A 72,089-nucleotide genomic window follows, 5' to 3' on the forward strand; every position below is an offset into this window, starting at 1 on the left:
ATGAAAGAGGTCGCCCGCCTCTTATCCGTCCGACAGTTGCACACAACGCCGTACCATCCCATGGCCAACGGCTTGGTGGAAAAATTTAATGGGACCCTAAAGCTTATGTTAAAACGAATGTGTGCAGAGAAGCCGAGAGAATGGGACCGCTACCTGGCCCCTTTGCTATTCGCCTACAGGGAGGTACCTCAAGCAAGCCTTGGGTTTTCCCCCTTCGAGCTCTTGTATGGTCGGCACATCAGAGGTCCCCTAACCATTCTAAAGGAGGTTTGGACGAATCATGCCCTAGATGAAGAAGCAAAGACCACATACCAACACGTGATCGACCTTCGCAACCGTTTAGAGGAAACGTGTCGATTGGCACACGAAGAGCTCGAGAGGGCCGGCGCTCGATACGCGAAGCTGTACAACCGCCAAGCAAAGCAGAGATCGTTTCAGCCGGGAGACAAAGTCCTAGTCCTGCTACCGACAGAACAAAACAAGCTGCTTCTGCAGTGGAAGGGACCTTTCGAAGTAAAAGCAAAGAAAGGTGATGTCGACTATACCATCGAGACGGCAGGAGGGCCCAAAGTTTTTCATGCCAACCTGTTAAAAAAATACGAAGACAGAGACGGCACACAAACGTCAAAACAGAGTAACGCAATAGTTAGCGTCACAGAAGAAGAAGGGAAAAGCATTCCAGTGCCAGAATTCGTGGAAAAGGAGACTTTCAAAGACGTGAAGCTCGCACCCCGCCTGACTGCGACACAGCGACAAGAACTTCTAGACGAAATGAAAAGGAGAGCACCCATCTTCTCCAATGTCCCAGGGAAGACAGACTGGGCCGTATGCCACTTAGAAACCACGACCGAGGCTCCAGTAAATGTCAAGCAATATCCGCTGCCGTTTGCTACTCGAGAAGATATAGAAAAAGAGGTAAAGGAAATGGAAAGGCTCGGAATAATCGAAAAATCAGAATCGCCTTACAATTCGCCAGTGTTGCTGGTGAGGAAGCCGGACCAGACAAACCGGCTATGCATAGACTTCCGCCGCTTGAATGATGTATTAGTGGCAGATGCAGAGCCCATGCCTAGGGCTGACGCTGTTTTCGCCACAGTTGGAGACAAGAAATTTTTCTCGAAGATGGATTTTACGAAAGGATACTGGCAAATTCCTCTGTCGGAGGACTCGAAGCCCAAAACAGCATTTTCCACCACAGCGGGACTTTATCAATTTAGTTTCATGCCCTTCGGTATAAAGACCGCACCCGCTGTTTTTGCCAGATTGATGCGTCGAGTCGTGGAAGGGATACCAGACGTGGAGCATTACTACGACGACGTGCTCGTCGCCAGCGCAACGTGGGAAGACCACCTTGCCTCGTTGAGTCAACTTTTCGAGCGGATCCAGGCCGCCGGTCTGACTGTGCGCCCGAGTAAATGCGAATTGGGCTTGGAGGAAATTGATTTCCTTGGACATCGAGTCGGAGGAGGAAAGCTAGAACCATTGGGAAAGACTTTAAACAAGATAGAAGCAGCTTCACGGCCGAAAACGAAGAGACAAGTGCGCGCCTTCCTTGGACTGACTGGCTACTGCAGAGATTTTATCCCGAGTTATGCCGAGATCAGCGCACCGCTTACGGAGCTAACCAAAAAGGGCGAGAGAAACATAGTAAATTGGACGCAGATGCACGAGAAGGCTTTCCAAGAACTGAAAATCAAAATCTCCAGCGCTCCCATTTTGCGGCTTCCAGATTTCAGTAGGCCGTTCGTGCTACGCACAGACGCCTCCGACACGAGTCTCGGAGCAGTCTTAATGCAAGACCACGATGGAACAGTTCACCCCATAGCCTATGCTAGCAGGAAACTGCTGCCTAGAGAGAAAGCCTATAGTACGATTGAAAGAGAATGTCTAGCGCTCGTGTGGGGGATACAGATATTCTCGGTGTATCTCTATGGGGCCCCCTTCGTCGTCCAGACGGACCATCAACCTTTAAGCTACTTGAGACAGGCGCGACAACTGAACAGTAGAGTGCTTCGATGGAGTTTGTTACTCCAAGAGTACCAGTTCACCATAAAACATATAAAGGGAAAAGAAAATGTGGGAGCGGATTATCTGAGCAGATTGTGAAACAGATATTCGGCAACCATAGATTGGAATGTGTAACCATTCTGTGTTGATACCAAGCGACTTTTGTGGTATGATGAATATTATAAAATAATATTCTAGAAGTGGGGGGCAGTGTCACAAAAGTCGCGTTATTTCTTCAATTCTCCGCCCCGCATCCTATGTATACACGCCTATTAAGCATCGCTTCTTAAAGAATGGGCCGCAAGCCTACGTGCAGCACAGTTTCGCAAACGGTGGAGAACGTGATCTTGGGTGCAACCAGAGCACGTTGAGCTACGCGTGTTCGTGACTGCTGTAATGTGTGTGATTAATTTGTTCATCGGAGAAGGTGACCGCTGGTAGGGTTGAAACCTTGGTGGCTACACACCCGGGCTACGTGAGGCTGGGTGCATCCGTGGCTGTTGTTTTGTGTGTTATTAAATTGCTTGCCAGTGAAGGTGACCGCAAGCAGAGTCTAAACCACGGTGGAAGCAAGCCCGGCCTACGTGAAGCCGTCTTCGTCCGCAGCTATTGTTTTGTGTGTGATTAAATTGACTGCCGGTGAAGGTGACCGCCAGTGGAGCCCGAACTACGGCGAGGGCCAGTGTGCGCGTGTGTGATCCATGTCTAGACGACAAGAGGTGAACGCTGGCGCCTCGAGAGGTTTATAAAAACGCGCCGATCCTACACTTCACCAGTCTGCTCCGGGGACGATAAACGAACCCCGAGAAACTACCGGGCAAATAAGCTGCCGACATCACGCCCCGACACCGAACACCGCCAGCCGCCGTGGAAGCCAGCCGCCGACGTCGAGGCGCCGACTTCGAGGGTCACTTACGGGCCGCATCGGTTGGGACGGACTGCCGGCGCGCCCGGTTGACTGTATGTCGCTTTTGATTCTGTGGACTGTGGACTCTAAATATTTGCCTTCTCGATTACTGTTTAGGAATCTAGTTGGAACTGATGTTCATTGTTCATGTTGCGATTGCACATAGTAATTGTTTAACTTGTTTACACCTGTTCTTTGGAATTGTCACTTTACTGTTCCCGACTAACATATGCATATGCACTATACTTAATAACGCCAGTTTCTTTTGTTGCTGAGCAATCACATTAAATTACTGCTTTTGCTTGACTTCATCAGGCCTTTGTCTCGTTCACGACGGTAATTGGCGAAAGCCAGGCACCAGACTCCACCCCCTTATGCCACTACTCAGGAGGAGCTAACGCATCGACGCTGAGTCGTGACACAGACCTATATGTTATGCATTTATCCAGCAAGAAACATCTGGAATTTTGAAAACCATCCTCGAAATATTTCTGAATTTAAACCTTTATAAAGGCTAAGTGTATAGTTGCTGTGACGGACAAGGACTTAAAGGAAATGAACATAATTACACAACTCTTACCTGACTGTAGGATTCTATTATGTTTGTGGCATGTGCTAAAATATCTCCACTACAAAGCTGCACAACAGTTCAAATAGCCTGACAAGATTAATGTAAAAGATACAATTGCCAAGCTAGTATGTGCACATAGTGTTGACATACAGTAGAAACCCGCTGTTACGTTCTTCACTGCTGCGTTTTCTCGGCTGCTACATCGTTTTCATCTGGTCCCGGCATAGCTTCCACAGGATCCAACGTATAAGGAACCCCGCTGTTACGTAGTAGCTGTGAAAACGTTCCCGCATGATACGTCGCAACTTAGCACCCCGAACCCGCCTGGGCTAAAGTAGGCAACACGCTCCAACCGCCATTTTGGCAACCGCCAAATGCTCTCACTATCATCCCTGTGATTACGGTCACCACATGGTTGTTGGACGGGTCGACTCCTCTTCTATCGTGCTATCGTCATTGTGCATTAAGCCTCGTGAACGTCGAACTTGTGCTTAGATGGTGTCGCGCAAGCGGAAGGCACTTTCCCTTGAGGAAAAGCTGGACGCATTAAATGCAGTCGACAGGCAGCCAGCGCGGAAGAGAGTCAACATTACCAAGGACCTTGGTCTCCCACCCTCGACACTTTTAACAGCATCGTCTTGAAGCGTGCCGAGATAGAGGGGAATGGCGCGCTTTTCGGCCCGAAAGCAAAACAGGCTCGTGGCGCCAGGTATGGAAACCTCGACGAGGCTCTTCTTACCTGGTTCAAGCAAGCTCGCGCTGCCGTTGTCAACTTTGACGGCAGCATTTCGCGCGAGAAGGCGATGGACATAGCCGACAAACTGGGCATCACCGACTTTACGGTGTCCAATGGCTGGATCGACCGTTTCCGGAAGAGGCACGGCATTGCTTATAAGACGGTAAGCGGAGAAGCAGCGAGTGTCAACATGGAAGCAGTGGATGATTGGAAGGCCACCCTATCTGGAATAATTAAGGGGTATGAGCCTCGTGACATTTACAATGCCGACGAAATGGGCATCTTCTTTCGGGTGCAGCCATCTAAGTCAGTAAGCCTGAAGGGCGAAGCATGCCACGGAGGCAAATGTAGCAAAGAACGACTAACTGTACTTCTTTGCTGAAACATGGATGGCTCAGACAAGCTCAAGCCATGGATAACTGGCAAATATCAAAACCCACGGTGCTTGAAAAACACTCGCCTGCTGCCATGTCACTACCGAAGCAACAGTCGTGCATGGATGACATGTTCTTTGTTCGAAGAATTTCTTCGGTACTTTGACAACAAGATGGGTGCTCAGTACAGGAGTGTCATCCTATTTCTGGACAATTGTGCTGCCCACCCGAGAGACCCGCCATTTCTTTGGAACGTAAAGCTTGTGTTTTTACCACCAAATACGACAAGCCATTTGCAGCCGTTAGATGCCAGCGTCATAAAAAACTTGAAGCATTCTTACAGAAAGTGCATTGTCAAGCGTTGGCTTGCGCATATTGATCGTGGACAGCAGCCTGCAGCCATTTAGGTGCTTGACGCTATGCACTACGTCGCTTCAGCGTGGACTGCAGTGAGTGCGTCAACTGCGCAGCACTGCTTCACGCGGTGTGGCTTTCGCGTGGATGGTGAGATGGAAGCTGCCACGGAAGCTGAAGAGTTGCAAACTACCTGTTGTGAAGAAGAGCTAGCTGAGGCAATGAATGCGCTGGGTGCCATGGGGGTCACATACGACGACTACGTCGCCGTGGATGCTGCCGTTGTGACGTCAGAGTGTCAGAGCATCGCCGAGATCGTTGAGAACTCAGTCACGAGTGACGCCGCGGACTGCGATGACGACGAGGAGCACGAGCCGCATGATGCTGGGGAGTTGCCAAATCCTAGCTTTGGAGAAGCCGTCGCGGCTCAGGACCTCCTCCGCAGGTACATCGCACTTCACAGCGACGCTGACAGCAATGCAGCTTTCCAGGCTATTGAGGAATGTGTGGTGATTTCTAGCGAGCGAAAAAAACGGCAAGCCACCATTCTGGACTTTCTTAAGCCCTAAGCGCACTCTGTGGAAATAAACTGTCTATAGTTGAAGCTGCACTTTTTTCATTCATTTTCGGAGCTTTCCTCACTGTTGCATTTTCCCGGCTGTTGCGTTTTTTTTCCCCGGTCCGGTGAAAAACGTATGAACGGGGTTCCACTGTATATGAACAACACTTACTGAATTTGAAAGAATCCCTAAAGAATGACAGCACTCTACTGGATTATTTTTATAAAAACTGGCATAGCTGCAAAAATATGTGGGCTTATGCTTATCATTCAGATGTGTACAGTTTAGGAAATAATACTAATAATTAGATGGAAAGCCATAATCAAAGGCTAAAGAAATATTAAGACGAGAAATGCACTTAGTTGAAGCTGTGAAAGCTCTCAGACTATGCAACTTACAGGGCCCTTGCAGTCAGTCATGCGCAATATAAGGAAACCAAGTTTTGCATCGACACAAGTAAGGTGAGCGAATTTCACATGGAACTAGCTACAATATGTACGTAGTATGCTAGGGGGTTGGTTTGTAAGGAATATGAAACATTCATAAAAAATCCTGCAAATTGTTCAATGTCTGGTGATCAGCATGTTTCTGTGAACAATAAATGTTATGTAGTCACAAAGAGATTGCCAATGTGCACATGTACATTTAACATGCAGTATGGGCTGCCTTGCAGGCATATTCTAGCAGCCAGGTCAAAGCAAAATGAAAAATTTTTTGATAAAGAATCTATTCCACAACATTGGCTGAAATCTGATTTTGTGGAGACTAAAATAGATAATCCACAAGATGAAGTAAACATTTTAACTTTGAGTGCAGTGAAAAAAGCAGAGTCAAAGCATGATACATTAGAATCCAAATATAAACATGGACATGCATGTCTCATGGAAATCTTGAAAGGGGCTGCAAACACAATGGCACAGTATAGATCCCCTTGAGTCACGGCGTACACATAAGTGTACGCGATTTTGCGGATTTTTTTCCTCTCTTGGAGTTCAAATTTCCCGCGCGAAAGACGTTTGTGTAGGTTTGTATGGGCACTGGGCAAGACTACTAGCGCCATCTGTCGTTGCAATCGAGAAATGAAGTCATAAACAGCCACTTCCAAGATGGACGCCGCCACATTCTACGGGAACGCTGGTAAGTGATTTACCAAACCAAAGGTTTCTGGATTTATATTGCTATTGGGAGGCAACTGCGCGGTTTTTTATGCTTGTAAAGACGCAAGGAACACGTAGAAACCGTGAAATCTATTAGAGCTGCATTACCGCGCTAGAAAATCCAGCTCAAACTTCAGCGTACACAATTGTGTACGGCGTGCCGCTATCGGCACAAAGCGAAAGATGGCGTATCTTGTACTTGTAGTTTTTACTGATAGAATGTTTGGTGTTCCCGCATTTCAGACTTGAGAAATCATGGAAGACATCGACGAAGACTCGATGATGACTCGGCAGAAAGACTGCTGTCCAGAATTGGCGATGGGAACACGTCGGATATTGGACTTTCTGACGACGAGGAAGAAGAAGGGCATCCTAATCAATCTGTGAGTGGCGGAATGACCGTGATTGTGATTCTGTCCTGTTTCCCTGGGCAATTATAAAATAAATTTTGTTTGGCAAGCGGCCGTCACAGACAATGAAGCTGGTCCTTCCGGAGCAGCTGAGCGTCTTGATCCTCTGCTAGACCATGATGAGCAACAAAAAGACGCCGGCCGACAAAAGAGGAAAGCTGTTTGGACCAGTGCGGAATTTGAGCCGCCCGACACCACATTTCATTCTGCAGGCCGTGATGTCAGTGTTGTGATTGAACCGTGTGAGTACTTCTTCAGGTACTTTACAGAAGAACTGTTTGAAGAGATTGCACGTTGCACGAACATCTACGCGCTTCAGACTTCAGGAGCCATCCTTGGAACAACACCAGAAGAAATAAAAACGTTCTTTGGAATGTTATTGATAATGGGAACACTGAAATTCCCACGCATCTGGATGTACTGGAGTCCTGCAACGCAAATTCCAAGTGTGTCGGGAGCAATGAGCGTGAACAGATTTTTCAGGCTCCGTTCTGCACTACATGTCACTGAGCCAGACCCAGATCACACTGGAACTGACAAGTTTTGGAAAGTGCGACCGCTCCTTGATGCTGTCAGGAAGAGATGCCTTGAACTGCCTCCTACTGAAAAAAACAGCATCGATGAGCAAATGACCCCTTTTACAGGGAGAGTCGTTGCGGAGCAATTTGTCCGTAACAAACCCAACCCCGAAGGTGTGAAAGTGTTTGTTCGTTGCAGCTCCAGTGGTGTCGCGCATGACTTCGAGTTTTATCAGGGAAAAGGTACCAGCACCTCAGTGGAGCACAAGCACCTAGGGCTTGGTGGCTCCATTGTGATGAGGTTGACTCAGCACCTCCCAAAACTGCGTAACTTCAAATATTATTTTCATAACTATTTCACTTCGATAACACTCTTCAAGAACTGAAGGAAATAGGTATTTGGGCTATTGGCACCATCCGTAGCAATAGGCTGCAAGGATGTCCACTGAAGTCGAAGAAGGCCCTTAAAAAAGAGGGACGCGGCAGTATGGATGCCAGTGTCACCAAAAGTGGTGACGTCGCAGTTGTCAGGTGGCAGGACAATGGCATTGTGAATGTTGCGTCGACATTTGTGGTTGTTGGGGAGCCTACAAATGTTAAACGTTGGAGTGAGGCATCAAAGAAGCATGTCGACATACCGTGCCCTGAAATCATCAGCCAGTACAATGAATCGATGGGCGGAGTTGACAAGATGGATTTTTTGCTGTCGTTGTACCCACTAGAACAAAGAACAAGGAAGTGGCCAGTACGCGTCATCTCTCATTTCACATCATTCTCATTAGTGAATGGATGACAAGAGTACCTGGCTGACGCAAATGACAACTGCTTCCAACGCAGGAAAATTCTGGACTTGTTGGCATTTCAGAATGATGTGGGCTTGGCATTGATAATGTGCAACAAGAATGGTGCCAGGAAACGCGGTCGCCCAACAACGATGCGAAGGAGCCCCCAAGGAAGGTGCACAATGCTGAGCTGCGGCCCGTAAATGCCGTCCGGTATGACGGAATGAACCACTGGCCAGCACACACAGGCAATAGCTTTGCTCAGCGTTGCAAGCTAGAAGGCTGCAATTCAAGGACGCGAGTGCGATGCCGCAAATGCAACGTGTTCCTTTGTCTTTCAGCGACAAATGACTGCTTTTACGCATTCCATAACAAATGAGCTTTCAGTTTCCTTTTTTGAATGACATTTCTTTGCGAAATAAACAAATGCTTTGCCTCAGACTCGAAATGCAACGTTGTCTCATTTGTACTGGCTGAGTCACAATGTACACATATGTGTACGCGTGCTAAAATTCAGTAAGGAGGAAAAAAATTTTTTTTCTTTGCTTTATTTTCATTCTGGGAACATCCTCTTGTCGAAAAAGCATGTGGAATAATTTTCCCGCACTTTGCTTTAATTCGTGACTAAAGGGGATAGCAAAAATGAGCTGGAGAAAAAACTAGCTGAGTGCTCACAATCTTACAACCTATGGCACAAATAAGAAACAACTTTCTAGTTCCACTGAAACAGTACAGAGCAGTGAACAAGAAGTGAAAAGCTTGGAAGGTGATAAAAGGGTCACCATATTGCAGAGTGAGGCAGAGATGATAGCACTCCACTGTAATCTGCAGATACACATAACAGCAAGTGATTACTGCGCTGATGAATTAGAAAGTCAACAAAATGTAGATTTCCTAATTAAATAGTTTCAAATGATCACGCAATATGTCAGGCTACCACAACGCCAACTAATACTGCACAGTAAGTAACAGTGCTAACCATTCCTCTTGTAAAATTGGCTCGTGGCCAACCACGTAAGAAAACGACAGCATTTAACACAAAGCAGTCAGAAAAAAAAGATGTCTAGGTGTTACAAACAGCTCTAGTGCAGCCTCACTGTCACATGTCAAATGTAAAACAGTGTTCTCATGCAACGATGCATTTACACAGGCTATCTGTGGTTCTACTTGCAACCCTTACAAAATCACTCCCTCCAAACTAAATGCCTTGCAAGGCACATGGTAGTTGTCAGATGCAAATCGTGAATGCAGCGCAATTCTTTATTTCCCAACAATTTCCAAACACGTCTAAATTTCAGGATGTTCTGCTTGCGCAGAAGCTGAAATTCATGAAGCAGACTACCTTTGTCCAAATTCTACACATTCCAGAAGCTGGGGACTGGGTGACAGTGACAAATTATGGAGCCCCGAAGGACACCATCTTCCTGTATGATTCACTTGATCAGAATATTTTACCTAGCGCAGTTCACCAGATAACGAATATAATGCACCTCTCTTCAAACTATCTAGATGTGGATGCAAAGGCAGCCCAATGCCAAGGGAATGGCTATGACTGTGGCATTCTTGCTATTGCAAATGCATACACTATTGCATCTGGTGATGAACCATGCTCAGTTAGTTTTGACAAGTACCTAATGCGTGGGCACATTATAAGAAGTCTAGCAGATGGTCAAATGCCGCCTTTCCCTTCAACTACATTGCCAGTTCCAAGAGTCAAGCCAAAGCGGTGTCACTCTGGTAAAAAGTGAAAATCAGCCTCAAACGAGAAACATATAGAGCAACAGGACTGATAGTTGGGCGAGTTGGCATGATAACATAATTGTTGCAGCACGAAAGGACGAAGACATAGACAACATACACAGGATGATTGAGCGCTGACTCTCAATTGAAGATGTTATTGAAAAATATTGTATATAAGCGATTGCAAGATGCACAGAATCCAAAGGAACACATGGTGAGGAAAAAATATGACGGTTAACAAAGCATCAAAGTTAAAAGAAAGCAAAATTCAAACATCAAAATCTTCCAAAAAAAAAAAAAACAGAAAGGCAAAAAGTTTAATATAACAGATTAAGTAGGGTGAGCACATGTACTAAGCAGATATGCATATTCATTATCTGACAGCAGAACTGAAGCTTGGCTCATGCATGCATCTCCCATTCTTTTAATATGAAAAGTTTCGATTATTTTGAGAGTTTGGTATCTATGCCTAGAAAGGACTTCTGTATCTATCAACATGGATGTACAGCTGCATGTGTGATGCACTAGACTTCTTTGAATATTTATTGTGTTCTTTTAATCGGATATTGAGGCACCTGCCGCTCTGTCCCACATATGACTTTCCACAAGTGATTGAACTCTGCTGAACACTCCCAGTCTCACAAAGAACAAACATTGACAAGTGCTTATGTCGCAACCACATTGTCTATTATCCCACAACTCGAGCTTCCTTCTAGTGAGTGGGCAAATCCTTAACAGCTTCTCTGGAGCTGAGAACACTGTGCTTACCCCATATCTATTGGCAACATTCCTCAAACAATGCGACAACTCGTGAATGTACGGCACCACAGCAAACCTTTTTCCTTTTTGTTTACTTTCCTGTTTACTTGTACTAGCCTGATTCTTTAGCCCTTTTGAAAACTTCTCACAAGTTCTGGACAGAACATGACTGGGAAAACCAGCTTGCTTTAGCCTCTCAATCTTTTGCAAGAAACTTGGCTGTATAGCTTATGTGCACATGACTGTTTCAGCTCATCTGAGAGCTGAGTATGCTATTCCTTGTTTTAAGACTTTTGAATTACTAGAATAAAAATCAAGCAGTGGTTTCTTAGACCTAGGAATGTAACACCAACAAACATGATCCCATGGGTATGAACCCCATCGTGTTCAAGCATGAACATTTTAGCGTAGATCTAATTCCAACATTTTCTTTGAATCAGTTCAACGCCTATGTGACCCATTTGGGACCGCTGTACTTTTAAAAGTACAGCTACAATTCAATTTCTTTTTAATTGGAATATGAGTATTTCGTTTTGAGTAGTTCGCCATTCCGCTGGCAGGGGGACAGGTAACACTCCCAAATTAAGCAAGCGTGTTCGTAGCACTCCTCTGAGTATATGTCTACAATCAACTATCGCCAATCTTTATTCCCGCCAACCGAACAGGTAAGCGCTTCGTAAACTTGTTCTCCTGGCAAGAATAATCAATATTTCATAAAACCTTTTTGTAGTAGTAAGCATTAAGAGCAGTAGTAAGCATTGAGTGCTGTAAAACTTTTATATATTTCACGCTTTAAATAGTAACCTTGCTGTACTATCTATAGTACAGCGGGACTTCGTGTGTGCACAATGGCAGTCGCTCTTGCAGGCAGCCGATACTATGGATCCGGGTGTTTTCTTCGGCAAGAAACCGTTCTGTCGGCTCTGCGAAGCACTCGAGGCTGCAGCAGATATTGCTCAGAATGCTGGGGATGATGCTGATGTGATCATAATCTCTCCAGACACATCAGCAGAAACAGATGAAGAGGAAGGCGACGAAGACTGTATCGGTACTATGCCAGTGAATGATGTTTCTGGTAAGAACTTTTTTTCTGTTTAGTACGGTAGCGCCTAGTTAGGCACTTTGCGTATTCTCCTTGTTCGGCGTCAATGACCGCAACACCAACAAACACTATTTTTCTTAGTTATTTTCATCCGTAGTAGCCTCTACGGTATGTAGCGGGGCTGAAGCGGGGAGAATCGTACAGGGCTTGGAATACACGAAGGTTGGTGATTCAGTGTGGGAGGGGAGGCAGTGTGTACTGTGAATATTTGCATCAGTTTGTGCAGATGTCTCCAAGTGTACTCCGATGCACCTTCAAGGTGCAGTTCACCTTGCGCGGGAGCAGGTTCTTACCGGTGTCACGGCTTCCTGTTTTCAGTGAAACAGACTATGAGACATAGCCTTCGAAATCGTGTAAGTCCTTTACATCAAACTATTTTTTGCAGAGAAACTCGAAGTTCATTGGTATCGAAATGAAGAAGAAGATGACGAGTGCGCCCTTGCATTGAAGCGCACAAAGGTTCCTGCCTTGAACTGGACCAGGAATCAACCTGATTATACCTGGGAGAATTGAACTGACAAGGCAGCGGAGCGCAAAGCCATGTTGCGGTCTCTTTACAACGGTTATTCTCCGAGTCAAGTATTCAGCACTATTCTTGACGATCATCGGTATTCTTTTGATGTCTGGCTACCATAGGCTCCCTCGTCAGAAACGTTACTAGTGCATTGATGAAGATGTTGGAGTTCCTTATGTAGCTAAGTGCATGAGACGAAATAGGTTTCTTGAGATAAAAAAATTTTTGCACCTGGCCAACAATGACTTGATTGGGGAGAAGACTGATCGGATGTTCAAAATACAACCCCTCATGAACCTACTGAACGAGCGTTTTCAGCAGCATGGTATCTTCAACCGAAACCTTTCTATAGACAAGTGTATGGTAAAATATTTTGGACACCATCTTGCCAAACAATTTATGCGTGGCAAGTCAATTCGCTTTGGGTACAAGAACTGGATGGTGTGCAGTTCTAACGGAAAATCTCTCAACTCTGATAAGAATCCGCTGAAAACTCGCGTTGTTCTCTCTGTGCTTGAGGCAATCTCTGATCCTAGTGACCACACAGCCTTTTCGACAATTTTTTTTACAAGTCGGAATCTCCTTGTTACTCTGCGTGAAAAGGGATTTAGGGCAACAGGCACTCTTGCGAGAACCGGCATATGAAGTCCCCTCTTCCAGCTAAAAAGGAAATGGAAAAAAAGCAAAGAGGAGAATTCTTTTATTGTTTCGACCCCGTCGGTGAGGTTCTCGTAAAGTTGAAGGACAGCAGTGCTGTAACAATGGCTACGAACTACGACGGTATTGAACCCACGTCCTTTGTAAAGCAGTGGTCGTCTGGTTCACGAAAGGGTGAATGTTCCGCAACTGAAGCTGTTCAGCAGCTATAACAGCGGCATGGGAGGCGTAGACCTCTTAGATCAAGCCGTAAACAACTATAGAGTTCGTATTCGCGGCAAAAAGTGGCGGTGGCCTTTGTTTACGCAAATGCTAAACGTAGCCGTGGTGAATGCATGGAAAATTTATCAAGTGGTTGCAGATGAGCCAATCGACCTCCTTGCATTTCAAAGAAATGTCACGAAATATTACCTGCATCTCAGCACAAAACCTAACGCCACTCGAAAACGGCCAGCCTCCATCACAGGTGACACTGCACTTGACAAGGGAGGCCACTTTCCAAACAAATTAGAAAAGCAGCTGCGGTGCCAATATTGCCACAAAAGGTCATTGTGGGCATGTGTGAAGTGCAATGTAACACTTTGTTTGAAACACGAGTGCTTCAACAAGTTTCATGCACCTAAGTAACAGCATGGAGCAAGTGTTTGTTTTGCAATGGGAAGAACTCAGCGTACTATAAAAAGTAGACCTCTGTAAGTTTTGAAGGAATAAAGATATTTTCTTGATACTGAAGGAATTTCCTCTATCCTTTAAAGAGACATCGTACACCAAAAATAAACAGAATTGGTCGTGTAGATTTTTCTTGGTCCCTGATGGGTTTAAGACCCTTTCTGCATTTCACTCGTAATTAAACAGGGACATTAGAATTAGATGAGTGCTAGATGTTCATGTTTTAAACCAATTGTGTTCAAACATGAACATCAAGCGCACATCTAAGAAAAGGATGGTTCACATCTAGCAAAACATCTGCATTACATTGACAATGTGACTATTTTTCTGATATTCAAGCCTCAATTAAATATTAGGCAGCACTTCATGAATGCACTGGCACAAACAGTGCTTCTCCTTTACACTGGAGGCACTGAAGAAAACATACAGTTGGCTTTTCTTTGTTTTAAATGTATCTTAATTCAGCCATGCTCATTATTCCGATAAGCTAACATGCTTCAAAACAATTATTATGAATGAGGTGATGTATTAAATATAACTGGAAGATGTTGCTAAATGTATAGCATCTTGTGATAAGTTGTGCACAACAATTAAGCTGTACACTGAAGCTATACATACAAAAGTACTTTAAAAAATTTAAATTATGGGGTTTGATGTGCCAAAACCACTTTCTAATTATGAGGCACGCCATAGTGGAGTACTCCGGAAATTTTGACCACCTGGGGTTCTTTAATGTGCACCTAAATGTAAGTACACGGGTGCTTTCGCATTTCGGCCCCATCGGAATGCAGCCGCCGTGGCCGGGATTCGATCCTGCGACCGCGTGCTCAGCAGCCCAACACTATAGCCACTGAGCAACCACGGCGGGTGTTGAAAAATTTCAAGAACAGTAGTCTTTCAGGGTGCAACCTTTATCTCAGCTGACATTTTGTTGTTTATCTCAAAGATTTTGGCTTGCTCATTTTCTAGCTGTGATAACAATGTGATGTGCTAGAAGCACTGGCTCTTGTAATTTTCTGCCAATGTCTTCAAGGTTTTATAAGCAATTTCATTCTTTTACATATTTTAACTCCACTCCCTTAGCAAGTACGAAGCGGTACTTGCTGCTCTCAGTACTTTGAAAGCTAATGCAGGCAGGTCAGCATGCCAACTGCTGTTACTGGTGGAGATAAATTAACCTCTTATGACCTGTTGTCGCGATTTCGCATCATACCGGTTTTAAGCCGCACCACCAGAAGAAAACATCTGTAGCCGCTACCCCTGCGCTCAGAGGGAATCCACAGATGTCTGGCAACACGTGGAAAAGGCAGCGCCATCTATCGTCGATTCAGTAAAGAGCTGACGGCTGCCATTTCTCCAGTTGATGCCGACGAAGAACATTTCTCACTATCCATCCATTGACATCCGTCTCCATTCAAGGTATGTAAGTTTTTTGAATATAAAAAAATTTTGCATGATAGGCACTTGGTTGAATAATGCACGCAGATCACGTAAATAATTTGTTTTTGAAGATTAGTTGTTTTTTCAAGCGTGTGTCGCTTTGTCGCGTTTTCGCATCAACAGGCTGTAGCGTCCCGATTTGTGCACAACTTCGTCTTCCTCGGCATGTGGTCAAAAAACTAGTAATTTTTGTTTTTTGCAGTTATTCGGTGCTTTTTGTTCGTGATGGACACCAGAAGGTTCTACGGGATCAGGGTTCCACCCGTTGAAGAAAGCGAAGATAGCTGCCTCAGCGACAGCGATTCGGAATACAGCCCTGACACAGTACATGCTGCCCCATCAGATCAATCTGGGCAGTCTGGGAGCGACACAGGTGCGCAATTTTTTGTTTGTTGGGCGAGTTGCATTCGGCTGCAATGTGAAACGCCGTCAGCGTTCTTTCGTGTTGTATTGCAGTGGCGCGTCTTTTTCTTTTGAAGCCAAAAGCTTCACTACGATAGTCAACACCGCGTTTGTCGGAGCACGAGTGACGTCACGCACTGCGCAGGCTACTGCCCATGTGCGCCGTCGCTTCTCCGCGCCACCGTTTGACCTTTCGCCGCAGCCGTGCGCATTTGAAAGGAGGGGTATATAAGGCGCGCTTGCCCATAGAACAGGCGCACGCTGCCGCGCGCTATGCGTCATCGTTTGACGTTCGCCGCAAGCGCGTGTTTATCGCGGATCACCGCAGCTTTTCGCTTCGAGATATCCAGGCCCTTAGCTAAGCCCCAGCCAATTTTTTCAAGCCAAGGTTTTTGTGGCTTCTCAAATGTGGTTTGCGACCTCGCAGTGATTTCTTTTTCTTTTTTTGTTTGCAGATGAAGAAGGTGAAACGGAAGAGCCGTCAACGTCAAGCGCAAGAAGTTTCCTCTGGAAGCAAGTGAACCATCCGCGGACATGCCACCCTCAATGGGAAGACGGTCTTCCAGACCCTCCAGATGAGCCGAAAGCTCCCATTGCGTACTTCCGGTATTTTTTTGACGACAAGCTTCTTGAGGAGATTACAGACCAGTCCAATCTCTATGCAGTGCAGAAGAATGCCAACAAAGCATTGTGCCTAACACGCGCTGAACTGGAGCAGTTTCTTGGGGCCACAATGTATATGTCCATATACAGGCTTCCGCGATCGCGCATGTACTGGAACCGCGAGATGCGAGTAGAAAAAGTGGCAGAAGTTATGTCACGTGACAGGTGGCAAGCGATAAAGAACAGCCTTCATTTCAACGACAACAATCTCCTACAAGCAAATGCTGGCAAAGACAGGCTCTTCAAAATTCGACCACTCATTGACAATCTGCTGCTCAAATTTCAAATCCTTCCAAAGTCACAGATGCTGGTGGTCGACGAGCAAATTGTGCCGTTCAAAGGCCGCTCCTCACTCAAGCAGTACGTCCCTAGCAAGCCTCACAAGTGGGGCTACAAGATTTTTGTACTTTGCGACACCCACGGACTTGTCTCTGACTTCTCTATATACACAGGGGACATCCGCCCTGTTCCTGGATTACCTGACCTTGGAGCAAGCTCTAATGTTGTGCTCGAGCTTTCGCGCTCCATCCCAGAGAACAAGAGCTACTTGCTCTTTTTTGACAACTGGTTCACATCCATAAAACTGCTGGTAAATTTGCATCAGCGTGGTATTCCAGCAATGGGAACTGCACGCGCAAACAGAATTTCTGGATGCCGACTGCCCAGCGATGCAGAAATGAAGAAGAACGGTAGAGGAAGCCACGTGGAGAGGCAGGCTACTATTGAAGGGGTCGAAGTCCGAGTAGTGAAGTGGTACGACAGCCGGGGAGTGAATATTGCTAGCACATTCGGGAGTGCCCAGCCTCTAGGAAGCTGCCAGCGGTATGACCGCAAAAAGAAAGAAAGATGTGAAGTTGAGCAGCCAGCCATTGTGAAGGCTTACAACACTTTTATGGGTGGAGTCGACCTTCTCGATGGGCTCATGGCGTACTACAGAATTTTTCTGAAGTCGAAGAAATTCTACCTGCGATTTTTTTTTCATTTTGTGGACATGGCTGTTGTGAGCAGCTGGCTGCTCTACCGGAGGGATTGTGATGCTCTAGGAATCCCAAAGAAACATCAACTGGATCTTGTAGCGTTCAAGGCTTCTCTAGCCAGCTGCCTGTGCAATCAAAACAAGGACGTGATGAAGAAGAGGGGCCGGCCGTCTCTTTCCGTGGAAGGAGAGCTTGAGAAGAAGAAAAGAAGAGGACCAGCAGCTCCAACACCTAATGCTGAAGTCCGTCAAGACAATGTTGGCCACTGGCCTGAAGTGTCGCAGCAACGACAACGATGCAAGATGCCTGGCTGCAAAGGCCAACCTGTTTCCTTCTGCACAAAGTGCAAAGTTCATCTGTGTATAAAACAAAGTTCAAATTGTTTCATTTCTTTTCATAAGAACTGAGATACAAATGTGCTAAACTCAAAGAAATGAGCTCTCAAGTGTGTTTGAAAATAAACATTTTTTGATCCATTACGACCTGTTGTCGCGTTTTCGCGACATAGCTGTAACTTTCTTCCTAAAACCCCGACACGCATAAAAGTTGCTGTGTAACTTCCTCATAACCAGAACATAAAAAGCCACAGCAAAAATAATTTTTTTATGCAGTATGCTAAATTCAGGCTAGAAGAGGTTAATGCAAAAATTACATTTGCTAATTTTTATCAAGAGAAATATCCATTCTTACTGGGAAATAGATTGGACTAATTCAATCATACCAGACTGGCATCAATTGCAATCAGCTGTTTAACACAGCCTGCATTACTTTCACAGTACTGAAAGCCTCTCGGCGAAGCCTGACCGCTACAGCGCGCATTCTCAGGTGGCGGATAGAGAAACGTTCCATAATATGAAGTTGCATAAAGCTTCTTTACTTTATGGGGCAGGCATTTATAAGGCAGGCATTTATTCCCGCAGACCAATAGGCACTTATAGTGGTTCACAACAATGTTCATGTTTACTGTGGCCTATCTGTGGCCTTCGCTTTTAACAATTTTTGAATGAAGCCACTGCTGATACCTTCTGCAATGATGCCATGATTGTAGCACTCTGCTGCTGAGCACATAGTCGCATATTTCATTCTTAGCTATGGTTTGGGGGGACATAGGAGGAGGGTGATTCAGTGGTGAAAATCCAGAGTCTATAACTATGGTGTCTCTCACAGTCCTAGGGCAGTTTTTATGGAACATAAAAGCATTCATGGTTATAAAGCTTCGTGCAAGTGAAATATGGTGATGAGGGTAAATGAGTTCACATCTTTTTTTGCCACGATGAAAATAAATGGAGTTGTGACCTGTATGGTGGCAACAGCTACCCATTTTCAGTTGATTAGATGTACCGAATAAATTTTGTAAGATGCAAGATTCTTGCATTAGGTAATACTTACATAGAACAGAAGAACACCATCAATACTACGACTCAAAGTCTCTCTCAAAAAGTATTTCCTAATTTAGTGAGTTTGCTTGCAACTTGCCTTTTCTGTAGGCATGTTTTTTTACAGGTTAATGCCTCAATCTTGCTCTCTCTTAAGCTAAAACAAAGCGCCTCATTTCAATTTGATCTTTTGATCCAGGCAGTCATCATCTGACACTGTGTGGAGTGTTCAGCAGCAAACAGCAAGCACATGCCTGCCTTGCTCAAAGAGTGGGCCAGCATCATTTCTATGCCAGCAAGAACATAAATGCTGAAAATAAACATTTCCTGCCAAAATGTGTAGTTGTTTTTGTAGTGTAAGCTTGAATTAACAAGCTTTATTTGCTTCCTCATTTAGGTTTGTAGGGAGCCTCCTCCGCTCCATTATCAATGCTACAATATCATTGTCAATGACATTTAACACATATTGTGACTAAAAAAAAATGAAGGATAACTAAAGCAAGAACAGAATTAATAAAACAACAATATCAAATGCAAAATTTATATAATTTTTCTCAATACATTCTCTTTATCTTCGCATAAACTGTGGCATCACACACTGCGGGCACCTTCGCCAACAACCTTCGCATTTCACCAGTGCCGATTCTAGCTTCCCTTATGCTCAACTGCAATGTTTTGAACGTCAGGCCATGTTCAAGTGAAAATTAGTTTGCGGTGGGCATGTGGGTCTCAGTTTCTCTGCCTGAATAATGGGTCAATTATAATTGCCTTGAGGAGAACATTTAAGCAGAAAAAGCTTGGTGGATGAGGAAGAGCAGTGGCTAGGATAAAACATTTCAGGAGTTCTATGTAATAAGGATACCAAAGTAATATGACTAATTTAACAAGAATATGAGGCCATTATAATGCTAGGGTAAACAGACTGGCCAGTCACATATTGAATTTTCAAATATTGTAAGTAACCTAGAACACCTTGCATGACTGCTGCATTTAAGAAAAAAAAAAGTAGCATTGTCCTAAAAAGACTGCTTTTTTGCGCACTCTGTATCCACTCAACCCCTATTTCAATCAATTTCGTGCAAGTACAATTAGACCTCGATATATTGAACTTTAATGTAACAAATTGTTTTACTTTGCAGAACTTATTTGGTGTGCATATAGAATGAAATCTTCAATTCATTGAATTCTGTTTATCTGCAATTTCAATTTAATGGAATCATAAATTCTTCTAAAATTTAAATAAGCATATGTGTTGCATTTAAACTATACATTCTATGGACGTCCAAGCATGTTTCGGGAGTAAAGCTTCACTATTTCCTTCCTAAGTGTATTCGACTTCGGGATAAAATTCTGCAACAGTTATAAAATTACCACAGGCAACAAGCGGCTGAATGTGAGGTATCTGGTACAGACAGAAAGGGCAACTTACAAATCACAATAGCACACATTCAGGCGAATATGTAAACAGGCGAAATAAGCAGGGAACAAAAACAACACAGCACTGCTTTCGCATGTCTCAACTCCTCAGAGTTTTGTCAGAGTTGCTGCAAGCATGCATCCGTACATAACACGGGCTCCCAGCATGCGCTGGCCAATACTTCGAGATGACGCTTACATGACCACTAGGGGAGATTATAGCAGTTGTTTCTGCTCTGATCGTATAGTGTTCGAGTGACGTCCCATCAACACAAGTACTACTTGCAAAAGGGGCGACGACCTTCCACTACTCTAGAACATCAAAATCACAAAGACTGCTTGCACATGTACTAACCAGCCAAACAAACTAACCACGGCTGCGATTAAGACCACTTATATTCAACATATAATGCAGAAACACCTCGAAAAAATTTCACCATGTTTTACAGTCGCTCACAACTAATGTCCAAAGTGCACTAGTGCCGCCTTTTAAAACTCCCAATGGGAGCCAAGCCAAATGAGCATTAGTTGGCTATTTGGGTGAGCACAGCGAGGCTGTTACAGCAACCCAGTGAACGCAACGCACCCGCTCGAACGACCGGGTGCACGCAACGCCGGCCCCAGCAAGAATCTGACTAGATGATTAGTGCATGCACACTAGATTTCAACCTTTTTCAATATATTAAATATGACCTCTAACCATTTAGCACATCATATGCGTGCAATGCACCAATCACAGACTCGAATGAAGTAGAAAAGAGAGCAAGTACGAGTGAGGGGGACAGCACAAAGAACAATGAGTGTCGCTACCTTATAAACTTTCATCGAAGGACCTTAGTTTCGGCAGGGGCACACTCCATAGTATGCACTGCATCATTCTAAGGTTATATTCACATGCAGAAACGACAACCAGGTCTATCGAGATATAAGAATTGGACCAGGACACAGCCTTTGTGCAGTATCCATGTAAAGGATTTGATTCCAGTGCCACCACCGTGAACGTCTGCACAAGCGGATGTTTATGTTTGCAGCGCCGGCCTCCTCAGCACGGAAGGCACGTACAATAAAGGATCAGTTTCACCGCAGCTCGGCTGCTCAGCCGTTGCACCCAAAAGTTCGCTCTCTTCTCTCTGCGTGCGTCTGTCTACAGCGGACGCATTTCACGCCCGTATAGCTTGGTAACCCGAACGTAGCGAGCACACACAACGGAAGACGAAACGAACGCTACAGCGTCCAGCAATGACGCCCCAGCTCCTCAGCCTCAGTCAACAGTTGTAGCTTACATCCCTGCCCCATCACAGCCATGGATGCCACTTACAATGCCCAGGTGCAGCTGCCACCATTTTGGCCAAAGAATCCTGCCGTGTGGTTCATGCAAGTAGAAACCCTCTTCGATCTGCGCTGCATAACATTGCAACGCGTGATGTACCTGCACGTTGTCTGAGCACTTTCCTCCAAGGTGGCTCATGAGTTCGACGCCCTGACAGCCCTACATCCGGCCGCACCTTACGACCATTTCAAGGCCACAGTGCTCCCACGCAAAACAGTGTTGGAGAGAAGCCGTTTGCAGCAACTCTTCAACACGGAAGAACTTGGCGATCGCTGACCGTCGCAGCTATTACATCAGATGCAACAGCTACTCAGCGACTGTACCCAAGACTCCGAGAGCCCTATATTGAGTGAGCTTTTTCTGCAGCGTTTGCCTCAGACACATCGTGGTTTTGGTAGCTGTGGATGATATGCCTTTTGACAAACTGGCAGAGCTCGCGGACCCTGTCAACGACTACTCTGGCACAAGCTCCGCGGTGTCCTCAATCACTGTCACATCAGACCTCAAGGCCCGACAATCTCGCCTCGAGGAGAAAATTGACCGGCTGATGGACACCATGACAGCAATGCAGATGAGCCGAGGAGAAAATTGACCGGCTGATGGACACCATGACAGCAATGCAGATGGGCACACCTGTCGCTCTCGATTGGCTAAGGGTGGCTCATGTTTGCATTCCCATTCCTGGCTGAGACATACTTCCGATGGCTGCTGCTGGTACCACACCAGGTTCAGCGTCAGCGCTGCCAAGTGTTGACAGCCTTGTTGCTGGCAGGAAAACATAGAAGCAAGTCACTAATGGCGGCGCGTGGCTCAACCGCTACATGAAGCTGCCTCTTCTAAATCACAGACAGGACCACAGGACATCACTTTCTAGTGGACATTGGTGCAGAGGCGTCATTTCCGCCTTCCGCCTCGACCGGCAACATTGTCCGAGGGCTGCGCTTTTGCAAGCTATGAATACATCCACAATCGCAACATATGGCTAACACTCACTGACCATTTACTTGGGCCTGAGTCGCATATTTCGGTGGATTTTCATTCTCGCAGACGTGCGCTTCGCCATACTAGGTGCGGACATTCTTATCAATTTCGGTTTGAATGTGAATCTCCGCTCTCGTCAACTTGTGGACTGTACCTTGTGACCAGCGTCTCCATGCAAGGTATCCTCACACCTCTGTCCGCTTCAACGCAAGCAGCTCTGCATTCTCCAACATCTAAATTTGCCTCAACCCTCAGTGACTTTCCTGAACTTAGCAAACCTAGCAACCTGGAACTTCCGGTGCAACACACTGTGACTCACCACATTGTCACCTCTAGTCCTCCAGTGTCCTGCAAGCCACAACACCTTGCTGGAGAGTGCCTCGCCACAGCTCCCAGAGAATTTGACCACATGCTGCAGTTAGGCATCATCTGCCCTTCGTCAAGCAGCTGGTCATCTGCCCTGCACATGGTGCCCAAGCATGACCTCGAAGATTGGTGCCTTTGTGGAGACTACTGTGCGTTGAATGCTCGCACTGCCCCCGACCGATACCCGCTTCCACACATTCACGACTTTGCTACCACTCTTGCTGGAACAACCATATTTAGCAAGATTCACCTAGTCAAGGCATATCATTAAATTCCTGTGGAACCAGCGGACATAGCGAAGACTGCCATCACGACACCTTTTGGCCCATTTGAGTACGTCCGCATGCCTTTCGGGTCACGAAATGCCGGCCAAAATTTTAAACACTTCCTTAATGAAGTCACACGGGATCTGGACTTCGTTGTTGCCTATCTTGATGATCTGCTGGTGGCAAGTTCTTCACCAGAGCAGCACACTGGCCATCTGTGGTTGCTGTGTTCGCAGATCCAGGAGCCTGGCTTGACTATCAACACAGACAAATGTGGCTTTGGTGTTCACAACGTCGAATTGCTCGGACACCTTGTCACACATGAGGGAATCAAGCCATTCGACAGAAAGGTTCAAGCTTTGCGGAATCTTCCACGCCCAACGCTGCTTCGCAAGCTCCACGAATTTCTCGGGCTTCTGAAGCTCCACTGTCAGTTCCTGCTTAATATAGCCCGCATCATTCTACTTCTGACTGACATGCTGAAGGCTCCAGAGGCACCATCTGCAATCTTGGAGTGGACATATGAAGCAGATGCAGCCTTCCAAGAAGCCAAGAATGTTCTGGCACACGCCACCCTCCTAGAGCATCCCCTAACGGACGCACCCACGCGGCTCATCACCAATGCTTCCTCCAGTGCCGTTGGTACAGTTCTGCAGCAATTTCAGCGGAATGGGGAGCCCTGTAGGATGGATGGATGGAAGGTAGGAGCATCCCCTTTGAAACGGGATGATGGCAGTTGCCACCATGCTCAGCTTTTTATTTTGCCTTCTATTTCTGTTTACCTGTGTTGTGAGTTATTAAAATTCACGATTTTCTTTAAATACGTCTTCCTACCCTCTTAACCTTATGTCACCTCTCTGCTTTTGAGCCACCAACCCTCCAATCGCCTTTTGCTAATTTCCACCGCATATTTATTTACATGCCTATTGTTATCTCTGAACCCTAGTGCCTCAGGAAGCGTGACTGTGGCCGAATCGACATCGGCATCACATTTTAGTATGAGGTGTTCCATTGTTTCTACATATTTACCACACGCAGTACATGTGTCTTCTTCATTAAGTTTATTTTTATAGCTCCACGTTCTAAGACATCCTGACCTAGCTTCAAATAGTAGGGCACTGCCTCTTGAGTTATCATAAAATGCTTCCTGCCTGATATGCTGTTTCCAGTATCGATATAGTTCCACACTACGCTTCTTTTCCATTGAATTTATACAATTTGTACTTTCCGCATTTTTAACCTGTCATTTAATGCTCTGTCTTTCTTCGTCCTCGTGTCTGGCATACTTACTGGTTAGCTTCCTAGTTCTTTTCAGCCATTGTGAGTCAATGCTATTTCTGTATAGGTATTTGAATACCTTAGCTGCCCACTTGATATCGTCCAATTTCCTCAGACGTTTTTCATATAGGATTTTACTCTGAGCTTCCCGTGCTTCGAACGATGCCCAGCCCATATCCCCCTGTACTGCTTCATTTGTGGTTTTCCCGTGGGCACCTAGTGCTAATCTTCCCACAGCTCTCTGATTTACTTCGTCTCGACTGAACCTCAGCCCTTATACACAGGACCGCATTCCCGAAAGTATAAGCCCCGGCACCATTACTCCCTTCCAAATACATCTCAGTACCTCATACCTGTTGTACCCCCCCAATGCCCTGTTTCATTATCCTGTCATCTCTTCGCCCTTTTGCTATGAGATACTGTTCGTGCTTTACCGTATACATCTGCCCTTTGTTTATCCATACCCCGAGATATTTGTATTCGGCCACTCGGGGTATTTCATGGCCTTGTATTGTAAGCTCCTAATCAGTTGTATCGTTGAAAAACATCCCACCGGACTTAGCTGCACTAAAACTGAAATCTAAACTGTCTCCTTCGCCTCCACAGTAATTAACCAGAGTTTGCAAATCTTCCTGGCTATCTGCTAACAGTACAATATTGTCCGCATACATTAAACCCGATAGTCGTTGCTCAACAACCTTTCCGCCTAATCTGTACGACAGATTATAGATTATTGTAGAGGATCCGATTCCAGCGCCACCGCCGTGAATGTCTGTGCAACGAGCGGATGTTTTGTTTGCAGAGCCGGCCTCCTCGGCGCTGAAGGCACGTACAATAAAAAATCAGTTTCACCGCCGCTCGGCTTCTCAGCGGCTGCAGCGGTGCTGGTCGGCTGCTTCACGCTATTATCACTTCGGCGTAGTACGCGCAAGAAGTGCGCAACTATGAGACAACAATAATTAGAAATGTTGGTCGATGAAACGGCGGGCAACCGAACAAAGCTATGCATAACAACTTGTACTAAAAAGTGAGCAGTGTTAGACTACTTAACGCAATCCCTCGCTAGGCTAAGCAGGCGGAAAAAGAAGGAAGAAAAAATGGAAATAAAAGCTAACCTGCTGTTGCGCCGTACGATCTCCGATGAACATCACTCACCAGGTTATACTTTCCGAGTGCGCACCAGCATGTCGCTGAGGAGACGGGCCTGCTGAATCAGTTACTTTTGCTTCAACGCTGTATGTCCACACGTGTATACAAGGTAACTAGCAGGACGGTCCACACTCACTGAAAAGTTTCCGCGCGTCACAGGCGCGTGTTCGGCGCAGTTGTACAGGACGAAAAAAAGAAAAAATCTACGCGTGATATTTCTGTGAAATGAAGACGTCCGACAGCATCAGGACCATGACGACTTTTGTTCTTTCTTCATGGCACGACACGACAAATGCTCCACTACAAAACTTCGCTCTCCGCGCCGTGTGCGTCTATTTGTCGTACAAAAATCCCTCACGTGACCTGATCCTAGGTGCCTAGGGACAGCATCATTTAGGGATTTTTGAGAAGGCGCGATGCTGGCGCCGAGCGACGCCGTGGCGAGTTCGTATGAGTTCGTCCTCGGCGTGATCGTTCCACAGAACACCTATATGATCGTTCTCTGGACCGCGCGTTGTTCAACATTGCTCATGTAATCGTGCATGCGTTGCTTGTGTGTTGGTTGTAGGTTCTGAGTTACTTGGCGGAAAGCCGCGAGTAGTGGCGGTGCGGCAGTGCGGCTTTGGCCTCGATGAGCTCTGGCACTACAGAATCTACGTTGTGTGACCCGTGCTTTCTTGAGAACCCGGCGGTGGTGACAATTGAAATATCGAAGTGGCCTAGCGCCTCGGCAGCGAAGTTCTGCGAACCGCGATGTGGCGTCGCCGTGTCCGACTTTGCTTAACGGACATCGAGGGATGTGCTGCTCGCTGCAAGTCATGTAAATGCAACTGCGTCGACCGCCCACTGTTCAGCGCTGAATGTGTGTTTGGTGTGCTGTGCTTGAAACGAGTGGTGCAGCCGTGCAGCGGGGGTGGCAGAGGAGCAGAGTGGCTTAAGGGCTCCGTTTGCGCGTTCACAGACATGTCCCGTCTTGGTCTCATTAGCGCCTGTTGCGGGACTGTCGTGTGCTAGCTCCTTGCCTAGTATGAAGTTTACGACGCTAACACACAGCATGTTCACGTTTTTCCGCGCTATATGTCATTTGCATGACGGCCGAGTTGAAAACGAGACATATAAAATTACTTTCTATTGTGGAAGTTCTGGAAGTGTTATTACGCAAGGAGTGCGAACGTAAACATAAACACATATGTGTGATAAGTGGGCTACACGGCCTGTGTGAATCAGCTACCGTATGTTGCGACACTCTTCCGTGTGGTAGACTGATGCATGGTGCGCGTTTTTTTCTGTACTGTTGTAAAAACCATTTGTTTATTTACTCAATACAAATGTACGGCTTCTTCGCCGCAGTACATTTTAGTTACGCGGTGAAGCATATTAAAAGTGGGAGGGGGCCACTATCAGCCAGCATAGTATGTCCACTTAGGCGACCTGAGAGGCGACGGGTTCGCGAGCGTAGGATTAAAGAACTCTTATTATGTCCAGTGACAGTGGCCCCTTTTCACTTTTAGTATGCTTCACCGTACATTGCTTAGGCTTCACCACGAAATATTAGTGTATTGCGAGAAAGATAATCCTAAAAAGCCTAATTATGCAAAGTTTCTATTGTAGCTTGCTACACCGCAATACAGGGGTGAAAATTAGCGTCATGCAGTAAAGCATACTAAGAGTGGAAAGGGCACTTAGGTTTACACTGTGCTCATTATTTTCAATTGTGACCTAATTTGCAAGTGCATCTGTGCTCGTGGTAAGCTTCATTGACAATTCTTTGTACATCACAAATTCATATTGCAGGGAAGCTTACTAAAGCACATTCGCCATTATGGTACGTGTTATTCACCTTCAATGCAGGAGCACAATGCAGATTCTTGCCCCTGCTTTTGGCTGGACTGCACATGCTCATTGAGAATTGATTCATTGTTCATAAGTGCACTGGTACTTTACTCTAAACTGGAGGGCTCAAGTTAATATGGAAGCACAATTTTTATTAAAGGGACAAGATGTTGCCGAGATGGTTGCAGCACAGCTTTTTTTTTTCTTCCAGGCACCTTTTCTACTTGAAGCTTCCATTGCAGTGTTTCGAACCTCTTTGAACCAGCACATAGTGTATATAAAAATTGGACACTGATTGGGAATATCACCTAAGTTCATGCCTATATATAGTAAAAAGATGTAGCACGACCAGACAAAATAAAAGGGGGTGGGCTGTAGCAATACTAAGTGTTAAATGGTGCTTTATCCTTTCCCTTGAGTTTTCTTTCTGTTTTTGTGCTTTTTATGGATCCTCCGCAGTAACCATGCGAGTGCTGAGCTTGAGCTTGTTGGTTTCAAGTCTCATGGTTATTACTAACAGAACAGTGTGATAAACGAACAAGGGCTTGGAGGCATCGGTTCACCTTGCTTGCCTCATGGTGCTGCTTCATAAGCACCGTGAGCATCCAGGCCAACTAAGAAGGGAGGTTTGTTGCAATTGCTTCTGAACTTTATTGCCACCAAACCAACAGTGCTCTCAATGAGAGCTTTTGGACAGTAGAATGCTTGCACCCAGCAAAGTCTTAAGAAGGAAGCATTCAGGATGTGCAAAATGGGCTTTTGAAGCTGGCAGCATTACTGAGGGGGCTTTGCCCATCTGCCCTCTTTATGGATACACAAAGATGATTTCCTCTTTAAGAGGGATTGTTTCAGAGGTTGTTACATGGCAACAGTGTTGGGTGTTTAGTAGCTTGTCTTTGCCCACTGTTAATAACCTGTTCCTTCTCCAGTGCCCCTGTGAAGTGCCTACTTTTTGGACACAATGTGCTCTCCATGCATGCATGCATTTTTAGCTTGTAAAGACGTCTATTAACCCCTTGCCTCAAGCTGGTCCTTGCTGATGCCACCCAAGAAGGCATTGGGGGGAGTATGGCAATGTACACTTACAAAAAAACTATTGATACCAGTGAAACCAAATTAATGGAGCTGCTGTTCTTTTTTTGTCCACTCCATCCTTGTTAGTTACAATGAGCAATGTCCGAACAGAAGGCATATGTAGTTGGTCGTGCATAGCCTGCGCACTAAGACTTGTTGGCATGTTATGACCTTAGCAGTGTTTATATGTAAAAACCTTCTGATGTGTTGATGACTCCCTTTTCTTTATCATACTTTGCCTGATGGAGCCAGCAAGTGGGTCAACCAGATGTTCAACAGGCTTCGCACTAGTTTTCCCAGTCTCCTTTACCAGGGTGCTGCTCATAGATATCTGTTTTCTTGACCTTGCACTGCACTTCAACCATGGCCACACCTGCTAAACCTATAGCATGCGATCAAAAAAGTGCTATACATCATGTTGCTCCAAACTCGTGACATGTGCTACAAGGCCTTGAGGAACACCCTCATTTATTTACGCCCTCATCATACTGTACGAAGCTTCGCATGATAAGTGCGACAATTAACATCTGCTGGTTTTTCAGTGTTATTCCTGTCCAGCTTGCTGAAAGCTATCCTGAGTGTTTCAAAAGCAAACGACTGCTGCTGGACAAGAAGTGCTTAAAACAAGGGTCGCTATAACCACATATGTCACACGTAATGAAGGCCACTGAGTATACAGGCGGTTTACTTCATATCCGAGAAGCTTGGTTCTCCCTTTGCTAGTGAGTGAACTCAACTTGCCCCGAATACATGGCCTGTGACAAACTATGTGCCAGATGCTGTGTCCCCTGCAAAGCTGAAGATGTGTACGAGATCCTGACACCCTGCAGCGGCTTCTACACTGGGCAAACAGGCTACTATAAAAACGACTGCCTTTACTTATATGCTAATAACATGAAAACAGGCAGAAATTTGGCTATTCATTGGACCCAACTGCAGGTGCAAGCCACTCTTCCACCAGATGTGTGTTGTTCACAGAAACTGGAGCTATACAAATGCAGATAAAAACAATGATATTTGAAAGTAGTAGAGTTGAACTACATTCTGCACAAGCAGTGCTATCTGCAGCGCTGGTACCTTATAGCCACAATTCGTGGCTGCACCACCATGCAAAGGCACTATTCTTGAATTATTAACTTCTATTATATTTATGGTGGCCATATATTGCAATTACATATCCACATTGTGTGCAATATGGTTAAATGTCAATTATGATAGCCATTCCTAATCTGAAATGCAACAAAAGAGCAAATATAGGCAACAAATTGCAATTCAAAGACACAAAAGACAACCAGTGCACAGGATAAGTGATAGACTTCCTTTTATTGAAGAAGAAACGCGACATGTGTCATGCCACCACCAGTGGGTAGCAATCTTTCAAGCTTGAATGACAGAGGCAAAACTTAGCAAAATGCTACAATCACGCTGTAAAACGGCCTTGGACACAAAAAACCGACATCATATTGTACAGAATGAAAGGGCAAGACTCCATCTAAGAACAGTCTATGGTACCACATACTTGAAATGGTGTAAAATATGTTGACATGCCCTACCCGTAAAGAAAAAGCAACAAACACAGAAAGCACGCCTTAAAATGCAATATGAGGAGTCTGAAACCAAGAAAAAACAACCCGAAAAAGGTTTCGCTAAGTCTTTCAATGATTAAAATTGTCAAACTGTATTATCACTTCTTAATGAACCTGCACAGCTGAAAAGGAAGGAAGGAAAGCCCAATAGCAGGGCTGCAGAAAATGTCACCGAATAAATATACTTTGCTTACCAACGATACCCGTGGTTTAGTTGTGGTCTGTGTATAAACTAATTGTGTATAAACTTTTCTTGCTTAGAATGGTTTAGCGGATAGGGAAAGAATGACCATAAGAACACCAGGTGTATGCATAGTCTACGCACAAGAAGCCACTGCTTTCTTACTTTATTTTCTCTGTACTACTATTCATGAGTATTTAAGTGCCTTAATAGCACTGCTAACATCCTACTGCAAAACACAAAATTGGGCAAGTTGTGGCATAAAGAAAATTGCAGTTTCACTCATAATGTGAAACAATGATGCAGTAGCTGGTGAAATATGCGCAGGAAGCTTACTTCATGCAGTGTTTGTTGAAGTGAACACTTGCCAATGCAAGTCGGTAATCTCCTTAAAAAAGTAAAATAAGCAAGAGTCGTATTTATTTGTGGGAGTTGTGCCTCAGTGTTGAAGTGGAAATACTTGGCTTTTCTTCCTCCTCTTTCATATCCGGACTTGGCCACTGATCCACACCAAAACAACCCTTTAGCTTCTTACTGCTGAATTCATTTTGGTTTTCTCAAATCTATATTCTGGCTACCCATTGCTAGGCCTCTCACTTTGCTTGAGGAAAACAAGACACCAACAGCTCCATCCAGTAAATCTGAGAAGCCAAGCACTAGAAGAAGATTAACGAAGCAGATGCACTCAATCATTGTCATCACATGCAACAAGAAAACTTAACATAGGACTGCCTTCACAAGTGGGAAGGTCATGTGTAGGAACTTGAAGGTGTGGATGCCAGCTCTATATACAGTACGCAGACATTGAGCAGGTGTTAGCCAATCTAGGCACCTGTTGGCTATATCACGCTCTCCGGTATCAGTATTCACCACAATTGTACCTTCAGCAGAGTGGCTGAAATGTAGAATTGTGGACTGCCACTCTTTTGATCGTATGTTTGAATCCTCGCAGCACAATGAGAACTTTATTTGCAATATTCTAGCAAGAAATTCGGGAATTCCAGTAACAACACCAGTAGACATCGGAACAACCAGGGGAGTTAGCCCATAGCAGCTATTGCTGTAAAAAAGAAGACTGGCATAAGCACAGGAATTGAGATGGGCATACTACATGCCTTTGTTCTGGTAGTGGTCCACTACTTTGGTGCTACAGTTAATGATCTCCACTGTCACTGGACATAATAAGACTTCTTAAATTATACACTCGCGCACCCGCCGCCTCTGAGGTCGCCTAAGTGGACATACTATGCTGGCCGATAGCGGCCCCCTCCCACTTTTAGTATGCTTCGCCGCACAACTGAGCTGTACTGCGGCGAAGAGGCCGTACATTTGTATTGAGTGAATAAACAAATGGTTTTTACAACAGTACAGAAATAAACGCGCACCATGCATCATTCTACCACACGAAAGAGCGTCGCAACATACGGTAGCTGATTCACACAGGCCGCGTAGCCTACTTATCAGTCGTAAAGGGCATTATGGGTAATTCAACATTTCAGACACACATATGTGTTTATGTTTACGTTTGCACTCCTTGCGTAATAAGACTCCCAGAACTTCCACAATAGAACGTAATTTACAACACATAAACGCAAAGAACACTATATGTCTCGTTTTCAACTCGGCCGTCATGCAAATGACATATAGCGCGGAAAAACGTGAACATGCTGTGTGTTAGCGTCGTAAACTTCATACTAGGCAAGGAGCTAAGGAGCTAGCACACCACAATCCCGCGACAGCCACTAATGAGACCAAGACGGGAGCACATGTCTGTGAACGCGCAAACCCTAAGCCACTCTGCTCCTCCGCCACCCCCGCTGCACGGCTGCATCAATCGTTTCATGCACAGCACACCAAACACACATTCAGCACTGAACAGTGGGCGGTCGACGCAGTTGCATTTACATGACTTGCAGCGAGCAGCACATCCCTCGATGTCCGTTAAGCGAAGTCGGACACGGCGACGCCACATCGCGGTTCGCAGAACTTCGCTGCCGAGGCGCTAGGCCACTTCGATATTTCAATTGTCACCACCGCCGGGTTCTCAAGAAAGCACGGGTCACACAACGCAGATTCTGTAGTGCCAGAGCTCATCGAGGCTAAAGCCGCATTGCCGCACCGCCACTACTCACGGCTTTCCGCCAAGTAACACAGAACCTACAACCAACACACAAGCAACGCACGCACGATTACATGAGCAATGTTGAACAACGCGCGGTCCAAAGAACGATCACGCCGAGGACGAACACGCCACCACAGAACACCTATACAAACTTACGCCACGGCGTCGCTCGGCGCCAGCATCGCACCTTCTCAAAAATCCCTAAATGATGCTGTCCCTAGGCACCTAGGATCAGGTCACGTGAGGGATTTTTGTATGACAAATAGACGCACGCACGGAGGACGCACGCCTCCGCGCCATATTGCGGAATGCATGGCGGGAAGGCTAATAGTCATAGAGCTACATAAAAACAAGGCCGGCGCGGGGTGCACGCACGTGGTAGCAGACGACCCCAAGTGGAGTCCGCTGCTACCACGCATCGTGACGTCACACAAAAACAATTTACAGAAAATACATAAAATGCCAACATTATCATTTTTCTGTTAAATATACTACGCATAGATAGATAAACCATTTGTTTGATGCTGGATTTTAAAATTGTAAATGGATGGATGGTATGGGCGTCTCCGTTGGAACGGGGCCTTGCTCCGTGAACGGTGGGTTGCGCCACCAAGCTCTTACTATTATACTGCTTAATCATAAAGAAAGGGATAGAACAAGAGCGGACACTCCCATAGAGCCCAGCGGCCGAATTGACTGCAGCGCACCAAGCCGTGGATGTTAAAACCTGAAGCACACTTCCGGTTTCGGTTTTGTGCGCGCGCGTTTTGAAAACTAGCTGGTGCGGGTCACGCCGGTTCCGTTTCTTTTTTTTGCTTTTGTAGCAAATATTTATTTATATATTTATTTTTATTTATTAAATATTTATTCGCAAATCATTTTATTCAGTAAAATTGATTGCGAACGATATTCACAAGCCTCCATTGAATATGTGCCACGTGCAATTTCATAATGACGCAAGACACCTTGTGAAATGAGGAAAAATTAATGTTTATTTTATTCTTTGTAAATGCTCGTCGCGGGCTTTTTGTGCATTCATCCAACGTTGTGGCACCAGGTAAGCAGCAGCAGTTTCCGCAGGAAGCTCCACCAGACGACGTGAGTTGAAAAAATTACAAGCGTTATTTTGGTATTAACATGTAAGAATAATGCCTGTAAAGGCGAAGCGTGCGAAAGTGGTGAGTGGGCGGCATTACAAACAAAAGCAGTTCGTATTTACACACACGGCGTAGAAAATACCCGACTCATCCCAAGCAATACCGTACATACCACAAACACATTCTAATTCCAAGCATTCCCCTCTTCCCAATACTTATTTCCAGCACTTTAATAGCACGAATGCGCGGGCAACGGCGCGTTTCGCGAACTTGGCTACGACCGAAGCGATAGTACGCTACGAATACACAGAGGTGGCCACAACACAGGCTGTTAACCATAGCATGCTGGACGCTCGCAGAATTCCTTCTACTCACACTCAAGACAAAATGCGTGGGTGCCTTTCAGAAGACAGAATTTTCGTGTTACTAGTTCCTGGCGTTGGAGCTCCTTGGCTTATCTCTTGTGCGTTCAGCAGGCGCAAGCAACGCACTCCCGTGTTATCACTCTTCATGATTGCTCGTCGCGTTTTCGACAAGCGTGGGTACCGAAAGAAGGCTTAAATTGTTGCGGGGACATAAAAATTGCCACAAACTTGTCGCAGTAAGATTCAGTACGCGCCAAATTAACTTTGTCACCACGGCCGAGCTGCTTTTCGCTGCGTCACAACAGGCGCGGCGAGCGGGCCTCATAACACAAAAGTACCGAAAATAATTTTCAACAATGTTGGGCGTCAGAGAAAGAAGAGCGCCATGAACTTGTCAGTGCATTAAAGCACGAAACCGCGCACCACGGCCGAGCTGATTTTCGCTAACCGAGTCACAGCGCCAGGCGCGCCCACTGCGCTCGAAAGGTAGCCCAAAAAGTAGTGAAATTAGTTTCAATAATGTTGGCAGTCAGACAAAGCGCCAAAACTTGTCGCAGTACAACTCAGTACACGCGAAACTGCGTCACAGCACCCTGTGCGACTAGCGTGCCCAAAAAACTACCGAAATCAGTTAAAATAATATAGGGGCTTATAGGAAGCGTCGCAAACATCTCCCAGTACGATTCATTAATTCAAATTAACTGCTCCACGACGGCCACGCTGTTTTTCGTTAACTGCGTCACAAGTCTAGCCTAGGTGCCGGGCAGTAAGCCTAATTGCTTGAAGTGCGTCGCAGACGGTCGAACAAAGTTTCTCACCTTGCCGTAGTCCAATAGTGCAGTGCTGCCATGTCGAAGTTCCGAAAGAACGCAATAATTCGCCAGGAGGCCACCAAACCAGGCTAAATCCCAAAATAGAAAAACAGGTAGACGGGTGCCCGAACAGTCCAACGCTCATATGCGCGGCCGGTCTCTCTCGCTTCGGCGGTGTGTCTGTGTCTGACGAATGACGCAAACATCTGGCTCGTTATTCGCCAGTTCGCCTGTCGCTAGGCAACGGAAGTAAGCCGCAAAGTTTAGTTTAATTTATACGCAGATATTTTTACTTTTTCAGGAAAAGAATAAAAAAAAAATAAAACAATTTCTGTTAATCTCATTTCACATTCTTCTTTCTTTCGATGCTTGCGGCCCCAATTCGTCGATGTTAATACTATAGCGTGAAGTGTTTCCTGTTTCCAATTTTCGCCGAGTGTCCGCTCTTGTTCAATTCCCTTCTCTATGGCTTATTGTCCTACCCAAGTTTTAAAAAAGAACACTGACCGCCGCCGCCTACACGCGTCGTGCGTCCACGCAGTGGGAGGGTCGCTATGGTTCCTAGTGGCTTTGCGGTGTGTGTCTAATAACGTAGCCGTTACGAAGCTACAGAAGCTTCGACCGAACTGTACTGCATCCACGAAACAGGACCACATGTCGCCCGATTCGGACTGTATGTTTCGAAGAGTCGTGGTAACATAGCGCCGACTGCATATGGTGCCGATACGGATAATGTATATTGCAGGGTGTGTCATATGTAGCGCTATCTTTAGTTGGGTTTACGCCTTCTGGTAAAGCCGGATGCCCGTTTGGCCTTGGACGTTGAGACACTGCTCACGAGCTCGAAAACGCAGAAGTGACGCGCGCCGGCATTGACGATCGATGTAGTGTGCATAAACATTTCCAAATCACTTTGCAAAGTAAGGGCCGGCGCCTTTTGTCGATGAACAACGTGCGTTCACACGATTCGCGTCGCCTTACGTACAAAAAAGCTTAGTAACGAAAGCCTGGACGTGAAACGTGAATCTAACAGAAAGGCCTAGCTGTTCCCGCCTGAAGGCAATGTGGGCTCAGCCACCGGCTCCACATGGCGTAAATTTCACTCTCGCAGGCACGGCGACGCCACAAGCGCAACCTTCGTGATGAATTCAGTGACCACTGCAACCCTGATGCTATGGGCATTCGAGATTCCACTACAAGCAGCAGCAGGCAAGCCTTTGATGTTGTGCTCACACTTTCCGCGGATGCATGGCCTACCGAAGTTTTGCAGGAGCAACTCTGCCATCGGGTTTCTTCAGCTCGAGAATTTCTACATCAACAACATGAGTGACCAACACTTGCGCTATCTCCATGCAAGTACCGAGCTGCCAGACGGTCTACTTTTGGAGCTCCGACTTCTACAAAATAGGGGAAGGACAAGAAAAAAAAAAATAATTACGATGTAGGAAAAATCTGTAAAATGCATAGCAGTGGTCATGTATCCATGGGTACGCTTGGTGTGTGCCACTCGATATATGCCCCAGGGGCCAGGGGGAATCTGTCGCTCTTCAATGAGCCTTTTTTGACGTCAACTGGGATCACAGCTGTCTCACACCTACATGGTGACATTCACGTAATGCTATTTTGTTTGAAAGTGAAGGTCGACGTCGTGGTTTTCTTCAGCTCTCAAAAAGCACATTCTTACGAAATGTGACATTCAACATTGCGTTCTGGCCAGGCACGTACCCAGGATTTTTTTTCGGGGGGGGCCCACCACCTCCACCATCATCATCATCGTCATCATCATCAATCTGTTTTATGTCCACTGCAGGACGAAGGCCTCTCCCTGCGATCTCCAATTACCCCTGTCCTGCGCCAACCGATTCCAACTAGCGCCCGCGAATTTCCTAATTTCATCGCTCCACCTAGTGTTTTGTCGTCCTCGATTGCATTTCCCTTCTCTTAGTACCCATTCTGTAACCCTAATGGTCCAAGGGTTATCTAACCGGCGCGTTACATGACCTGTCCAGCTACATTTCTTCCTCTTGATGTCAATTAGAATATCGTCTATACCCGTTCGCTCTCTGATCCAAACCGCTCTCTTTCTCTCTTAACGTTATGCCTAGCAATCTTCGTTCGATCGCTCTTTGCGCGGTCCTTAACTTGCTCTCAAGTCTCTGCCCCATATGTCAGCACTGGCAAAATGCACTGATTGCACACCTTACTTTTCAATAACAATGGTAAGCTTCCAGTCAGGAGCTGGCAATGTCTGCCGTATGCGATCCAACCTATTTTTATTCTTCTGTGAATTTCCTTCTCATGATCAGGGTTCCCTGTGATTAATTGACCTATGTAAACGTACTCCTTCACAGTCTCTAGTGGCCGACTGGCGATCCTGATCTCTTGTTCCTTTGCCCGGCTAGTTATCATTATCTTCATCTTCTGCATAATAATATTCAACCCCACTCTTACACTCTCTTTGTTAAGGTCTCCAATCATTTGTTGTAACTCGTCTGCATTGCTGTTGAATAGAACAATGTCATCGGCAAACCGAAGGTTGCTGAGATATTTGCCGTCGATCTTTACTCCTAAGCCTTCCCAGTTTAATAGCTTGAATTCTTCTAAGCACGCAGTGAATAGCTTTGGAGAAATTGTGTCTCCCTGCCTGACCCCTTTCTCTATAGGTATCTCCCTGCTTCTCTTGTGTAGAATTAAGGTAGCTGTAGAACCTCTGTAGATATTCTTACGCGAAGGACGAGTCAGTAAGACGAGAAGCTATTTACAGATTATATTTACAACAACGGTTGCAGCGCTGACCGGTTAGATTCACAGCGCGAGCCCAGTTCGTTCTTCCTCTTTTCTGGAGTGATGGCGCCTACGCGCCTCGTTCAAACAAATACCACACGCATGTAGCAATATTTTCCAAGCTTATTACGTAAGCCTTCTGTACTCCTTGATTACGTAGTGCCTCTATGATTGCTGGTATCTCTACTGAATCAAATGCCTTTTCGTAATCTATATAAGCCACCTAGAGAGGCTTATGGTACTCTGCAGATTTCGCGATAACCTGATTGAGGACATGGATGTGATCCATTATAAACTATCTCTTCCTGAAGCCAGCCTGTTCCCTTGGTTGACAAAATCCAGTGTTGCCCTTATTCTATTGGAGATTATTTTGGTAAATATTTCATATAATACTGGGAGCAAGCTAATGGTCCCATAATTTTTCAATTCTTTAACGTCTCTTTTTTTGTGGATTAGTATAATGTCTGCATTCTTCCAGTTTTCTGGGACCCTTGCAGTCGATAGACACTTCGTATAAAGAGCCGCCAGTTTTCCAAGCATTATGTCTCCTCCAGCTTTGATTAAATCGACTGTTAGTCCACCTTCTCCTCCCGCTCTTCATCGTTTCATGTCTTGCAGGGCCCTTCTGACCTCATCGCTAGTTATAGGAGTGTTTCTGTATCCTGTTCATTACTGTTTCTAAGTGAGGTATCGTGACTCCTCTGGGTACTGTATACAGGTCAGCTTTGAATTTTTCCACTGCTTTTACTATATCTTCGAGATCGCTGATGATATTATCCTTCTTATCATTTAGTGCATACATCATGGTTTGTCCTATGCCAGGTTTCTTTTTTGCTGATTTTAGGCTGCGTTCATTTTTTCGGCTTCTTCAGTCTTTCTCATGTTATAGTTTCGAATATCAGTTATTTTCGCCTTGTTGATCAGTTTTGACAGTTCCGCGAATTGCGTAACGCTGTGCGGCCGCCAGTCCCATACAACCGCGTAGAGCGCAGGACTCTGCGATTCTAGACGTACTGCGCTCACCGCGAAAGGTTAGAAAAACACCCACATAAGCACAGCAGAGAAGTGGCTACGTGAGGCGGTTCGACCGATAACTGCAGAAGCGTCATTCAAAACAAGTAATTGTTCCCCACTTCCGGCGGCGGTTTCTCTACTTCCTTTTTAAATAAAAAGATGTTGATCCATAAATATTCTCATAAACAACGGTTAACTTTTTATTATTCGCTTTTGCTTGCAGTTTGGTTGTTGCCTTGGCTCTCTCCCTTAGTAGATCGCTTAATTTCTCAACTCCTTGAGATTTTTGTTTCCGGTTGCCAATTTTGCACGAAAAGTGCTATACAATTAGGGAAAAACAGACGAGGTAACGGGCGACAGTCATCTTGCTTATGGGTTTAAGGGTTATTGCAGGGTTTCATGATGGACGCTTTTTCACATTATTTTATTTCCCACCTTATCTAACCCATGTCACGTGTATATGGTTCCGGGCATCTTCCAGCGTCACGGCGAGCCGTAACTCAAGGAAATAATGAAGCAAAGGGATAAGTTAAACGCAATTGGCGTTTTCTCCGGCCGCAACTCGTTCCATGAGAGTACAGACCAGCTGAGTTACAGCCGCATCCCTCTCCTGGTCCCAGGATCAGCCTAAACAAAGAAGGTTGAACTAACAAAAGCAACAGCTATGCGCGTGACGGTTGAATAGATGGTGACAACTGTACGCACCTCTAGTTAATCGCGCGGGTGCGGAATCTATGAGAAAACTGTCCCTCACATTACAAGATATGCCGATAACTACCTCCATCTAAAAGGAGTGAAAAAGGCAGCATAATGCTGACCGATGAACAGCTGCCAAGTCTCAACATTGATCTGGCGGCACTTTAGGAATGTGTGAGGAGTGGTGGCGTGGGTGGGGGGGGGTATGCCACTTGATTTCGGGGGGCGGGCCCGGGCCCCCCCGGGCCCCCCCCTGGGTACGTGCCTGGTTCTGGCTCTTTAAGGGCTTGTATGGGAGATATGAGCTAAGAGGCTATTGCTGCTACCGAAGCCTTTTCCGAAGACTTCCCTGATTTTTCCCGTTGATCATAGAATGACGAAGTATTTGTAAGAAGATTACAAATTTTGCTAGAGTGACTGCGGTGGTTATGAGCGATAACATGTGGGCTTGTGCGTGTATTATTCGGCTCCGACGTGGAGAACGTGGACGCGATGTCATCGAACCACAGTAGCGCGACTGTGCAAACCGTTCGCATACTTTCATGCCGTCGCAAACTACAGACGAGCCCCTCTACAACGGACGCCGATGGAGTGAGGAAGGATTAACTCTGCCCCTGTTCTTGTGTGAGCTGTGCGCTGCGGGACCTTTACAATGAAGTGACTCGTATAGTGAAGGATTTCGGAGGCCTCAAGCACTTTGTTATAAAGACAGATGACTGTATTATACTTCGTTCGTACGACTCCCACGTATACTTCACGTCCCACATAGCACGAACTAGAGCACTTGTGTGCGGCCTGGCTTGCATTCGGCAACTACAATTAATGAATTCCTTTCTTGCGCCACGAGCGGGAGCGTGTCAGTTTGTCCCATTCTCGCCTCGTGGCAGGTAATGCCTTGGGACGCTGTGTTAAATTACGCCCTGCCTTCGGGGTCGGCTCTCATTCCCCAGTCTCTTTCTCGTAGCCGAACGCTTCGAGACATTGTACCGCCTTCGGGTTCGCCCCAGGTTGTATGGCGTTTCTTTCTGGAGTGAAAAATTTGGCGTTGATTACGATACTCCCTAATGCGAAATCTATATGTGTTTTCATTTCGCAATATACTGGCTGGCGCGGAAGATCTGTACCGTGCGGCACGTTACAAATGGGGCGAAGTGTAGCGGGTATGCTTCGGTAATCGAGAGATCGCAAAAGGCAGCGCGTGGGTCACGCGTGGGCGCGATTCACAGCAGCCGGCGCAGATGGACCTCCGCTCATGCAGCGCTTTGTTTCCATAGATGGTATCGGTAGACGCGCTTTCCCCATCAAAAAAGTTAAATTATGGGATTTTACGTGCCAAACCCACTTTCTGATTATGAGGCAAACTGTAGTGGGGGACTCCGGGAATTTGGACCAGCTGGGGTTCTTCACCGTACACTTAAATCTAAGTACACGGCTGTTTTCGCATTTCGCTCCCATCGAAAATGCGGCCGCCGTGGCCGGGATACGATGCCGTGACCTCGTGCCTAGCAGCCCAACACCACAGCCACTAAGCAACGATGGCGGATTCGCTTTCCCCATACCTTCCTCCATTTTGTGCCTCATGGTTCCCCTACACCCTCCTCTTCCACTTTCCTGCTCACGCTCTTTTCGATATCGCCGTCTTTCATGCCCCGCTGCATTCCCCATTCGCACTTCCATCCTTCGCTGTGCTCGTTCGCTCGGTTATGCTGAAGTTCAACGCAGGCACGGGCACCTGAGAGCTGCTCACTAAAATCATGGACAAAGGAAACATGACACTAACGACTTCATTTTTTGTTTCTGGAGCTATTTCACCGATCACACACGTGTCGGTAAGCTCCCTTCTCCTCTCCGTTGTAATTATATTTATCTTTGCAATGTTTCGTCACTATTAATGTTTTAGAATCAAGTCAAATCTTCAGTCATGGTCCGTTTCACATAGCTTAGCGCGACAAGAGCCATCGGTGGCAGCAAGTGTGGACACGCCGGTGAGTTTGCGATTGCCGTCGATGCACAGCAAACAGTCATGTGCAGGACGCAACCCGAGCTGGGGGGTGCGAGGAAGGAAAATATGCCCTAAAAGGAAGACTGATGAACTGATAAGACGGCAAAATGGCGACCACAAACCTGAATGTTCGCCTTCGTAGCCCAAGCTCCGGAGCCGATACAGCTGCGGAGACGAAGACCTATGGGACGTGAAGCTCTCTCATATCAACGGCTCCTGTATTAATGTTAGAGCTACTAGACCAAATCGAAGCAGCAGCGTCGGGAATGTACAGTGCTCAGCGATTGAAACGCAATAGTCGGAGCGCGCGGCTGCCACCATCTTTTTTACTTAGCTCTATAAGTGATCGCCGTAATCACAATGCCGCACAAAGGTTCTCGCTTTCACCGCATAGCATGGTGCCTCAGCTCGGTATCCCCAGCAATTACAGTTGTTGCGAAAAGCGCAGGCAACCATGCGCTTCAGGTATCGAGTGTCAGTTGCTGAGCACTGTGCGTAATACAGACCATGCGTATACAGTCTTTCCGTCGTTCCATCTGGGGAGGCTGCGGCGAAAGACGCTTGAAGTGAATAAGCCTAACCAGCTTCAGCCATGTTTCTGTAACTGTTCGTGCACCCAAAAACGCAACATGTGTGACCAGATTTGGCTTCACGTTGTATTTCGGTAACGCAAACAAAATCGACGGAACATTTAAATAAACGTAGCTGGCGGCCGCGCCTGCTGATCCCGGCCTGGCTGCCACACGCCAATGCATTCGTGGCGCCGCCGCCTAAAGGCTCACCGGTTCAAAGTGATCCCGCTCCCGGTGGCGTATTTCCAACTGCTCGTAGGTACAACGGGGCGTGGAACTTGCGGAGACGACGGACGTTTGCGCGCATGCGCGAGTGAGAGCGGGTGCGAGAGAGGAAATGTGGGGAGTTTTGATTCATGAAAATACGACTCTGCCTAGGTACTACGGAGGAGTCCCTTGGGGCGCGGTGTATGCGCTTGTCCCTAGGCGCGCCGTGCCGGCAGAAGTCGCGGGGCGCGGTTGTGCTGAACTTAGCATCGCAAGTTGGCGGCTCGACGCAATCATATTTAATCGATCGTGTTTTTACTAATGAAAACAACGTGTCATTATTTCGCATTATTGGCGGCGCCTCCAGGACACCAAAGCGGCAACGGGGATATCAAAGCTACAAGCCGGACTGGTCCGTGGGTTGGGGCTCGCAGAGGCCTGCGCGTGCCAGGGGAGTATAAGATCGGCTGTCCGCTATCGCGGACAGCCAATGTTTTATGCGAACACCCCCAGGCACGCTTCGGCCTCTGCGGCCCCAACCCACGGGCCGCCCGGCTTCCAGCTTTGATCCCCCCGCTACCGCTTGGGTGCCCCGGAGATCCTGCGCCGCCTGCTTTAATATAACCTCAGGTGCTCTCCTGAGGCCTCCGTTTGCCGGTTACATGTGCCCTCCTGGAGCAGTGCTTGTAAAAAATCCGATCTATCGTCGCGACGAAAAATTCGACCCGCGACTTATAAAACACCAGTCAGAACATTGTCCCTTCAGACACAGCGATCACCAAGCGGCGTCGGCGCCCACTGCCTCACCGCGCGGACCGGACGAGGGCGGAACGGACGTGCGGAGCGACCATGTACGGGCCCTAAACCAACTCGACCGAACTCCGCAATGCCGGCATGTCAGGGGACAAACGAATACAACGCAATCTAAGAAACCTCCTCCGTAGTGCCTAGGCTGAGTCATATATTCAAGGAGCAAAAGCCCCCAGATTTTCTCTCTTGCGCCCGCTCTTACTCGCGCCTGCGCAGAAACGTCGAGCTCCGTCAAAAGTGGCACGCCCCGTTGTACCTACGAGCAATTCTAAATACGCCTCCCGGTGTCTATAGAGCGTAAGTATTTGCGAAATGCAGTCGTTGACTTTGCGAGGCGTATCCACTCAGAAAGAATTCCTAGAATGACTTCAGTTTTGAGATTGCCATCACCAAAATGGCCGTAAGAATGCACTGTTGTTCCACTTAAGCTTTTAGCGTAGCGCTTTTTTATGCATTGCTGCATAAAATTAACTGAAAACCTCATGTATATGGTGCCACACTTTGGCAAATGACATTTCGAAACGGGGGCTATTCTCGAGATTCATTACAAGTGGATACGTCTCGAAAGCTCACATGCTCTAATTCGTAAAGTGCAATATGTGCCGTAAAGTAATTAATTAAGAAGTTATGTAGTACATTTCGACTAATGTGTTGAATATGTGTTTCTATTTGTTGTGCGGGTAATGTCCGACTCGTCGATACCTCACCTGAAAAGCAAGAATTATGCTATCATTCCCAGGTCTTTTTCAAAAACTGCGGCAAGCTTAAACATGGATGGACACACACACACACACACACACACACACACACACACACACACACACACACACACACACACACACACACACACACACACACACACACACACACACACACACACACACACACACACACACACACACACACACACACACACACACACACACACACGCGCGCGCGCGCGCTCTTCTAATCTCTCCCATCACCTCTCTATTGGGCGAGTTGGTGTTCCATGGTAGCAATAAAATTCAAACAGCGCTAGACGACAAAACCAGAAAGAGGAGGAGACAAACACTTTGCGTTTGTCTCCTCCTCTTTCTGGTCCTGTCGTCTAGCGCTGTTTGAATTTTATTGTTATAAGTACAAATTGCGGAACAAGGATGCGTAAGGAAAACAAAGCACTATAGACCACGCATGGCTAAACCGAAGTAACATTTCAGATGTCCAGAGATTTCTTTATTTCTATCATGCTAAGCATTTCCTGCATAACAGCGCTTTAGGTCACCTGTAAGCAGCCGAAATTGCAGTCACAGGATCTGCTATTTTCATTGTGCAGGGCTGTAAGAAAATTCCCCACCAATGGGGAATAATTTGCAAGTGGTTGCGAACGTCCCTGTCTTTCCCTCTGTTTTCCTCCTCCTCCTTCTAAACATCCGTCAAACATGCGCTTTAGCAAGTATTTCTAAGTGACGACATCAACATCTCTGCTAAAAAAGCTTGCCACGAAACAATATACGATACTTCATTTTGATCTGAAAGCCCCCTCCAGCAAGCCTCGAGCCACAGTACCACGAAGAACACACAGCTGCGACACAAACGGCACAAACAAAAACTGCACAGTGGCAGATTGGAACCACCACAAGAGATGAATGCAACAAAAACAGCGAAAACAGCAGATACACGACCGACGACTATGGCCGCTCGGTTCAGCTCCATGATGGTGATGACGATGACGATCATGACAGCGCCTTTTATGTTTTAGGTTTTAGTTTTGTTAACCCGGCTGTTCTTATGCGCTTTTGGCGCAGCACATTGCGCTCAAATGCCGTTGTGGAGCCCGATGGCGCAGAAGACAGTTCTCGTAAGAATTTGTCGCAACTGGGGCAGGCGCTCCACCACTGCATGAAGTATGAACACGATTTATTAGTTTTCAGCGTGCACATAAGATTTACCGCACGACTCCCGGTTTTTATTTGTACGTCCAGTAATCAGCACAGCTTCCTACTTTCGACCTTTGCAGAACGGGCTACATGGATACCCTTACTTGCCGTTCTCGATCTCCTCCTCAGTCTGCATAGAAAAAGAATGCACGTAAGTTCGTGAGACTGATTTGCTAGCTGTTGGAAACACTACTAAAGCAACTGGGCCACATTTCAGAGCTATATTGCACGTGTAACACTCGCTCACATGTTGCACGATGCGCATTGTCACACTATTAAGTGTATAAATGGGTTTGTTGCCAGGTGAATTGGCTCAGGATGCTAACACAGGCACTGTTATGTGTCCTACATCATTGAGAAAGTGTGATTCGTAAAACTGTGAGCGAAATAAGAATAAAGTTGAGTGGAGATTTAGCGGTAACTGCGAAAGAAGTCCGTAAGCATTACATCGCAACTCTTTAAGGCCCCGGATCCATGATGTAAACTGCGTCCCCCACATTCCCAAGTGCAACTGACGTCGCTCCAGAGAAGGCCGCCGTCAGCTGCATTGATTGCACTAACACTCCCAGGGTCAGTTCTAGCAGACAAACACAAATACCCCATAAAGTAGATGGGTAAACGACGCTGCGGTGACTCAATTGGTAAGAGCATCGCACGCGTAATGGAAAGACGGGGGTTCGTACCTCGCCTGTAGCTGCAGCCAGTTGTTCCTTCATCCACTTTCGTTTCCAATAATTTATAGCTTATTTAATTCACTTAATAACTACACGTAGCTTCCCCTACGCTGTCCTTGGTGTCTTTGGTTGTTGGCTTCCGACAACGACCAATAAAACGCGGACCCCTCTGTTTTCTTTCTCGTATATATATATATCTAGATATACATAGCTCTCTCTCTCCCCTCTCCCCTCTCTCTCTCTCTCTCTATATATATATATATATATATATATATATATATATATATATATATATATATATATATATATACAGGGTGTTTCAGCGAACTAGTTATAATTCTAGTTCATGAGCTGGTCTACTCGAAGCGGCAGACAATACTTGCACAAAAAATTGAGATCTAAAATGAGCTACCTAATAAAAATTCGCAAACTAACTTTTTAACTAATTACATAATGGTCCATATTGCAGTTTGCAAATTCTAGCCGTGGAGTTCGCGAGGCGGATCCACTTGGAACGAATTTTCAAGATGACACGAGTTCCGAGGTATAAATTCCCTAACTTTGCGGATAAATGCATTGGCGTTCCAGTTTTTTGTTAGCAGAGCGTCGTTCAATGCACTGAAGCACACAAGTACAAACTAAGCCTTAACACCAATGGTCGTGCGTTCAACTCCCACCAAAGCTCGATGATTCCACTCCCTGCAAATATCGTGGGTTCGAGTGCCTTAATTAATTCTATCTTAATTAACTGTGCCGTAATTCGCATTTATTAACACCAATGGCCGTAGGTTCGATTCCCAGCAAAGATCGTGGGTTCAACTCCCATCATAGGTCGAGGGCTCGTAGCGTTTTTGGACCATCGTGGCATCACGCCAACGCCGACAACGCCGGTTTTTCCACCTCATGAGCCATATGCTGCTTTTGTTGCCTAAGGAATGCACGGAGGAACAACCGAACCGCCGGACTTCTTAAGAAACTTGGACACCTAATCTACTGCATCCAAACGCAGCTTTCTTTTTTTATGTTAGACGGCAGAGACGTAGGGGGTGAGAAAAATGCTATATGAAAGCGACCTGATATTCAGTGAGACGAACCCATGCGCCTCTTTACTCGTTTACTCAAGAGCACGAGTCTCCAAGCGACGGCCGGTGGTCCAACTCCAAGTGGTCCGCGGAGGCTTCGTGACCGGCCGGCAACCGATGGCGGTCCATCCGATGACGGCCCATCCTCCAGCTGGCTGTTTCTCTTCACAAAGCCTTTGTATGAGAGCGGAGGTTTTCCGAAGAACCTTGGGCTATCGACCTTATTTTTGGCAGGTGTGACCCGGCTTCGTGCGGTCATTGCGCGAGAAGCACGTGAAGATTCGGTTAGCCAGTCCGAACTTTACGTCCTTAGGCATACTTCAGCCTAATAGCTTCGCTCGAGAGATGGCTGAAGTGGTGGTCACGCGTACTTGTGCCGCTGCGATCGCGTCTTTCACTTATTGTTTGCTTCTGATCGGAGGTCCTTGACTTCTGATAACATTCCGGTTTCAATTTTTCTCACAAGTTCTCTCATGATTCTTCATAATAAACCACGTCGTGAAAATGTGCCATATTCGATCTATATATTGATAATACATTTATATTAAAAAAAAAACTTGAAACCTTACACTTGCCTGTACTTCCGGTTTCATTTCAGTGGCACTCGTTCGTCTGCCGATATCCTTCTATATTTTTTTTTTTTGGTGTCGCGTGAAATATTGCGATGCTCCCTAGTTTAAAGCTTCATGAATATGTGTACCGCGCCTCACTGCAGCAAGGAACACCTTGTGCCATACTGTTTTGGACCTGGCTGCACCATTGACCTGAGACACGATGCCGCTGTTCACAATTTTTTTTTTTTTTTGCTCTGCCTCGCGATGCCGGAGATGTTAATAATGAGAACACATAGTAAACTTAAAAGAGAAACGCCTCACAAACAGTTCAAAATTTTGCGATCGACACTTTGAGGACGACTACATATTGAAATACTACAGCCAGGTTGTGACTTACAAAGAAGTATTGATTTGCCGTGGGAAATGAACGATTGTGCCCGGCGCAATTCCTCAACCTTGTCCTTGTCTTTCTGAGCACATCTCAAAGCCGAAAAATGTGAAGCGAAAGCGGGGTTCACCGAAAGAACGAGCTCAATAGTCCGCAAGAACAATGGCGGAAGCTTGCAGTGACAACGCTTCACCTGCAAACCTGCAGTTGTGCTTGGAAGAAGGAACCTCAGAAATATGCACACCTCACTTTGTGCTCAAAAAGATCACGAACGTGACATTGCCCTCTGCTCTATGGAAGCGTGTATTTATTGAGGACGACGCCGCACAAAAGCGATGTGGAGTATTGTATATAAGGCAACAGGTAGCCGGGCACCTGCGAGTAATGAAAACTGGTGCGCTCGTAGAGGATGGAACTTGCTGCATAAACGAATGCAACAAAATCCACTAGAGGCTATTTCGATCTGCGACTTGCAGCGAAAGTGGAAAAAAAAACCCTTTAAGAAGCAGACAGCTTGAAGAAATGCACGGGCGTGGAAACAGGCCAGCAGGACATGGGGACATCAGATAATATACACCACAAGCAGTGCAATATACTTACAAAGCAACTAGTTGGTGTGTGATGTCTCCGTCTCCAAGAAACTCAATGAAGCATACCTCGGAATGCAATCTTCAAGCGATATCAGCAACTACACAATATATTTGTATTTTTTATTTAGTATTATATGTATTTAAAAAGAAGTTGCTGCAGGCTGCTGAGGCTTATCAAGAGCTAAAGAAAAAAAATTGGACTATGGGGTTTTCTGAAATGACACATAAAAAAATTGAGGAAGCGTTGGCAGAACTTCCGCGTTTACAACGACTTGCATAAATGAAGTCGTTTAAATATTGCGAAGCAAAATTTCTGTGTAGCATGAGGTACAAGGAGGACTGGCTTCTGAATTGCTTATTGCTGAGGATAGCGAGACCTCGAGCATATAATCTTCCATCTGACATTCACATGCAACCCTTGTCTTCTCTAAGCCGTCTCACTTACAATCTGTACAAAATACCATGCATGATTTTTTTTTTCTCTTTGTATGGAAGACAATCAACAGCAGCTGGAAAACAGAGGAGATGGGAAATTTAGCATACTAACTTTATACGAACTTAAGATATGCCAGGAATACTATTTCAGGAAGTCCAGTTACAAGTTTGATAGTTTTGTGGACTACGGTGGCATTTCAAACAATGGAACCTACCAATTTCCAGATATTGTGTTCGGGCTGATGTTCGTACTACTTATTGAGAGCTGGGTGCAACTGATTGCCACGGTTGCCACAAACCGCATGAAGTTTACTGCATAAATTTTGCCCATTATCAACTCTTCTACGAGCGCGAAAGAAAGCATTATGACAAAGTCCTCTCCAGCTCTCAGCAGCTCACATAAAGTCCGCAAGGTTGCAGAAATGAAAGGGCGACTTGCAGCACAGGTGACCTACTATAAATGGTAATATGCCTAAATATAAAATGTATTCTCTCCGTTGCTTTGTAAAGTCCGTCAAACACAACTGCAAGTCCCGAAGGAAACACTAGTTCTAATACCGACTGCCTGTCTCGCGCCCCCGTTGCCGCAAGACGACCAAGTCGCGGACGCCTTGTTAGGAACAATAAGTGCTGACGACTTCGCCAAGAAACAGCGAGCGAACCCGAAGCTAAGAAGTCTTTCAGAATTAAGCAAAGCAAGATCGACTTTGTCCAAAGGGCATTTAGGCGCGGATTATATTTTGTTTTGCTTGGGCTAAAACATTCTAGAAGCGAAAAGTTATGAGTGGCTCTGCTATCGGAAACTCCAAAGACCAGCGGAGCTGGCGGAAGTAAAGGCTCCCCAAATATCCATGCCGTCTTCCATCTGTGGGAGCCTTCAGTTGGGACAGCGCGCCATTTGAGGCGCCCGCCGCAGCAGAAGCGATTTGTTGAGACACCATGTGCGTCGGTGTCGTGTGCCAGACGCTGCACCGACACGACGCGGAGGCAACCGCCGCGCCTTAGCTCTTATGGGTTTTTATCGGAGAACAATGACATCACACCGCCTGTCTCCCCGCCGCGCCGCTCCTTCTAAGTCGCTAGGCTCCACCCACCCTCGCCGCGTCGCTATGCTACGCGATGCTATTTTTATACCCTGCTTTTACTTTCTCTCACCTCTTTGTCCCCCAGCTCAGTGAAGCTGCGGAAGTCAAGAGAAATCCAGCGAGGTTCTAACAGCTCAGCTGTAAAACATCTCACCAGTCTGAGCCTACTACCTTCTGGCTGTGCCATGAGCCTTGCGGTCAGACGCCGTGTACGCCTACAGAGACGACTCCACCGCTGGGCACCTCGGGTTTTTCCGCGTCACTTCCGACGTTCCTGACTAAACCAAGACCTGCGGTGACTGGCAGCGACAAAAGACACCAGCGAAAAAAACCAGTGGGATTGCTCCAGCCTGTTCAACCTCCTTGCCAACCACTCCAGCAGATAGGAATGTACTTATTCGGGCCCTTTCCGCCCGTCAACATCCGAGTGTATAGTCGTGGCCACCGACTACCTGATCTGCTACGCGGAAACAAAAGCCCAGCCCGAAGGTAGTGCGGCGGAAATGGTAAATTTTTTTATCGAGAACACTTTGTTTCAATATGGTGTCCCACAAATCATTATCACCGACAGAGGAACGGCATTCAGGAGCTTACACAAGCCATCCTGTAGTACAGCCAGACACCGGAAGACAACCGCCTACCACCCGCAAACGATTGTTCTTGTGGAAAGCCGAATTAACTTCCTCACCAAGATCCACCAGTCGGCAATATTAGTCGACGTGGAGCACAAGACTGGAGATGCCGCCTTTCCGTACACAACGTTCTTTTACAACACGGCAGTGCAAAAACGCAGATGATGTGGTTAAAGGTAATTTATGGAAAGAACTCGTCGACAACCTTCGACACCACGCTGCCGCACATCACCGATGAAGACAATCTCGACGTATTCGCCTATCTCCAGCGCGCTGAAGAAGCAGCAATGTGCCAACAGCTGACGGTACAATCTTAAACAACACTACGCCGACGACAATTAGCACCCGGTAAGCGCGTTTAGAGTTGGTCCCCAATACGCGGACGTGGACTTGGTGAAAAGCTATTGCAACGTTACTTCCTACCATGCAAGATACCCCGACGTAGCGGTGCTTTGGATTACGAGGTCGCACCAGATATTCTAGGCAACCGGAGTGGCGTCGTTGTGCGTCTTAGGCCATTTTGAGAACGCTAAAAAACTTGAGACTTTATTTCTTCATTGCTTTCTTACTTTTCTCTATCTTTATTTTCTTTAGCGTGACTGAACGAAGACGTAGAAAGAAACAGATACACAGTATATCTGCATGTGTTTCTACGTCCTCGTTCAGTCGCGGTTATGCCCACTATCATGAGTTCTATGAGCAATGCATAAATAGCTGTCTCGTCTGACCCATGGATCTAATTTCGACGAACGAAGAGTGTGCTCGCGACAATCAGTACGCTGGCTGTTACTTTATTCGCCGTGCACGGGTTCATCCAATAAAGAGTTTCCTTACTTGAGTTGCATCTCTTCGGTTGTTCACCGTCCCAACAACATGACAATAGTCCGCAAAGTTATTTTTCAGCATTTTTTGATAATACTAATGGGTGATAGCCCCTTCTAATGAACAAAATTCCATTGACCCGCCGTATGTCACTAAACGTTTTAGCGCGTTCAGACGCTATGGAGACAATTGTTTACATTGTGAGCTCGCACCTTTTCTTCGAGCATGTTACAGATGTGGTCTGTGTAGCGGTTGAAGTCCAGTTAAATTAAATTATGGAGTTCCACGGGCCAAAATACTTTCTGCTTGTGAGGCACACCGTAGTGGGGTACTGCGGATATTTCGACCACCTGGAGTTCTTTAACGTGCACCTAAATCTAAGTACATGGGTGTTGTCGCATTTCGCCCCCATCGAAATACAGACCTCGTGCTTAGGAACCCAACACCATAGCCACTAAACAGCCACGGCGGGTGTCCAGTCGCGTTGGTGGTGGAGGTGATGGTGATGTAGCAACAGGCGGGTTTAGCTTGGCGATTAAGGCCGGCAATTGCTCCACCCGAGCGTCTCCATAACAGCATTATGGTGTTTCACCACATCTACATCGGACCAGTCTCTCTTAAGAATCAGATAAGGAGACTTGAAGTTCTTTTGCGCCCTATAACTGGTCCTTCAGGGAACACAAGGTGTTGCAGGCACGTTTGTGGAAGGTCCTTTTGTTGCAGATTTTTCAGGAGAGCGTCCCTTTCGTCTCGGAACCTAGGGTATGGACCAGGTGGCCGACCTGAATGGACGTGCGCCTTTTCGTATCCGACAGTCAATGCCTTCCTTCGGCTACTTGGGGCCTTAGGGCCCAAAAGTCGCATTGGCCGTGGTCATGGATGACCCAGAGGCAGCTTTCAACGTTCCATTACCCGAGGACATGGAGTTACAGCAGTTTGAAGACGCCCACACGCCAGAGGATGCACACACCCTAACGAGCACCTCGACCGACGTCATGGTAGACACCACCGCTTCGAGGAAGACGCCGCTGCGCCCAGACGTGAATCCATTCGCCCCACTTTGTGATCCTGAGCCACCAAGGGGCAGCAAAGGCAAGTGCGATGATGTACTCGTCTCAAACCTACTCATTGTAGCCACCGCCAAGCACGGGCTGAAACGCGCACGTGGAACACAGTCCGCGATAGCTGTAGCTGCAGCAGTTAAACTCAAAGTTGTGTTTCGTCATGGAGTCCCTCGCTATAACTCGGACTCAGCGGCTGCTCACGAAGATGACAGTGAACAAGGAGCATGGAAGACCGTCACATACAAACACCGCGATCTAGCGAAGAAACAAGCGAACGCGCGCGTTCGACGCAATTCATACGCTCACACTGTGATCCTGAAACCTCGAGAGCCATGCAGAATCATGGATGAAAATTTCATTGTTATTGATGAGGCAATCTGGAGTCACATTCACAAAGCTCCCTCAACGCATGAAAGGGAAGCTAACCCGATCATTCAGATCAGTTACTTGGACAGGTGTAAACAAAGAGCGGTTGACACCGATGATCACGACACGCGACATGCCTTTCTGACTTTAATACAGTTTCCAATAAATGACAAGACAACTGCATTTCAAGCATACGAGGCCATAAAATAAGATCAAATCCGGGGTATTATTTGCAGCGCAGGAGGAATGACTACCGAGCAGCTTATGATGAACGTGCACTGCCGAAAATGCTACATTATCAGCGCTCACACCATTGGAGAGAATAGCCCAGCTGTAGTCACTTTTAAAGGGACTAGCCTTCCATACAAAATTGGTCTCTAGTCCTTCACAATACGAGTGTACCCGTTCCAGTTGCAGGTCTACGCTTGTGAAACGTGCCACAAATTAGGACACGGAAAAGAGCATTGTCCGAATTTTTACAGACTGCGTTTTGCCACATGTGGCGGAAAGCAACATGACAGTGAGTGACGAGGTCTGTCCCAACCAGGGGCCGAAATGCCGCAATTGCGGCAGTAAACACCTCGCAACGGCTCGAGACTGCCCCAGCGCATAAAGATCAACAAATAGCTGCGCGTGAAGGCAAAACGCCCTCAGAAGCAAAGCCAGAACTACATGGGGTCACAACCGCAAGTTCATGAGCGCCCTCAAAAGACAGTAACATGAGGTACAACTTTTACACTGGGCTTCCCCGCGCTCCATCAACATCAACTCCTGCGATGCCGCTGGAAAAGAAACCGCTTTTTGACCACGGCAAACATACCTTTGCTGATGTCGTCAAGATGGTTAACAGCGAAGCGTTAGAACACGTGAAAGCGAGTCAGGCCAAAATTACAGGTCAGTCTGTCCCTGCCTCACTTTCAGCAAATGAAGGTGCACGTGCTCACGGACAAGTCCACGAAACCACCTTTCGAGCCTTCATTGTCGGGGCACCAAATAATAGCCAGAATAAGCTGATAGAAACGCAGCCAAAGCCACACATTCAGCCTGATTACGAGGCCATCTTCTCTGCACACCTGGCACAAATAGAACACAACATCATGTCAAGGGTACAAACAATGACAGAACGAGCTATCGAAACATACGTTCTCACCGTCATGGTGCGCCTAATACTCAATGGAACGCTCTCTTTCGGAGGTCTTACCACGGCCGCATAAGTTAATATGGCTCCTTTGCTGTCTGTGCAGACAATTCCGACGCAGATGGCCCACACACAACATGGCTCAGCTAATCACTCAAGTTAATGTTCGAGGTCACAGTCGGGATGTCGGGGGAGCCATCCAGACCGTGATTCAGTGCAGCTACCGCTCCCTTAAGAAGAAAAAAAAGCGGACACAATATTACGCTGGGGCGTGTCGCATAACAGTCTCAGACCCGCCGTTCTGGCATTGCAGGAGGTGAATTGCTTCATGCCACGCTTACCATGCTACAAGGGCTATAGCTCCCTCAATGACACTGACACATCTGCGTGCACAGCTGTGTATGTGGATAGAAGACTCACCCACACAAAGCTCGACACTGAGCCCTGGTGTTCTAACATTGCTAATGTTACTGGATGCCGTATTTAACTCACGCCCGAAAGAATAATAATTATTTTTTCCGTGTACATACGTTCAGAAAACACAGGAAGGAAGACTAAGCGTGACTCTCCGGTAGACTTCAGCTCATCATCATCATCATCAGCCTGGTCACGTCCACTGCAGGACAAAGGCCTCTCCCATATTTCTCCAACTACCCCAGTCATGTATTAATTGTGGCCATGTTGTCCCTGCAAACTTCTTAATCTCATCCGCCCACCTAACTTTCAGCCGCCCCCTGCTACGCTTCCCTTCCCTTGGAATCCAGTCCGTAACCCTTAATGACCATCGGTTATCTTCCCTCCTCAGTACCATGTCCTGCCCATGCCCATTTCTTTTTCTTGATCTCAACTAAGATGTCATTAACTCGCGTGTGTTGCCTCACCCAATCTGCTATTTTCTTATCCCTTAACGTTACGCCAATCATGCTTCTTTCCATAGCTCGTTGCGTCGTCCTCAATTTGAGTAGAACCCTTTTCGTAAGCCTCCAGGTTTCTCCCCAGTACGTGAGTACTGGTAAGGCACAGCTGTTGTACGCTTTTCTCTTGAGGGATAATGGAAACCTGCTGTTCATGATCTGAGAATGTCTGCCAAACGCACCCCAGCCCATTCTTATTCTTCTGATTATTTCAGTCTCATGATCCGGATCCGCGGTCACTACCTGCCCTAAGTAGATGTATTCCCTTACCACTTCCAGTGCCTCGCTACCTATCGTAAACTGCTGTTCTCTTCCGAGACTGTTAAACATCACTTTAGTTTTCTGCAGATTAATTTTTAGACCCACCCTTCCGCTTTGCCTCTCCAGGTCAGTGAGCATGCATTGCAGTTGGTCCCCTGAGTTACTAAGCAAGGCGATATCATCAGCGAATCGCAAGTTACTAAGGTATTCTCCATTAACTCTTATCCCCAATTCTTCCCAATCCAGGTCCCTGAATACTTCCTGTAAACACGCTGTGAATAGCATTGGAGAGATCGTATCTCCCTACCTGACGCCTTTCTTTATAGGGATTTTGTTGCTTTCATTATGGAGGACTACGGTGGCTGTGGAGCCGCTTTAGATATCTTTCAGTATTTTTACATACGGCTCGCCTACACCCTGATTCCGTAATGCCTCCATGACTGCTGAGGTTTCGACTGAATCAAACGCTTTCTCATAATCAATGAAAGCTATATATAAGGATTGGTTATATTCCGCAGATTTCTCTATCACCTGATTGATAGTGTGAATGTGGTCTATTTATGAGTAGCCTTTACGGAATCCTGCCTGGTCCTTTGGTTGACGAAAGTCTAAGGTGTTCCTGATTCTATTTTCAATTACCTTAGTAAATACTCTGTTCTCTCTTTCATTATCGTCGTGGGTGCCACTGGTACTGTATAAATTTCTATAGAACTCCTCAGCCACTTGAACTATCTCATTCATATTAGTAATGATATTGCCGGCTTTGTCTCTAAACGCATACATCTGATTCTTGCCTATTGCTAGTTTCTTCTTCACTCCTTTCAGGCTTCCTCCGTTCCTGAGAGCATGTTCAATTCTATCCATATTATACTTCCTTATGTCAGCTGTCTTACGCTTGTTGATTAACTTCGAAAGTTCTGCCAGTTCTTTTCTAGCTGTAGGGTTAGAGGCTTTCATACACTGGCGTTTCTTGATCAGATCTTTCGTCTCCTACGATAGCTTACTGGCATGCGGTCTAACGGAGTTACCACCGACTTTTATTGCAAATTCCTTAATGATGCCCATAAGATTGTCGTTCATTTCTTCCACACTAAGGTACTCTTCCTGAGTTAAGGCCGAATACCTGTTCTGTAGGTTGATCCGGAATTCCTCTATTTTCCCTCTTACCGCTAACTCATTGATCGGCTTCTTATGTACCAGCTTCTTCCGTTCCCTACTCAAGTCTAGGCTAATTCGAGTTCTTACCATCCTATGGTCACTGCAGTGCACCTTGCCGAGCACGTCCACATCTTCTATGATGCCATGGTTAGCGCAGAATATAAAGTGTATTTCATTTCGGGCTCCTCCACGTCCCCTTTCGGCTATCCCGCTTGCGGAAGAAAGTATTGATTCTGCGCCTAATATTCGATTCTGCAAACTCCACTTATAACTATCCCCTGCGATTCCTAGAGCCTACGCTATATTCCCCCACTGACTTGTCTCCAGCCTGCTTCTTGCCTACCCTGGCATTGAAGTCGCCCATCAGTATAGTGTATTTTTTTTTTACTTTACCCATCGCCGATTCTACGTCTTCATAGAAGCTTTCGACTTCCTGGTCATCGTGACTGGATGTAGGGGCGTAGACCTGTACGACCTTCAGTTTGTACCTCTTATTAAGTTTCACAAGACCTGCCACCCTCTCGTTAATGCTACAGAATTCCTGTATGTTACCAGCTATATCCTTATTAATCAGGAATCCGACTCCTAGTTCTCGCCTCTCCGTTAAACCCCGGTAGCACAGGACGTGCCCGCTTTTCAGCACTGTATATGCTTCTTTCGTCCTCCTAACTTCGCTGAGCCCTCTTATATTCCATTTACTGACCTCTAATTCCTCCAATAGCGCTGCTGGACTCGCCTCACTAGATAACGTTCTAGCGTTAAACGTTGCCAGGTTCAGATTCCAATGGCGACCTGTCCGGCTACTTCAGCTACATACAGCATTTTCGGAAAATATATCCCAAGGATACAATTCTAATCTGTGGAGACTTCAATGCTCAACATGTAGCATGGAACTATAATAAGTGCAGCCCACGTGGTCATCGTACCATGCAAGAGTTTCACCATTATAGACTAGCGCTCCTTAATCTGCCGCAATACCATACGAGGCTCGGAGAGGACACAAGGCAAGCAGACACGACGCCAGACCTAACGTGTCCCTCGAGACCCAGAGCCTGCCAATGGAAACTTCTAGAGGACTCTTGGCAGTGACCATCTTCCCATTGCCATCACACTGAGAATATATGGTTCCTCGTGCCGCTCGTCATCTTACAAACGGGACTGTACGATTACGCAGTCGGACAAATATCGGATCCTGCTTGACGAAAGCGGCCCAAGTAATAATCGTGGCTCCTTAACGCAAGCTATGACGCGTGCCAATCGCACAGCAACTAAGACGTTGCGGGTTTGTCAGGACCAACCAGATTGGGATAAGCACCTCCTGCATCTATGGCACCGCAGGCTTAGACTTCTGTATTCTTATCGAGCGGAGGGGCGCCCCCGGACACTACTAAACTACATTCATTACAAGAGGAAATCGAGAAGTATACGGGAGAGCTAGCTTCCGAGCATTATTTGTATGTGTGCGAGCAAATCAACGGATCGACCAATTCAAGCAGGGCGTGGGCCAATAACGATAGCCAATAACGTGGGCTATATTGAGATTTCTTTTTGGGCACCGTAAAACCTCAGACGCTGCAGCGCGTGTTGTCTGGAAATCAGGCATCATCAATGCCGAACTCGCAGAAAAGCGGCAGATATATTTTTCCCCAGTCAAATAGTACCATAAATAGAACCTATGCGAGGGACGATGCTCAAGACGGACACGATAATCTAAACCAGCACTTCACGGCCAGCGAGCTCGAAGACTCCATACGCAGAATGAACACCCGTGGCGCGCCAGGGGTTGATGGAATCACGGCAGCGCACATCCCAAACCTTACGGAAGGATGCAAAATTGCTCTTCCAGTGAAGTTTAACCGTATATCGAAAGAAGGAACTCTCCCACAAGAATGGCGCCACTCGATTGTCAAGCCTATTCCGAAACCGAACAAGCCATCGAACTGCCTGGGAAAATTAAGAGCAGTTTCTCTGACGTCATGTCTGCGCAACCTTTTAGAGGAGAGCATGGTGAACGCAAGATTAATATGGTGATTGGAGGTGAATTGTCTCACACTCAGTACGGATTCCGGCCAGGTCTTTCTACTCGGGATATTATGCCCCGCCTAAAAGAGAATGTGCTCGATGCCTCGTCCTCGTGTCCTCACATAGTTCTTGGGGGGGGGGGGGGGGGCATTAGGAGAGCTTTCGATAGCCTTCCCCACGCCTCTATCATGTAGGCGATGCAAAAAATAGGCATCAAGGCAACATGCACAACTCTATTGCTGCTTTGCTGCAGGACAGAACGTTTCAAGTTCAAGTAGGCAGCGACCTCAGCTCCGATCATCATAACGGGATTGAAGTCCCACAGGGAGCTGTCATCTCTCCAACATTATTTACCATCGTCTTAGCAGTTCTTCCTGCCAAACTAGAGACAATCATAAGCATTGAGCACGCTATATACGCAGATGATGTGACGCTTAGGACTACGTGAGGTTCCCTGGGAGAACAAGAGGAGGCCCTGCAGACGGCGTTGAATAACATCGAGAGCTTCACGAGGGAGAAAGGGCTTACGCTAGTACCGGAGAAGACCGAGTTTGTCGTTATCCATGATGGGAAAAGGTCAAAGTCGAAGGACGAGGAGAAGGCCAGCGTCCATCTCTCGATCGGACAGACACGCATTCCCAGGCAGCGGGTCATCCGCATACCCGGAATGTTTTTAGACGAGCATTATTGCATATCCATAACGTGGTACAATCAAACAGTCAAGGTCACCAAGCAGGCCACCCAAATCCTCGATACGATTGCCAAGCGTACAAGGGGCGTTAAAGATAAAAAAGTGAGACACGTGTCTCATTTTCCATACAGGATGCAAGAATGTAGGAAAGCCTGCAAAGGTACCAACGACCACTCTGGCAGGTGCCATATAGTCTATGTGGATGTTTCTATCGGAGGACCAGAGGAGGAGCCAATGTTCACTACGGCGTGGAAAATATGGAAGCAACCGAACGGGGCAGTAAACTCTACCTCACAAGACATGTCGTTCACAGCTCTACGGCAGAACTGTAAGCCATCCTAGATTTTGCCAAGCATGCTGAACACACTGCCAACAAATTTCCAAGAGATGCTAAGCACCACTACAGAGTGTTCACGGATTCTCAAAAGGCCTTTAGAGCTTGTAAGGATACACGTAGAACCACTGCTGTGGCCCAACAACTCCGCCTCCACGAGCGTCGTCTGCGTGACCAAGGTCATGATTTTCAGTTACACTGTATCCCGGGGCACACGGGTATACCAGGAAATGAACGGGCCCATTGACTAGCGCGCGCCACGCTGCTATCCTCGCAGTGGAAACCACCCGATCTTCGTCTACTTTGACAGAGCCATCTGTGGATACTGGGAGGTGATTCGAGGACGTAGTGTTCAAATGTTCCAGAACTAGTGACTTGGCTTCTGCAGTTCGAATGCAGCTCTTTGACTGCAGTCGTGATACACCTAAGTTGCGTGTTATATCCTCGAATGTCAAGGGTGGTTCCAGGGTGGGTCTACCTTTTAACTCTGTCTCGAGCATTGTAATTCTGAGACTGGAAGCGTGTTCTGTGCTGCATAAAAATGTGAACGCGGCCTGTTACCTACACGTCATAAGAGTGATTTGCTGGGCGAAGACTCACTCAGATGTAGCAATTAGTTCACGAGAGTCTGGGAAGCTTGAAGTGGCAGAGGCAATCACTAAGCTTCATAAAGGACTTTTTTGTTAGATGCCAGCTGAGGGACTCACAAGCACAGCTGAAGCCCTTTTCTGTGTATTGTTTCTAAGCGCTTGCATTGGCTATCTGATGGTGACATCGGAGGTAGGTGGTATAGGATCCGACTTGTAACCAACGCTGCATGTAGCCATGGCGTCGACGTCGGGTGGTTGCCCCAGCGTATGCAGCGACTCGCTTGAGCACGTGAAGAATCGGTGGCGATGACGCCACAACGTGGTGAACAGCGCGGCGACAGAGTACCTTGTGGTATACGGTAATGCTAAGAAATCGGACGTAGGGAACTTGTCGAGTCTGGTACCCGTTCGAATTCAGTTTCAAGCGTGTAGATTTTCTTTTAATTCTAGGAAATAGTATGAATGATGATTCTATGCTGATAGAGGTAAGCCAAGCGTTGTCAAGTGGCCCTGAATGGCATTTACTGGTACCTGGGCTATTCGTGCAAGGTCACGAATCGGACACTGGTAGCCGGAGACCCATATGCAGATATCTTCGGCATATACAGACATCTTCACGGGTGTCCGATCGTTTAGTATTCTTGGGAGAATTGTCATGGCGATGTTTAATAATACGGGAGATGAAACACTCCCTTGTAGTACGCCATAAAATATACCAATTTCATCGCTCAAAGTGTCTCCAAGGCGAACTCTAATGTGACGATCATTGAAAAACCTCTGTACGCAGTGCAAGAGATGTCCCGTGACGCCTATTGCCTGTAACTTGCGGATGATGACTGTTTGAGTCGTAAGCCTTGGGGACATCCATAAACCGCAAGTATCGACAGGCCGTCAGCATTGCAATGTGCTATGTGACTTAGCAGGTCCAGCACATGGTCTTGAGCACATACACGCTGCCTAAATCCAGTCATGCACGACGGTAGTTTTCGACCCAGGTCGACGTGCCAAGTCAGTCTTGTGCATCTTCTCCATTAGCTTAGCTACACAGGACGTCAGCGATACCGGTCTGCATGAGTCCAGAGCAGCCGGATTTTATGCGAAGCATATTACTAGAGCTCAACCCAGCTCCTCAGGCGCGGCGGTGTCGCCTTCAATACCACGTGACACCGTGACGTCACGACAGAGGAGAAACGGGGCTCCAACTCGCGCCGTCGCTCGCGGCGTCGGCGGCGGTATATAAGCAGCTGCGCTTTTTCTAGGTGGCTTTGGCTCAACTCTTGCAAGATGGGCTGGGTGGGAATCGAACCAGGGTCTCCGGAGTGTGAGACGGAGATGCTACCACTGAGCCACGAGTACGATGCTTCGAAGCGGTACAAAAGCGCCTCTAGTGAATGCGGTGTTGCCTTAGAAACGAGCTGTTTCTAAGGCTCAGGCGTGCGTCGCTTGCTCAGGCGCACATTTCGTTGCCGCGCCGAACGCTGCGTTGCTCGACGCTCACCACGTCCAATGCGGGGCGCGTAGTCGCTGCGCCGTAGCCCATTGTCTTACACCCCTTGGCGGGTCGACGGGAACGCTGTCGCGTTCCACTCTTGAAGGCGAAGCAGAGTAACGCGTGAGTTGTTTCTTCTACTAGCCGAACCAAATATAGCCAAGCAACAGCAGTTCACCAGGCTAAACAGTGGTTCAACAACTAAAATAAAGGCTAGTATGCTTCGCATCCTGGGCTTAACCTTAGCTAAGCCACAGCCATTTTTTTTCGGGCTTCAGAACCGGTACCACATTTTCCAACTTCCATAAATCTGGGATATCCCCTCTGGCCCACACTTTGTCAGAAAAAAATCTGCAGATCACGTCTTATCTCAACCGGTAGGTTAGTGAGCATCTGATTGCTAAAAACGGCAAGCTCTACCACGCAGCGACGCTGGAGGCTGTTCATAGCTAGTTCACCCGCCGTGGTTGCTCAGTGGCTATGGTGTTAGGCTGCTGAGCACAAGGTCGCGGGATCGAATCCCGGCCACGGCGGCCGCATTTCGATGGGGGTGAAATGCGAAAACACCCGTGTACTTAGGTTTAGGTGCGCGTTAAAGAACCTCAGGTGGTCGAAATTTCCGGAGTCCTCCACTACGGCGTGCCTCGTAATCAGAAAGTGGTTTTGGCACGTAAAACCCCACAATTCAATTTCATTTTTGTTAAATAGCTAGTTCCAACTCTCAGTGTGAAAGAGCACCCATGAGAGACAATGATGGTGGAGGAGGCGGGTTGGTTGTGCCTGCTGACCTGCCAGAAGAGTATACTTGAGCAAAGGCAACCGCAAGAGAAGCAAGCGACATGCCAAACCTCAATGCTAGGGCTTCAAATGGCTTCATTGGTCGAACTTTTCCAGCGAGGTTTTAACGACCCACCATATCCTAGGTAGAGGCGTGAAGACCGGGAGGCTTGCACAAAATTCTGCCCATTCATCTCTTCTTAGTTTCGTTGTGTAAAAATGAATCACTGCATTAATTCTGTTATCTATTGTCTTCACTGGTAGGTCGCCCTTCGTCCGCATCAGCCTTGGTTCCGCTCTTCTACGTGCAGCGCATAGATTTTTGAGCTACAAGTCCGGGTCGGGGTAGTGGTCGGGTATCTTCAGCTCAGCGGCAGCTAATCTCTTGCTACGTAGCATATCCGCGAACAAGTAAGTAGGAGATTCGCTTTGACCGTCCGTGTACGTATCCCAATACGCCACAGGGCAGGATCTTCGGCCGATGGCTCGAAATCCAGCAATGTTGACGAAGAGATGAAAATGGGCTCTGCCCATTCTATCTATACTCGTCGTTGGTAACGCAAGAATATCTGCTGAGTTAACTGTCAAATCAATGACATTATAAGAGGCCGGCGGTCAGAAAAACGTTGGCTGCCTTCCATTCGCCACACATAGTCCCTCAGTATCTAAAGCGATGACAATTTGTTTCCCACGAACATCAATCAACTTGTCACCCCAGACAGTGTGGTGCGCGTTAAAGTCGCCCCACATAATCTTCGGAGCCGGGCAGTAGCTGCAGAAGTCTCTTTATTTCTCCCATCAGGAGCTTCTTACGAGAGCTCACATATACTGACGCCACGTTGAGGCTTCGGTTTTCTAACCGCACTGGCACAGCAGTGACCTCTAAAGGACTACTGCAGAGGTCTTGAACTGGTAGGAGGAAATGAGGTATTTCGCGTCTGACGTGTAGCATGGCGCTTCCTTTTGGAAATGTCGGAATACTTTAGTTCTCATGTGGGCCATAATCAGCAATTGATCAGGAACTTCGAAGGCCAGCCCCAGACAGGACCAATAGTGGCACAGGCATGTTACGCAAGAAAAGCGACATTTCAGTCAAATGACACGCAAAACCCATACAGTTCCATTACGCAAGAAGTGGCACCTTTGGACAGACGGCGAACATTGTATCCTGGCCACGCCCATGTTGCTAGGTGTTTTAAGAGGAGGCGGAGCTTAGACTTACTGACTCGAGAGGTAGGACTACTTCTAGGGTGTGCTTCATGGAGCTCGCCGGCATCTTCTCTATGTATGATGGCAGGACCTTGAAGAGGTCATGTTGACAGTCCACTTGTGGTGTTGCTGTTTCATCGCAACGCGAATGGGGTCGCTGCAGTGCAGACTCATAACTTCACTGTTCTGGTTGTTCAACAGTCTTCTCGTGTACAGGGTCACTGTTCAATGATATGACTGCATTATCCGGTCCGCTGTGTGATGTCAGCACTGTGTCTTGGGTTCCTGATGTAGGCTTAAGGCTTGGGAATTCAGTATCTCTCTTTCGGCTACCAGTATTGCCGTCTGACTCTCTGCGACTTTCCGTCTTTTTCTTCTTCTTATTCTTCTCCTCCTTTGCCTTTGGTCGCAGGATAAATGTTTTCTTTTGCTTTATTGCTGCTGCCCGCGTAGGACACTTGCTGTAACTGGCTGAATGGGCATCACTACAATTTGAACAACGAAAGTTTTTGCTGCGCGTGCGTGTTTTCAAATTATGCGATCCTCCGCATCTCTTACATCGCTTCTCACCACGGAAGTACTTGACCACATGTCCATAGCGCCGACACTTGAAGCGTCGAAGTGGTCTCCCCACGTAATCAATGGTCTCATGCCTTGTGAAGCCCAAATCAATCTTTTCAGGACGGTCCGTGTTTTTAGCGAAAGTGAGAACCACGGTGTTGGTTCCTCCACGTAGCCCTCCACGAGGAGCTTCTTACCCATGGCGTCTTTCATAACTTCTGTCAGGAACTTATCCAATCCCTTGACCGTGTCCCTTAGAAGACTGCATTCAATATGTAGAGGCTCTGCAGGGTTTTCGTCTGAGGAACCAGCTCGATCAGCTTGTGTTCCATTCTGTGATTGATTTGGTGTAGCTGCGATTCCTGTAACGCGACGACGTCCGGTGTGTGTAGGGTGCATAGGCGAGTAGATTTTGACGTTTCCAGTTATTAGAACCATAGCTCAAGTACTCCGCATAGAAACCCAGGAAACGCCGGGTTCCGTGAATCTGACCTTCAAGCACAGCCAAGGCCAAACATGGACTTAGCCTGCCACTCCCAGCGGCTGCTGCGTACGCCGCCTGGGCGCCCATATCTTGAAAGTGATCTGCGATGTGGACAAAGTGCTCCCAGTGTTGGTAGCTTCGCATGGGCTGTGATTTCGACGCTTAGTTCGCGCAGAAGCAAGACGGAGCAGGAAGATCAATTCGCACGCTGCTGCGGCCACACCGAGCAGCGTCTGTGTGTTGTCTTGTGGTGCAATTGTAGAGGCAGTAGTTCCCGAAGGCGTCGAGTAGCGTCTGTGTCCTTTCCCCAAGCAAGCAAAACCATGCTATCGCTCAACAAAATTGGTTTAAACGCGTTGAGCCACGGCAATTTTTGCTTGGCAATTTTAATGTGAAATTTTGAGCGGTTCGGTAACGTCTTCTTTGCTATGTTACTCGCCATCTTGGCTTCTCAGTGCCTCGTTCATTGGGGATTCTCTGATAGGGTCTTATGGCATTTTTCCTGCCTGCTTTGTGTCCTTTTCTAGGACGAGACAAGTCGGCTGAGCTTGTTTGCAATCTCAGTGATCTCGTGGCGGAGCGTTTGTACCGTTGCTTAAATGCTGGCTGCCACAGATTTGCTCATAGCGTCGACGGCCTGAACCAGTTCAGCCCGGAACTCATTTTTCTGCTCGGCGTTGTCTTCGACCCGGGCCTTGTTCATCTTGTACTCTATCTATGATTCGAGGCCTTCTATCGGGGGAGTATGTTCCGTCAGTGGCGTTGGTGTTGTGGTCGGTTCCTGTTATTTCTACAAGTGGAAAATGGGATGTTCAAGATTTTTCCCTCGAGCTTGTTCCCTGACCTGAGCTCTTCTGTACTTTTCCTCCTGACGTTTTTCTTGCTTTTTTAGACATTTCGTGAGCCCTTCATTGCGCTTTAGATGGCTTTTCCGTACATTGAGTTTCGCGCTTGCGTCGGCAATGAGGCAAAAGGGTCGGTTTTCGACATGGGACCGGCTATCACTTCCGCCCAACTGATCTTCTATTTTCACAGCGGAGCTGTTCTAAGTCAAGCCTTCGCCGTCCGGCGTCCGGCATCACGCAGGAGGGGCAGGTTCCAGAGCTCACCGCCATAGGGTGCACCGAGGGTAGGAGCGGGGCCCCGCCGGGATGGAGAATATTGAATATCATTAGCTAAACTCACTTTAGTTAGCAGGTCAATCATTAGTTTCTCGTTGGCAGTACCTCCGCTACTTAGAATCGGTGGTTTTTCTAATTTCAAAATTATATTCGCAATGAATCTTTCCCACATTTTTGTACTCGGACCTAACGTAAGATTACTGAGAAGTCAGTCCAAATTCTGGTTGTTCCAGAACACCGTAATATGCCTTAAATAAATCGAAGTGAAAACTGCTCTAGCCAAGGTTAAAGGCACCGTACGTTTCGGTACCGGCACAGTTTCTTCTTGAGATGGTGACTAAATTGGCTGAAGAAACAGCGTTTTTTCTTGTCTTCTTTTTGTTGTGATTCCTCCTCTCCATAGCGTATGAAGGCCTTGGACGTACACAAGGGGGAGCGCCACCAAAGACCGATTGATGTTGCCGTGAGTATTTGAACGGGCCACGGGTTAATCAAAAGTCGTCTCACCAGATTGTTCTCGGTGTGGATAATAGCGCCGTTGTCGAAATCCATTGTGGTCGTACTTCCCGCAGTGCTTAGCCAGAGCGCCGCTGTGTACGTCGAGTTTCCGTGCGTCATTCTTGGGCAGGCCTATTCTCTCAGAACAGTTCTTGGTTTCAGCGATATAAGTGGCAGGGCACTTAGGGCACGACACGCTGTAAATAATCCCTCGGCATTTCTCCTCGGACATTATATCAATATGATGTTGAATGGTTGTTAATAATGGGAATAGACTTGGTGTGGTTTCAAATAGAACACGAAACATGTGCCACTTTTCCAGCTGATCAAAGTGGTTATGTAGGTTAGAGTACAAAGAGAAACGGAAGAAATCTCGGGCAATTATTTGAACTCTGACTTTGAAAAAAAGTCCTTAAAACATCAGCACCTATTCCTATACGATGGCACCGAAATCTCAGTAAAAGCACGTCAGCTTCGTGGTTGAAGTCATCCATGCGATCAGTTACTGACGGAAAAACGGAAGCAGAACAGCTATATATTTTGTAACCAGGCGGTCTTCTTTCAGCACTTCTCTGTGCTGCACGTAATTCACAAGCTTCCTACACTCCCTGTTCTCAAGAACGACTGCACCGTATTCATCTGCAATATACTGTCTCAGTGTCTTGTCATACTCAAAAGGAAGCCCGGTTTTTTCAAAAGCCGCCGCAATAAAGAATTCCGTATCCGCAAACTCAGCTTCGATTGGTTTTAAGGGAGTTATTGCGATCTCGTTTCCACAAAAGAGCTACTTATCTTTGTATTTGACGAGTCGAAATATTCAAGCACCGAGCTGTTCTTAGCTGCTGCTTTGTCCACAAAGATGCCCATGGCCTCCACTTCACAAAACCGACGTGGAAGGACTGCTTGATATTTTTTTTCTTTGTACTAACTGAGCTTTGTGGCGCGCACAACACGCACAGCGAAACATCATGTTGAAGCCGGTTTCCGTGGCACCTTGCAGTGCCCAGCCAATTTTTATATTCAAAGCCACGAAACGCCAATTCGTAGACCTCGTAATTTTACCTGTCAAAATAAACCACATCTGGTCAGCACAAATCAGGAGTTCTATGCTAGCAAGCCTCTCACCTAACTCTGCAAAGCGTCATATAAACGGCGTAGTCCAAAAAAGATCACTTGAGGACTGAACAGCTGGTAAACAGCGTAAACGGTTACGATGATCCTGCTCAATGAGAGGCACGCTCTGCCGCATGTCAATTGTGTCTTCCTAGCATACTTCGGTCGCATGCAGATTAACGAGGTAGCAGATGCTGCCTCCACTTACATGGAAGTCCTCGAATAATGAAATTTGCCGCTGACACTTAAGAACAGATTATGTAGATGGTCGCATTTTACTGTTCTCGAAATTGGAGCCATTTACTTAGGTCTCCGTGAAAAGGCACGATCTTTCTTTGCGGAAGCTTCGAACGAAATAGCATACAGCGGCGGTATATGAAGTGATCTTCATTGTCTCCGCTGCGGCGCTGAAACTCGCTAAAGCACACATTCATTCGTCTTATTACTGCAACGTAGCATCACACTTCGCATCAACCGCTTCCACAGGAATGAGGGGCTCACATAAGTTGTGCATGCTCATTATGTCAAAAGGGCAGCATTTTCGCAGTTCTTTAGCCTCGTTCACCATTTTCTTCACTAGGGCGCGCAGGGCGCTTGGCTTGGCTTTCAGTCAATCCATCTCAGGTCGTTCTTCGAAAGCTATGCATGACCCAGAGTTTTTTGGCACCAGAAGGGTAAATAAACGAAACCATTGCCATGATATCACCAGGACGGTGAACTAGCAAGTTTCCTTCCTCTTGATTGCTCCTCGAGAAGCGCGCTAGGTGCGTCTTTCGTTTCCCCGATAGCATGCACCTCGTGATGTCACTATGACGCAAATCCCAAACAAGGAGGTTATTAATAAGCTCCTTGATCCCGACATTTTTTTAAGCGCAGGGAAAAGCCGTGGGCGCCGGACCCTCGGCTATCGCAGAGAGCAATGAGAGCACGCGGTTATACGAGCGCATCAGCGGTGAGAGGGCTCGTCGCAGTGGCCACTCTATCTGCGCTACACAGCAGCGTGGCCTTCGAGACTACTCGGGCGCTGCGTAGCTGCGATAGCCCCACACGGGTGCGCGTAGCTCACGCAGCCATGCGTAACCATGCACGGCCTGGTGGAAGTACTCGCTCGCGCTCCGTCTGGTCTAGCTACGTGGTGCGGACCGGCTTTGTCCTGTGCCGGCTTGACTGACGGGTAGCAGATCGCGCATGTTAAAGCGCTATCAACAGTGGGCGTACATGTGATCTGGGCTTATATGGGATGTCATGCCGAGGAGCCACGTGTTAGGTCGTCGGTCACATCTCGCGACGCTACCGCTCGCGTTTCAAACCTCCGATTTGGCACGGAGGCTCTTCAACAACCGCTTTATCTTAATCTAAGCTTTCTAAGCGGTCGGAAATTTCGTTGCAGCTGGCCTTAATAATAGCTGCGTTCGCTGCAATACAAAACGATGCTTTAACCGCGATACGACTGCAAAGAAACAGCACGCTTAATAAAAGCAGGCCACTCACCATGTCTGAGAGCTCGTTCAATTCTTGTCTGTATGACACCTGGCCCCTCTCATACTTTGCGTTATGCGCATCAACCCGCAGTTTATTCCCGCAGTAAATATTGAATCTAAGTCTGTCCTCCTCATCCGAAGGATAGTATTTATCTGCAGAAAAAAACAACACAATCATCATGGGAAACTCAGCGCTGTGGAAGACTCACACATTTTAAGCTGTAATACTATGCGGCGTCTTCACTGCATTTCCGCGTTCTTTCATTCTGATTAAGATGCAAATGAGAGGAACTACTTGGGAGAAATATTTTATAGTGTTTAGTACATAGTGCGAGACCTTCAGATATACAGCAAGGGCTCAAGAAGTTTATTTTGGGCTGACGACGGCAGCACAAATAAGCACAATGAGCACGTATATATTAATGTTTGTCCAATAACAGCATTACTGAGAAATAGAAGAAAATAGTGAAATACAAACCGAACTTGTACTTATATTCTTTCCATGCCTCTCGGCTGCAATACTGGGACACAACAAATGTTGCTGCTAATGTCATAAAAAGCAGCAGCCAGATAACCGACATGGCACAAGAAAGCGTACCCTGCAATTTCGTGACAGGCAAGGACTGTTCCCTGTGTGTATCTGAGGAATAGCTTCTTAGGTTTTTTGCACTTTGCATACGAACAATTAAACAAGATACCTTATTTATATAGAGCGCGGTCATCCATATTCACTGACTTCAGATGTGAAAAGAAACGCGTATGTTATGTAGTTTAGTGACAGCATGGATTGTTTCTCTCGGAACAATCGAGCTTCAGTTTATGAGCAAATTAAAGATTGTTAACGGTCGAAGGTTTTCGAAAGATTGCAAGCGGTATTAAGAATTTTCGACCTTATTTAGTGCCATGACGACTGTTCTTTTGTGTGCTTTTGCGCGTTTATACAAGTGAGCCTATCCAGGCTCACTTTTATAGAGTCCATAAATTGACGGAAAACCATACGTGTTTAATGCAAAGCACTTTAGCGCTGCATCCCCGTTTTCAGAATATAGCAACCTGTGCTCCATAAGCCTGACAGAAAATGCATGTATACGGTGACCAGCGTTGACACTAGCGTGGTTTCTCAAACTTCCGAAAGAAATATGCAGTGGGGACGGCTATGCGATCAAAGAGGATTCGTGTAGATGGTTCAGTGAAGGTAGAATAAATACACATGTTATGCAGAGGTATTGAAATAACGAAATTTTTTAATCGAGTGCGACGCCACTACTGAGGACAGACAAATTTGATAATGAATTGGAAGATTTTATCTTTTCTAAACAAGTCAGGGAATTACATTGCGTTCAGTAGATACGGGTAAGCATCTGAAGTGTGATCCTTCCTGGTGCACAGAAAAGAACACCACGTCAGATGGTGTCAAAAGAGGAGATTGTAATACCTCGGCGTGTATCTTTTCAGAGGTAGGGTAAGACGGTGAAATTGTTCAAATATACAGCACCTTGATTTTCCTAGACTGAGCAAACAGGGTACGAATTATAACAAACCTATTAGGCTATAATTGTTAGCAATAAAGGTTATGCCAATCATGATGCTCCATATATCATTACCGTACGAAGGGGCTAATGCCGAAAAGCAATTGCGAACAAATAGCTCTTGGAATCCTGCCTTAGTGTCCTAAGCTAGCCATTCTTATTGAATAATTGAATGCTATGCACCCCGTGTCCTCGCTCGACAACTATACGTGTACGCATCCACCACAGTTTCCATCAGCAGAATCACTGGGAATATTCGCAACTTCCAGTCAATTCTTCCTGATAATCTCCCGTAAGTGTTGGTTATCTCATTTTATAACCGATACGAAAATTTTACAACTGAGAACAGCGGATTTGTGAATAGTCTACGAATGGTATAAGATGCGACAAAATATAAAATTTTATTGGCTATATTGAATAATAGAACAGCGCTAGCCTTCCCCAATACTCAAAAATCAGGCACTCACAACCTTCTGATATCTACAAATATCACTAAGTAATTGTTGCAGCAGTAACTGTGCAACAGCAACTCTGGCCGGAAAACACGTTAAGAATGAAGGAAGTATTTAACAAGAGAGCTTACTTACTCAGGCTACGTTCAGGAAAGATGCCGCAAGGGTTCGAGCCATGCATGTGCCCTAGTAGATAACGTGCCGAGCGAAAATGATATATTCATATAGCCAATATTGACTTTGTCGTTAATGCTTGCGCTGGCTAATGGGCGGTAAGCGTATTGATGCACGTGCTTCCCAATGTCTCCAACCGTAATACCATGTTTGACAAGAGCTATATAAAGCACATATCTGCACAGCAGGTACAACAGGAAGAAGTAGTTCAAGAAGTAGCGGTGCTTAAGTAAATAACAAACAGAGCGCAGGAGAGCACAAAATTTTCTTTTTCTGACAACACAATTAGTGGCACATTCCTTTGTGCGTGCAGAGCTGGAATAATAATAAAAACGAACCTTCGAAAGCGCTCTGTCAAGAGCCAGTGCTTTTCAGTGGGCAAACAGGAGTAGAAGCACTCCTATTCATTTGTACAACACGAGCACTTTTGCTGAGCCGAGAGAACTTGGGCGCACTCAATTGCCACTGCTTTCGCGTGAAAAGCGGACTTGGTTGGGTAAAGGAAGCAGGAGGAATGGCTACAGCAGCGGCAAAGCTTCATGAACTTGAAGATGCACATGCATGAAGAGTTTCACGAAAATAGTGGCCGCAGTTGCTGAAGCTTAACTTCTGTATCACTTTTTTTTTTCATCCAGCAGCAAATGTGTGCCATTGTGTAAGGCGTGGCAACAATGGGCTGATGCGACACCTATGCCGAAATCTCACGCCCACCACGCCTACAAGACCGGTGTCAATGAGTTCGGTGACTGCGCGAGTAAATTGCCCGGAGTCCACATCTATGTATCTTTAGTAGTGTTTAGTATGTGTCGACGCAAGTTAACATAGCTGAAAAATGTCCCAGTTTCGACCGACAGGCGAAGCATCGATGAGGATAGAAAATTAGTAGACAGCTGTACCAAGTAAAACTAGCAGTGTTATCGACCACATATACTACTGAACATTGGCTTACTAACTAAATTAGTAAGCATGGTGGCACGCGCGCACAAGAAAACATGAGCACGTCTCCTTGGATGACCGCGGCAACTCGCTGTCAAAATGCTGGAGTGAGGAAGCGTGGCAGCAGCAGCGAGCGAACTGGCCCTTGTGCTGGCTCTCGCTTCAACTTGAACCAAGCCACGAAAACAGCGCACACGAAGCTATGTGCCGTCGGCGCGCCTATACTCTGTACTCACAGCAGGTCGTTTTGAAGATAAAGCCTGTGCGGCCGCTGCGCCATGCGTAGGAGCCGTTGAAATAGGGCATCTATTGAAACACGTCTCGATGAATGCATTTCGGCCCCCAAAACGTACTGGCGGCAATGAACGCAAACAGCAAGCTTCTTTTATAGAAATATTTAAGTTGGCTGGCAGCACTGTGACAAAACGGCGACGAAACGCTGACGGAGTCGCGCCATAGAATGGCTCTTGACTGTCGGCCAATGAAGTAAATGTTTTTCCGAATTTTTCAGATCAATGGAGGAACTTAATGTGTGAAATATTGAGGAACGATCATAGAGTGTTAAGGAAGAAGTTTTCTTGAATTTAGAGGAGTATAAAAATCTTTTGGTCATCGAAAAAGAGGCATTGGCATATATCTGTGCCAATGTACCGTGAGGGAGTGCTGGGTGTAATTTCACGGCATTCACTTGAGAACGCGACTTTTACGTTCTATAGACAGATTGGAATGAACAAATTTGTATATCTTGTGCCTTTACGTGTGGCAGTTTGATTTTAATAGAAAGCTGCTTTTAGATTCCAAAATTATGGCGGCATGTCACGGTGCGGCATTATTGTAATGGCAAGTGTAATGAGATGCCTTTTTTTATCTTTCCAAATGAAGAATATAAACGAAAGCATGATATTGTTCTGACTGTGTAGAATCATTCGC

The 72,089-nt window shown here is 46.6% G+C and overlaps 2 pseudogenes; both read left to right on the forward strand.

The window, feature by feature from the left end:
• Window positions 1-11,754: 11,754 nt before the first annotated feature.
• LOC140216542 (piggyBac transposable element-derived protein 3-like) lies at window positions 11,755-13,136 on the forward strand (annotated as a pseudogene).
• A 1,878-nt stretch (window positions 13,137-15,014) lies between these two features.
• On the forward strand, window positions 15,015-17,778 carry LOC126536348 (piggyBac transposable element-derived protein 3-like; annotated as a pseudogene).
• The last annotated feature ends 54,311 nt before the right edge of the window (window positions 17,779-72,089 follow it).

Source organism: Dermacentor andersoni, chromosome 3 (assembly GCF_023375885.2).
Source record: "Dermacentor andersoni chromosome 3, qqDerAnde1_hic_scaffold, whole genome shotgun sequence".
NCBI lineage: Eukaryota > Metazoa > Arthropoda > Arachnida > Ixodida > Ixodidae > Dermacentor > Dermacentor andersoni.